At 50.9% G+C, this 69,868-nt stretch overlaps 3 protein-coding genes across 4 annotated transcripts in view; 1 reads left to right on the forward strand and 2 right to left on the reverse strand.

The window, feature by feature from the left end:
- The first annotated feature begins 5,299 nt into the window (after positions 1–5,299).
- On the forward strand, positions 5,300–38,218 carry ADGRA2 (adhesion G protein-coupled receptor A2). The gene is made up of 19 exons (XM_080663103.1): positions 5,300–5,904; positions 18,024–18,095; positions 27,553–27,624; positions 27,913–27,984; positions 28,149–28,220; positions 28,488–28,651; positions 29,064–29,277; positions 29,785–29,949; positions 30,525–30,723; positions 31,165–31,314; positions 31,446–31,607; positions 32,294–32,518; positions 32,704–32,920; positions 33,865–34,073; positions 34,761–34,888; positions 35,211–35,334; positions 35,831–35,976; positions 36,620–36,709; positions 36,947–38,218. The coding sequence occupies exons 1-19, from the start codon at positions 5,642–5,644 to the stop codon at positions 38,205–38,207; spliced, it is 4,005 nt and encodes a 1,334-aa protein (XP_080519229.1). The 5' UTR covers positions 5,300–5,641; the 3' UTR covers positions 38,208–38,218.
- Positions 38,219–38,397: 179 nt separating this feature from the next.
- BRF2 (BRF2 general transcription factor IIIB subunit) lies at positions 38,398–44,112 on the reverse strand. The gene is made up of 4 exons (XM_080663102.1): positions 43,783–44,112; positions 43,025–43,084; positions 42,066–42,387; positions 38,398–41,294 (listed from the first exon to the last, which is right to left on the reverse strand). The coding sequence occupies exons 1-4, from the start codon at positions 43,934–43,936 to the stop codon at positions 40,565–40,567; spliced, it is 1,266 nt and encodes a 421-aa protein (XP_080519228.1). The 5' UTR covers positions 43,937–44,112; the 3' UTR covers positions 38,398–40,564.
- Positions 44,113–49,894: 5,782 nt separating this feature from the next.
- The window catches only part of RAB11FIP1 (RAB11 family interacting protein 1), a 28,887-nt gene continuing 8,913 nt past the window's right edge, over positions 49,895–69,868 (reverse strand). The window contains exons 2-6 of one of the 2 annotated variants that reach the window (XM_080661013.1): positions 64,261–64,703; positions 62,484–63,267; positions 59,664–61,526; positions 58,805–58,913; positions 49,901–53,256 (exon numbers count right to left, since the gene is read on the reverse strand). In XM_080661013.1, the coding sequence (XP_080517139.1) occupies positions 53,038–53,256; positions 58,805–58,913; positions 59,664–61,526; positions 62,484–63,267; positions 64,261–64,703 (3,418 nt within the window). In that variant the 3' untranslated portion in view covers positions 49,901–53,037. Of the gene's footprint in view, positions 53,257–58,804; positions 58,914–59,663; positions 61,527–62,483; positions 63,268–64,260; positions 64,704–69,868 lie in introns of both variants that reach the window. The other variant, XM_080661014.1, reaches the window with a different exon arrangement.

Consider the following 69,868-nt stretch of genomic DNA (forward strand, 5'->3'; position numbering starts at 1 on the left):
CCATTGATCACCCCACCGGCCAGTGGCCTGGGCCTCACTCTGCAGGGCGATCATGGGGCCATGGCGGGGCCCTGACCAATGGCATCACACCCGCCTTGGCTGGCCTAGTGCCAGTAGGTGTCATAGCATGGTCGTCCGGATGGTCGTTCCACTGTTCAGCCATTTGGCTGATTTGCATATTACCCTTTTATTGTTATAGATACTACAATGAAAGGAGACCTAAGGAGGATTACATGAAATCTATTGGTGGTAGATGACGGGTGCCGGGGGGGGGGGGGGGGGTTGGCAGGGTAGAAGAAAGCAAAGCAGAGTAATCTCTGGGATTGGAAAAAAAGCAAAATGGAGAGACACATACTTCCTTTACACAGGTGGGTATAGGATAGTTAATACCTAACATTTACAGCACAGAGATGGTATTCAGGGAACAAGATAATGAGGGATTCTGTGGTCTTGTGCTTTACTGCACAGATTACTCTGACATTTCAAAGTTATCTTAGATGCAAAAAGACAATAGACTGGCTCACTTAAGGTAAAGATTGACCTTTGTCAAGGAAGCTACAAGCCTAGGACCAGACTACCTGCCATGACTTTTTAGTTAGGAATTTTTATGTTCAGATCATCCTATGTGGTTTCTCTGTCTCTGAGTTTGTAAGGCCTGCCATGCAGGCCTCCCCTGAGCCATGAAGTGGCTCCTTTTTCACCCACACATATAACTGGCATCATCATCACAATCCTCTGAAGTGAATGCTGTTTCTTCCCCATTTCACAGATGAGAAAACGGAGGTGCAGGTAAATTAAGTGACTTGCCCAAAGTCACATGATAGATAAAATGGAAAGACAGGATTTGAATTCAACTTCAGAGTTCATGCTCTTAGCCGCTGTGCTCACAGCGAGGAGATATTCCATCATCTGGGAGAATGTGAGTAGATTTCACTCAAAGGATGTGTCAGATTTTAATAGAGACAGAGATTATAAACCCTGAAAATGTCTAAATTATACACAGGTAGCTGGTATGTGGTGAAATCTGAGCACAAAAGGGAAGCCCTTGCAGCCCCATCTAGACAGGAATGAATTCTCATCCATTCCTTCTGGTTGAGGCACAAACGTCTGTCTTGAGTACTCAGTGTGAATGTTCCAACAGGACAGGCAGTTCAACACAGTCCCCACAGGGAGGCACGAGACAGGGAAGAGGGGGACAAAGTGCTCAGAAGACTGCCCAGTAGAGCCATCCTGGGAGGGAAGTGGGAGAATGGGGTTGGGGGCAGGATCACAGGCTATGTGCCTCCACTGTCTTTATAAGCTAATGGAGCCCTAGAGAAATGTCACATTTGCATTATTGATTCAATTATGGGCTATGTTCTTACCCACTGTCGTCCTGGGTCTATGTTAGGACCTTGCCTCTGAAAGGCAACAAGGCACAGAGGGAGTAAGAAAACCTAAGAATCGAAAGGCCAGCATCCAGGGAGGGGCCTCAGCCAGCTGGGAGAGGAGAGCAGGGCCTGGAGCTGGGACGTGCTCTGATTCTATACCTGTGTATAGCCTCCCAGCAGTCCTTTTTCACCCCTCGCCTTCTTTTGAGTGCTGAAGCTCCTTTGAAAAGTTTCTGTCTTCCTTGACTCCCTTAGAAGAATAGGGGAGGGGATCCTGGTTCTACCACCAGATCTGGTTTGGGAATGGACATCTTTAAAGGTTCAGCTCAGAGAGGGGACCAGGAATCAAAATGAAGAAACTTCAAAGGAGTGAAACTCATGGGGGAATTGTTGAGAGCCCCTTTCCTCCCCTAGAAATTATAGAGCATGGCAATTAAAAAATTGTGCCCTGACCGGTTTGGCTCAGTGGACAGAGCGTCGGCCTGTGGACTGAAGGGTCCCAGGTTCGGTTCCGGTCAGGGGCATGTGCCTTGGTTGTGGGCACATCACCAGTGGGGGGTGTGCAGGAGGCAGCTGATTGGTGTTTCTCTCTCATCGATGTTTCTAACTCTCTATCCCTCTCCCTTCCTCTCTGTAAAATATCAATAAAATATATTAAAAAATAATAATTTAAAAAATTAAAAATTGGAGTCCAGCCAGGCTGGTGTGGCTCAGTGGTTGAGCATTAACTTATGAACCAGGAGGTCATGGTTCGATTCCTGGTCAGGGCACATGCCCAGGTAGTGGGCTCAATCTCCAGGAGAGGGCATGCAGGAGGCAGCAGATCAATGATTCTCTCTCATCATTGATGTTGTTATCTCTTTCTCCCTCTCTGAAATCAATAAAAACATATTTTAAAAATAAATAAATAAAAATTTAAAAAATTGGAGCCCAGAATACCTGGTTCAAATCCTGGTTCTATTACTTACTGTATATCCTTGGGCAAGTTACTATTAAGGCACCTCTTCAGCTCAGCTGCCTGTCTGTTCAAACAGTCATCTTCACCTTGCTGTGAGGACTGAGCTAATTCTCATAAAGTGCAGTCAACAATGCCTGGCACAGGATAAGCACTCAGCGATGTTAACCTCCTTTTGTGCAGGTCCTGCCGTAGCTCTGCTCTGCTCCAGTCGTGGCAACAGGGGACAGCGACTGTCACCCCATTTCCACTCTCAGCTGCTACCAATGGAGGGCCTGGTCTAGCCTGGGGTAAAAGGCCCCAGTCATTCCTTAACAAGGGGAATTGGATCAGCATTGATGTTGGGGACAAGAGAGAGGTTGGCCTGCAGCTAGCACCTGGCAAAGGCAAGCTTTTTATGAGAGGGGCATAGCATGTAAGCCCCCAGACCTTCAAGGGAATACTTTTGGTCTAGATGAGTCAGGTGGGTTACACTTCTACCCCAGATTGGACTAAAACTTATCCCTTGCTTCAGTCAGGGTTACTTCAGCCTGGTCCCTATTATCATGGTTCCTTATCCCTACTCCATTCAAGAGCTTATCACACACCAGGGACTTTGGGCAAACTCCCTAGCTAGATTTCCTGACATTGGGACCTAAGTTTGAGTCATCCTTCTATCTCAAACAAACCTCAAGACAAAAAGATTTTCATGTAGGCCACTCACTCACTCCACCCTGCCTCCCGGAGGACAAATAACCAGGAGCTTCCTATCAGAAAAGCTGTGAGTGGCTGGGAGAAAAGAGCACTTAAAAAGGAATCAACCCTGGCCTATAGCTCCGTTGGGTAGAGCGTCATCCCAATACACCAGGGTTGTGTGTTCGATCCCAGGTCAGGGCACCCAGAAGAATCAACCAATGGATGCATAAATATGTGAAAGAACAAATCTCTCTCTCAAAAGCAATAAATGAAAATAAAGAATCAGAAGGTAAGTTCACACCTCTGGCTCTTTATTCCTCAGTGAATGATTCCGTTTCCTCATCCACTCTTTTAAAATGGGACAGTAACCCCAGCCCCATTCACCTCCCTGGGTAGGTACCAGAAGCCAAAAATGATGAATAACAGACAGGACAGTGTTTTGTAAATGTCTTGGCCAAGCCCCTCATTCCTACCAGTGGAGAGGCATCACCTTATTAAAAGTCATTTGGCCTCTTTCAGCCTTAGGCAATGGGTGTTACAGTGGGATTCCTTTCCAGACTTGGAGTTTCTTCATTTAGCAAACAGAGCTGACCGAAAAGCTGTGTGGCCCAGGCCAGAGGCCTTCTTTCCTCTCCTCTCTTCTCTGGGAAGTTTTCCTCTCCTGGGCACAGGAGGGGTGGATGGCAGAGCCTGCCCTGGGCTGTGCTCTGTGGCACCCTCCACTCTCGACCCTTCCTGAGGAATGCAGCCTCAGCCTGCTCGCAGCCAGCGCCAAGGGCTCCTGCTGCGGGAGTCCATGGCCCTTCTCTCTTCCCCCATTTGCAATCACTATTTATTTATCTTTGGAAGTTGAAGGAACCAGAGCCTGCAACTGGGAGAGACTTGTGGAGCCAGAAAGGGAAAGTGAAGAAGCCAGTGTCTGGGCCCGTGTCTGCCGCCAAGGCCCACGGGTAAGGAAGAGAAGCTTCTCCCCTGCAAAGGGAGGTGGGAGACCCGCTGAAAGACCACCATCCTGAGAAAGTTGCCACACACACACCAGCAGGGCCAAGAACACAGAAGGAAGGTGGGGGTCACCTTAGCGACCACTTGGGTGGCACAGTGAAGGATGGAGAGTAGGAGTCCTGCCCAGGGACCCCCCAACCTGGGCTGCCTGCTCCTCAGCAGCAAGGCTCTGTTAAGTGGCAGGAAAGTCAGCCTTTGTGGGGAAACTGAGGAAGCAGATGCTCTGGGCCACACTTCTCTTTCTCTCTGTCCCCAGCCCCGTTCCCAGCTTGCATTCCAGTCCATCCAAGACCCACAGGCAATTTTCATCCCCACCCCCAGCTGTCAAGGTCAGACCCTGCCCAAAGCCCTCGGACCTTTCTCTCTCTGAAAAGGGAGTGCCCCTCTCACTCACTCATTCTCATGCCACAACTGACATTCGTAAAGTAGGGGGCACGCAGGGCCCTATGTGACATCAGAGATTAGATAGCCTAGGGCGTTAGGGGTTATGGGCAAAGCCACAGAGCTGTCTAGAATGGGGCTCTTCTGACTGATAGTGGTCTTCCCACACCCCAGCAATCCCTGCTTTTCCTCTTCTTGGGCTCCCTCATTCCCACTGCCCTCCTCCCCCCGCCCCCACCCCCTACACACACATAAGCACTTGGTGGTAAGAGGCAAGATCTAGCCCTTCTGCCTTGGCCTTTGCCCCCTCTTTGGCCAAGTGACATGCACGCCCCACTGGGCAAGGTCACAGCAGCGGAGGAGGGTCTGGGCCTCCTTAGGCTCCGGCTGTGTCCTGCAGGGGCTGGGGTAGGGCTGTGAGAGTGAGAGCCTGTTTCCAGGCTGACCCAATGGTCAGGGGCCAAGGGAAGCCAAGTCTCATACCCCAGAGAGATGAACCAAGTTCAATCCAAAACATGGAGCACCAGACACCTCTGGTCCAGCCCAGCCGGCAGGTCACTGAAAGCCCCAGAAGCATGGGGTGCAGGCTGGATGAGCAGGAGGGAGGGAGGGTTTGGGGGAAAGTGATGATGGTGGGCTTAAAGGTCTGAAATGGGTTGTGGAGAGGGGCGGGAGAGAGAAGGAGTCTAGGTTCTGGGCGGGTGCAGGGGACACGCGGGGCCTGAAGCCGGCTTGCCCGCTCTCGCACCCAGGAGGGCACCGGCCTGGCTGCGTATCGGGAGGCGCTAGGGCCTCGCGGACGAGCTGGCGAGGGGAGGGCGCCCCCTCGGGAAGGCGGGCGGGGTCTGGCAACGGCGGGAGCAGCGCCGCGCTGAGTTGCCTCCATCCATGGCACGAAGCGGCGGCAGCGGCGGCGGCAGCAGGATCCCAGCGCGATCCGTTAGGTCCCAGCCCAGCGCTGAGAAAGCAAGCGACGCGGAGGGGCCCGGGAGCCCCGCGCTGAGACTCCGGCCGCGCCGCGCAGGGCCGCCCGCTCTGCGCTGACAGCCGCGCCCGCGTCCACCCCGCCGGGGCGCGCGCCGGACATGCCCCCGGGGTGCGGCGGCGGGGACCCCCGGGCTTGCCTCCGCCCAGGGCCCACTGCCCCGCCCTTGGGCGCCCCGGGCCCCTGCTGAACACGCCTCCCGTACGCCCGGGTCCCTCCGGCCCGCGCGCAGCCCGGCCCCAGTGCTGTCGGTCCCCGCGGGGCTATGGGCTGATGGGCGCCGGGGGATGCAGGATGCGGAGGGCGCCCGCGCGCCTGCTGCTGCCGCTGCTGTCGTGGCTGCTGCTCCTGGCACCCGAGACCCGAGGTGCGCCCGGCTGCCCCGTCCCCATCCGCAGCTGCAAGTGCTCCGGGGAGCGGCCCAAGGGGCTAAGCGGCGGCGCCCCCAACCCGGCGCGCAGGAGGGTGGTGTGCGGCGGCGGGGACCTCCCGGAGCCTCCCGAGCCCGGCCTCCTGCCTAACGGCACCGTTACCCTGTGAGTACCCTACTCGGCCGGCCCGCCCGAGCCGACGGGAGGACGAATGGGGACTTGACGGGAGGGGCGAGAAGAGGGGGACTGGGGCGCCACCGCCACTTCAGACCTCTGGGACAGGCGGAGTGCAGGCGCCGAGAAGGCAGGCTTGGAGAACTAGAGGAGAGGTTATGGCTCCAGAGGTGTGGAGGGGAGGTGGGCTTCGAGGAGCCGGCGCGACCCAGAGAGAGGGACCTCGGGCGCCCACTCACCTGCACAGGTGAAGGGGAGTGCACGCTGGCGGGACGCCCACGCCCCTCGAGTTTCCAGCCTGGGCTTGTGTTGCGAACTTCGGGGACCTGAGGTGGGTGGGAAGGCGGGGGTGGGAGGGGAGGGACGGAGAAATCTCTGGAAAGTTCGACGCTCGCGGCGCAGTAGGTGGCTGTGGTCGTTACCACCGTGGACGCGTCCCTGGTCGGACGGGAGGAGTCTCCTGGGTTGACCTGGCGGGCCAGGCTCCTCCAGTGGGGGGCGCTCCATACGCTCCCCGAGTCTGGCAGCCCGGCTTCCAGCCGGCTGATCTACTTAGTGCAGGCGGGAGAGTAGCTTGGAAAAGTCTGTCCTTGGGGTGCAGGCGCCTGTGGTCTGAACGAGACCCCGGCGTCCCGATTCCTCTTGGACCCCTCTCCTGCCACGCGCATCTGGGAAATGAGTTCTGCGCTGGGTCCTGCATCCCTCTCTCTTCCATCCCTCCCCTGAATAGGATACCACCTTAGGCTCTTTCTCGATTGACTTTTTAGAGCAAAGATTTCTAAGAAAGAAACCTGGCCGAGGAGGTGGAGGCTGCTTCCCAGCCTCCTTACGTCATCCCGGTTCCCTTCCCAGGCAGAGACTTTATTAAGCCCTCACGTTGCTGGCAACCCGACCCCAACCCTACTCGACGGGGGTCTGAAGTCCCCGCAACCGCAGGAGAGTTAGCGACCCCTCCCCACCCCAGCGATTTCCTGCGCGGACCACGTGCTTGGAGCTCCACGCACGCCCTGTGGGGTGGAGGGTCGGGCCCTCGCGGCGGCCCTTTCCTTTCCCTTTCCTGTCCTGGATCCAGGCTGCAAGCCGCTTCCCCTTCCTTGTCCTCCTGACCCCAGTGGCAACCGTTTCCCCTACGCCCCTTGCCCGAGTCGGGGCTGGCTCACAATCTACCCGATTGTGTCCAGAACAATACAGTAACGCCTCTGGTTGGGTGAGTTCAGAGGCTGCCCGCTTCCTGACAGAACAGGACTGGTCAGCCTCTGACGTTGGCTGCCTGGCCTGCATTTTTTCCAGCTGGTGTGTGTGTGTGTGTGTGTGCGCGCGCGCGCGCGCGCGCGCATTTGGGAGGTGGGGGCAGTATGTCTGTTCTCTCCCACCTCCCAGCAGCTCAGAGATGTGGCCATGGCCTGAGAAGGCAGCTGTGGCTGCTCATTCCAGGTCCTGCTGCGTGTCCACTAGTGTTGAAGGGTCCAGACAGGCCTGACATTCTCCAGCCCACTCAGTTCTGGAGGAGAAAAATGCTTGCTGTGTGGAGTAGCTGGGCCGGTGGCATGTCCCCTCTGGGCCATGACAATTCAGTTCCGAGAGAGGTACGTGTGTATGCACCAGATCTTGTGGCTGTGCTCACACACCTGGGAAGGATGCTGTCTGTTGGAATTAGGGAATCCTAAGGTACTGAAGGCAGAAAGAAGGGGGAGAACATGAAAAGGTGGCTTGGCAGTACACATCTTAGAATAATTTGGCAGCTAATCCTTTCCAGCCATGGCTAATTCCCACCGACGCCACTCCAAGGTGAGAGCAGGGCCAACTCTGGGTGAGAATATATTATGACAGGGTGGCAGCAGACATAACTGCCAGTTCATCTTCCCAAACCACCCCCACAGGAAGGGCCCCCTTTCATCCAAGGCCACTGACCTAGCTGGTTTAAGATACCTTCCAAAGGATAGAGCATCGACCTGTGGACTGAAGGGTTCTAGGTTCGATTCCGGTCAAGGGCACATGCCCAGGTTGTGGGCTCGATCCCCATTGGGGAACATGCAGGGGGCAGCCAATCAATGATTCTCTCCATCATTGATGTTTCTATCACTCTCTCCCTCTTCCTTCCTCTCTGAAATTAATTAAAAAATATATTTAAAAAAATAAAGCATTAAGATACCTTCCAAAGGAATCGCCCCCTGAGCCTGGCTGGACATCCCCACAGGGAGAACAGACAGGGCAGGCCAGAGAAGATCCTGAGCGCCCCTGGCCCATCCGCCTGGAGTGGGACTGAACCACAGCCATGGACATATTTCTTAGGTTCTTCCTCCCACCCCCCACATAATCCTGATCCTGATTGCTGCCCACCTCCCCCCTCCCCCCAACTCTCCACCCCACCATGCTGGCTCCTAAAGAAAAAGAAGCCACATTCTTCAGTAGAAGCGGGGCGGGATTCTCTTCCCTGGTCTCAGTGTCTCCAGCACACCCATCCCTACCCCAGCATGCATCTTGAGGGAAGAAGGAAGAGAGGCCTGAAAAGGGGCTGCCGCCTCAGCCTGGCAGCAACGCAAGACGCTAAGAGCATGAAAACCTCCTCCACACCCTCCCAAACTCCTCCCTGCTCTTTTTCATTTTCCACACAAATTTCCCCTTTCACCTTTTTGCCTGTCACCTGGTGCAAACAACAGGACTTGAGCCAATCGTTTTTGCAGTGGCTTTATCCTCCCTCCTCCTCTCCCGCTTTCGTCCAGAGTGGCTACCAGATCCCAGACCCTTCACACACCACCCTGCTGAAAGGTCCTCAGGGGAAGTGGGACTCCACCTTGGGAAGCCCAGCAGGCACTGGGTGCTGGGACTGTTCAGGCCAAGAAAGTGCTAGAGAAGGTGTCTGTCTGCAAAGACCCTCACTCAGAGAAGGCCTGCAAGCAGTTCAAAGGCTATTTACCTCACCGAAAACCCTTCCACCTCCACCCTATTATCTCAACTTCTGCCTTCTGTTTTCGTAGACTACATTCCCCCTCCCCACCCTTCACTTCCCCTCCCCCCTCTAATGGATTTTCATTCGCAGTTTTCCAGGCAAGCACAACTCTTGGCTTCCTTCCTGATCCATCTGTCCCACCCCATCCCACCCCCAGTCTCGAGGCCCAGTCCACAGGACAGCTGTGGGCACTTATGCTCCTGTCCTTTATGGGGGAAGGTCCCAAAGGGGTGGCTTATTGAGGGAGGACGTGGGTGTGGGAGGGAGATGCAGACCACTGTGAGCCTCCCACCCACCCCTGGGCAGCAGTTGATGGGCCTGTTCTCTGGTTCTCAGCTCTGGCAGTTAGAGTGAGGGGGATGGGGCGTTCTAAGGAATTCCAAGGAAGGACTGATAATAGATAACTGCCGAAGGAAATCTCCTAGGTGGATATCCCAGGACATCGGAGCAGCACCCCAGAGGATACCAGCCGGTGTCATAAATTCCTAGACCGTTTGCACTGACAAGGGCCTTGTAGATCAGCAAGTCCAGCCCTCGCTAATAGTCACCCGCTGGCTCACAGCAGCTTCAGGAATGGTCACGTTCTCTTAGCGGTCTTCTCGGTCAGGGACTCACTGTTCACCTGGCTAGACTTGAGACCCAATAGACACAAATGCTGCTTTAAAAAAAACCCTGTTCCTTCCCAGCAGGACCCAGGCCCTTTTGACCTGGGAGCATTCCAAGGCTGGGTGGGGAGGGAGCCAGACATGGGACAGGTCACTCAAATTCTCCCAGAGCCAACAAACCCTCCCTCATCCATTCAGCCTCCCAGTTTAGGGGAATGGTTGGGGGAAAGTTACCCACTACACAGGGGAGGGGGCATTTGTCACACAGATGTGCCTATCCATGGCTGGGTCCCTTTGCTCTGAGTTTGGTGGTCTTCAGAAGCACCATGGGGGGAGGGGCGGCCCCTTCACAGCCCTTGCTCCAGCCTCAGGGAAGTGGTTCTTGAGCACCAGTCTCCCTCTGGACCTCCAGCTCTGGACTAAGGCCTCCCCTCAGTGCCCCTCACCCCAGCCACCAGGATCCAGTTAGGAGAGTTTGGGGCAAAGTGTGCCAACTGCCATGCAACATAGCCTGAGGGGAGTGGAATGATGCTGGCTGGAGGGGCGGGCCCAGGCCAGCTTCCCCACCCCCTTCTCCTCCAGCCTCTTTCCCCCATATGGTTCTCATAAGGTCTGGGCTCAGAGACAGCAGCCAGAGGAAGTGGCTGTGTACAGAGAGCTTTTGTGAGGGGAGGAGGGGGGAGGGGGAGAGAGTGAAGAGAAAGAAGGAAAGAAAAGAGGGAAAAGCCGAAGTGGGAGGAGGCCAGGACACTCCAACACACTCCCTTACCCTCCAGTGGTGCAAGGTCTCAACTGCAACACCCCATGTGGGGTTTGGGACCCAGCCAACCTGAAATGAGGGGCCCAGAGGAAGTCTAAGTCCCTCCCTGACTCTTCCCACCTATCTGCTAGAGGAGCTGGAAGTCTTGGGATCCCGTGCCCTTAGGGTTCCCCCACCCATGCAGGATGTCAGGGTCCATGGTCCCATCTCAGGGCGAGCACGGGCAGAGAACAGAACCCTCTGGGGTTCACTGGTTGAGTCCTCGTGGCACCAAAGAGACTGGGGAAGCCATGAGCTGAGCTCCAAAGACAACACGTATAATTCAGCCCCCAGGACCCAGAATGGATTATTTGGCCTGAATTATTCAGAACCGGGGCACGAACCCAGCCATTCCCGATCCCCTAGGAATCCCTTTCTGCTGGCTACCATGGATCATCCCTCAGTGTTGGGGTGGAGGCAGCAACCCCTTGCCTTAGGGGTGAGCCTGAGAATTTCCCCAAAGACAAAGGCAAACCAATGTAATTTGAACCTAACCAGAAATTGACCCTTAAATTTGGGGTCATGTTTTTAATGGGAGAGAGTGTTTCTAAGTTTATGCCACATGGGAGTCATTGGGATAAGAACCCTTTCCTGGAGGAGAAAATGTTCCAGCCACCTCTGAGTCGATCCCTGGCCTTCCATTCAATGGGCTTTCCTCACCAAAGTCCAGAGAGGGGAGGGGAGTTCCCCAATGCCACACAGCCTTGACCTGGACCCTTCATTCCCTCATCATCCTGAGGTAGAGACTGCCCTGTGCCTCCTTGGGATCTGACTGAGAGCAGGGGAGGAGAGAGGAGGGAAATGGCCCTGGGCTGAGGAGCCAGAAGGAAAATCCGGTATCTGCTAGGAAGGGGCTGCTCAGAGGGGCTGTTTATTTTCATTCCCCCAGCCCAGCCGCTCTGTTCTATTTAGAGCTCAGACACTGACAGGACAAGGCTGCCTCCTCCCCTTCCTCCCTCCTGGGGTGGAGGGGGGGGGGGCGGCATCCTTCCCAAACTCCAGAACATTCCTTTGTTTTTAGGACTGGGTGACAGGGGTGGGAGAGCAGAGAAACTGGTGTTAGCTAACCTGGGCAGCTTCCCAGGACCCATCTTTCCTGGTCCTGGGAGTGGGGAGAGGCAGATGGGGGAGCAAAGGGTGTGCAAGATGGATGGGGCCAGGTGAGGGGCAGGGGAACCAATCTGTCACAGAGGAGCCAGGAATGAGGGAGAGGGAACAGCCTGAGGAGGGAGTTCCAGCCTGAACTTGAGGGGCCAGACATCTCCCAGCTGGGAAGGGAAGGCTGAGCCCCCCTCCCCCCAGGGCCCTTTGCCTGCTGGGAACTGTGTAGTGAGGCAGAAACCCTAGACTTCAGGCTCCCAGAGTCTCCATGTCCAGGATGGGAAAGGCCATCAAATACTATAAGGGGTGCGAGTCTTCCGTATAGACCCATCTTTTACAGAGAGGAAAGCCCCAAGAGAGGGGCTAGCCTGCCCAACCTCACAAAGCTCCTAGCCAGACCCCAGGGCTCCTGGCCCAGCCAGCCTTTTCCCACACTGACCAATGAGATGTCATCCCTGGGGACAGCAGGGGCCATATGCTAAGGATTTGGGAGCCAAAGAAAGGGGGCACCCACCCCCAAGATTAGCCTAACAAATAAAGGTGTACTAAGGAGACCACTGTCATCACTCAGAGTGTTTGAAATCAGACTCACCCAGGAAAAGTGGGACCAGGTTCTCTAAAGCATTCCTCCCAGTGTTTGCTCTCCCTCTCCCCGCTCAGCTTCTGGACTATTCACCCCCTGTGGTGGTCCAGAAGAGCTGTACTTGGAGCCGGGTTAGCTCCTAGCTCCGAAGTGAGCACTGGCAAGACTGACTTGGGATGGGAGTGGGGGGAGAGGTAGGAGGAAATTGCCTCCTGACTAGGGAAAACCAGGGTTTAGCATGAACTGTCTATTGACTACCCCACCTTCCCTGGACCCCTGTCCCTCCAGACACCCATCCATTCACTCAGCCAGTGCCTGCGGTGTGCCCAGCCCCAGGCCAGGAGGTGAGACGCCTGCTCTCTGCCCTCAGGGCCTTAGTGTCTTGTTGTGGAGACTGGATACAGACTCTCAAAGCAAGACAGGATCAGGGCCTCAGGGCTCCCAAGGAAAACTTCTGGGGTGGAAAGACGAGAGATAATTTATACTTATGTATAAACTACTGATAGCAGATTGATGCTTTCAAGTTTACTTATATTTAAAAAGAAACTCACTTTCTTTACTCAAAATCTTGGCTCCCCAGTGGTGAGATTTTGGGCCATGTTTGGAGGAAGTGTTGAAGATGGATTGGAGTAATTTCCCAGCTTCCTCAAATCAGATGCACACAAACATTCCAGACACATCTACTGTCTGACACATCTCCCTTCACCTTCCATGCATGGAAGAGTGTAGACACCCTGTCTCATTTATGCTCTCATTCACTGAAGTTCTAGTGTGATGCACAGGGCTGAGCACACAATTGGTGTTAGTGTAAGTTTGAAGAACACATGAATGAATGCCTAGGTGTGAATGACCACAGCTAGGGTGCTGGGGTCCCCAAAATCCCCATCAAAGCACACTGGCCATCTACCACAAACACCTGCTCACCAAGACAGGGTGCCTTATAGAGAGGATAGGTTAGAAAAAAGGAGACAAGAAAGCCGCATTCATAGAAGCCATTTCCAGACTGTTTTCTCTCTTGACCTTGACCTCAGGCCCTGCCTGGACAGCCCAGCTTCAAAGCGGAAGCCAGAGGCTGTCTCAGGACATGACCCCGTAAACCCTGGGGAAGGAAGGCCCTATCTGACTCTGCTGCTAACCAGTAGGGGTTCAGGGCTGACTGGACAGACTTCCAGCCAAGGGACAGGATCATGGAAAGGAGAGGCCTGCTGACATCCTCTCCAACATTTATGTCCCCTGCAGTCAGGCTGAGTGGACACAAAAGGCCGCCTTTAGCCTGAGGATGTGCATCAAAGCAGAGCCTGTGGACCAGAGGCAGTCTCCCTTTTGGAGAACCTACTGTCCTATCACCCACATCCATGTGCTCCCCCAACCTTCATGACACGTAACAATTATTGCTAATTGACAGAGTATGATATTTGGTAGTCATTTAGTTAATTAAGCATTTATTCATTTCTATTTTGTAGTGTTTATGTTTCAGAGGCAGTGATTTTTTTTTTTTTTTAAGGTTTTAGACATCTCTGTGAGCCCTAAAATTGCTCAAAGGCCCTGGGCACTGTACCTGCAGGAGAGGCTGGGAGTCTAGCATCACTTTGACGGTCAGGGTAGATTATGGGCCTCAGGCTCTTTTGGTGTCAGCAAGCAGACCGCCTTCCTTCCCTTGCCGGTGGTCTCCCTAAGACACTGCCGAGGTCAGAGGCAGGTGTCGGAGACGGGGCCTTCTCAGCCCAGAAGGCCTTGGTGATGGCCTAAACTCCAGGTTCAGACTCCAGAGAGCATCGATCCAGTGTCCAGACCTGTGGTCCTTGCATCTCTGTGTTGGGTCGGGGTGTCTTACATGTATGACTTACTCTTCCTGCACATGGGAGAACCATTTGGTTCAGGCAACTGCTGGCCCCACGCCCTACAGAGTAGTGCCCACATGACCCCTACAGGGTCATCTTTGATGTCAGGCTGGGATCTGGTGAGTTCCTGTGGCTTCCCAGAGGCCACAGGGCCTCCCTGTAGACGCCAGCCACTCGCTCTCTTGACCTCTAGCCTCATTAGTGGTAACTCTGCTTGCTTCTGTTCCCTAAAATAGGACCCTAGCTGGGAGACAGCTCTGAAATGGACTCTGCATGCCCCCTCTCCTTGGCCAGATTTCAGACTCTGGGGTAGAGAACAGGGGACTCCAGGGACTGGCTGCCTCCCTGTGAAAATTTGATGTTGATTGGTAGATGGGGGGAGGGAAGGTAGGAAGAAAGAAGCTGAAGATGCTGGGCTTGCCCCTAGGCCTGTGAGGTGGGGCTAGTGGTTGGGAGGGAAATCCACCTGGCTGGCTCCCAGTGCTGTTGCAGGGCCAGCGGCTGGTGCAGGCCCAGGAAATGTCTGTCTGGTAGTTGGGGGAAGGGGGTTGTTAAATGGGGCCAAGTCTGGCACTGTGTCTGCAACACTAGAAAGAACCGTGGGACTGAGGCTTCCCCTTCCCTGCCCGATTGTTGGGACCACCCTGCCTGTCTTCCTCCCATGAGACAGCCTAGTGTGGTAGGAACATTTCTCTCCCCATTGGGCGAGGCTGTGTGTGTGTGTGTTTTCATCTACCCCACTAGCAGCCCTATAACTGCCAGTTTCCTACCTGCCCATAACAACGCCAGACCCAAATCACTGCCCTCTCCTCCCTCACCAGACTCCCATGGGCACCTCCGGAAAAATAAACCGACAAGCATAATTGAGACCATTCTCCGGAGAATCTGGGTCTCAAGTAAAATTTCCTCAGCCCTGTCTAGGTCGTTAAGGCCAGAAGATCCAATTCTGGGTGTCTGGGGACTTGAATCATGCAGATGTCTGCCTGAAGTCTGTCCAAGGGCTGGACATGCGGCAGGAGGGGCCACTGGAGAAGGATGAAGTGCTGTGTGCTGGTGGCCTTGCTTCTGTGAGTGGCTTAGAGGGTGGGGGATCAGGAACATGTTCTCTGCAATGGGAAAAAAACACCTCATTTCAAGAGGTTGGACTTTGCACCCGGCTAGCCATGCTGGAAGCGTGGATGCAGCTGACCCCTACCCCATTCTGCCCTCTCCTCCCCAGCACAACAGAGGCTGCCTCAGAGAGCATGCAGGGCCCTGGCCTGCAGGGGCTCTTGATTCAGGTGGAGAGGGTTGGAATGCAAGAGATGAGCTGTTCTGGGCAAGAGGCTGGTCCTCACCTGCCTCAGGGGCTGGTCCCTGACCCTTTGCTCTGCTCCCATGCCACCCAGACATGCACACACCACCCCAGTTGCCTCATTATCTCATCCAGACTTCCTCCTGGGGAGGTGCTGGCCACAGGGAGACTAGATAAGGGTTAAAGCCACTAGTCACAGGTGGCCCCTGAGCACTTGTGATGTGGCTGGTCTTAATTGAGATGTGCTGGAGGAGGAGCATACACACCAGATTCTGAGGACTTATTACAAAGAAGGAAAAGATCTCAGTAATTTTGTATTTAATTACATGTTGAAATGATAACATGAGTTGGGTGAATATGAAAATTTAATGTTTTTATTTTTAAACTTTAAAAAATGTGGCTAGAAAAACATTTAAAATTACATATGCTGCTTGCATTGTACTTCTATTGGCGAGCTCTGGGTTAAAGAATTTGGAGTTCAATGTTAAAAAACAAAAAGTCTGGAGAATGTGTGATATTTTCCCCTCAACACCATCTCTAGACTTGTCTCTAGACCAGTTCTCAAATTAGGATCCCAGGTTTTAATCTCAGGGATCTGGGAGTTGGAGAACTTTTAAATACAGTATTCTGTTTTCAATTCAATGATCTTTTAAAAATGCTTTTGCAGATGATTTTCAATTAGAAGGCATTTTCATAGGATAAGATTTTCATGTCTAAAGTCAATGTTTCTCAAATTGGAATCCTCAGACATTTCGCAGGAAATAAGATACTTTTCCCTCCCTTTGACAGGTCCATACTCAACCCAAGTTTGGGAAATCATGTTCTCAGGCCTCCAGATTTGTAGATGGCACTGTGATAATCAGGCGGCTCTGTTCCTCTATCTTTTCGTACTTCCCACCTCTCTCTCCTCTTTGCCACCTACCCCCATCAGCATCCCCATCCTCTTTCTTTCCCAGGAACCCAGGGAAGGGGCAGTCCCTGGGAGAGACCCCTGGCTTTGAGGGGAGGCTAAAAGAGATGCCCTTTTTCCACCTTCTTTGTGACATTTCAGGACCCCTCCCTGATTTTCCTAACGATACTGTGGGGCCTTCTTGCCTTCTCTAACTTTTGATGCAACCTCTGAAGAGCTTCACTTGGGGTGTATGAAGGGAATGAGCTGGGGAAGAGGCAGGCTTTTACTTTCATTCATTCATTGGTGGATTCTTGTATATGCCCTGACCAGGGATTGAATCGAAACCTTGGCGTATCAGGATAACACTCTAATCAACTGAGCTACCCAACCAGGTTCAAGGCAGGCTTTAATTTAAAAGTCACACCATCAAGAACCAGTCACTCACCCTAGCCCCACTAGGGCCTGAATGAGACCATTAGAGGCACTAAGAACTGACAAGACTATTTATGTTTTACCAGCAACACCTGTAAATGTGAAATAAAACTATCTATCCTAATCCATAAAATGAGAAGAAAAGGGTTCATGAAAGTTCTAATTGCTCATACAGTGACTACTGTGATGTACCTTTGGAAATATCAAGATAACGTTATGTGTGTGTGTGAAGCACTTTGGAAACCCAGCATCACACACACCCCTCTTCCCCCCGCCCCCACGCCAAACTCCTCCCCACAGTCACCCTTCAGGCCCTACTGAGAAATGCCACTGTCGGAGGGACCTTAGGTGTTAGGTGGGGACTCGGACAGGAAGGGTCTATTTGGAGAGGGGTGGAGGGAGGAAGGAGATGAGGGCTCCACCCCTTCCACTCTTGCCTCCATGCTGGCCATTGTCTGTTCTCCAGAGCCTCTTGGAGTAGGTGGGATGTCAGATGTCTGGGGTCCTCTCACTGCCCTGTTGATATAGTCACCCACCCACTCCCAGTGAGCTTTGGGGCAGAACTCTTTGACAGCTCTTCTCATGCCTGGACCCAGCCCCTGCCCTCTCCCTTACTGTCCAGCTCCGAGGCTGCCCACTCAAGAGAAGTCCCGAGGCCTCTACCTCTGGCCTTCCCAGATCCAGAGGGAGCAAGAAGGCAAACCCTTTGTCTCAGCCCAAGGCAGGCAAGAGTTGGGGTTGAGAGGCTCATTAAAGCGTTTAATAAGCAATTAACTCAAGGGATGAGCCCTTTGGCTGGTCTGGAACTCCCTCCTCCCAGCGGGGTGCCTGGCAGAGAAAAGCTGAGTGGGTGGGCGGAGTGGGTTCACACAGTTGGCTGGGGCCTCTTTCCTCCTCCCCTAAATACAAATGAATAAATAAACAGAGCTGGGGCGGGCAGAAAGGCTGAGGCCTCGGGGAAGCCCAGGGCTCTATCCGTTTTCTGTTAAGGCTGCAGACAGGTTTAGGGAGGCAAGGGCACTCTGGCCCTCCAAGTTGGGGCCTTTTCAGGGCAGGTAGCGTCCCCTTCAGGTGAGATCCTCAGCTCACAGAGAAAGTGCTGGAGACCCCAAGAAGGGGCAGCTCCTCCCATCTGCCTCCACTCCTACTGGCTTCCTGTTCCACCTGCCAGAGCCCTAACCCAATCCAGGTCATTCCCTCACTCTGTCCTCAGGATATTGGGCTTGGGGCTTAGGTTAGACAGAGCTGTGGAGGGCTGGAAGGGGGCGCTATGGGCTAAACCCGGAGGTTCCAAGGTATAAAGGAGCATTGCAACTTCACATCTATTCACCTACCCACATGCATACAGAGCCCTAAGTCAGACCTAGGCCGTAGGGGGAGCCAGGGCAGGTGAAATGCCTGGTTTGAGGCTTGCTGTTGACCAGTCTGCCTGTACCATTTGCTGGCTCCTTCCTATGGTCTCCTGGAGCTGGTGGTGGTCTGCACAACTTTAGGTGGTGCCATTTGCACAGAATGCAATGTGGCTGTAATTGTGAAATGGGCTCCCCACTCCATCCACACTTTCCAGCTTATAACAGCACATTCTCCTATCTGTGTTCTCCCTCTGCCTTCAGGCTCTTGAGCAACAACAAGATCACTGGGCTCCGGAATGGATCCTTCTTGGGACTGTCCCTGCTGGAGAAGTTGTAAGTGCTGGGGCAAGGTGGGGCGGAAGTGGGGCATTATGGTCATGGGCAAGAGCTTAGTTCAGGAAGGATGAGGAACACTGGTTGCTAAGGGACCCCACAACCTAGGACCTGCTGACCAAGAGTCAGACCCACTGGGACCCTGCCCAGGACTTGACTCCCAGGTGAAAGGCAGAGAGGGGTTGGTCTGAGAGAGAGACCAGCTCCTTCACCCGTGACAGCAGAGAGAAGTAGAGAAACCTCGCTGGTCTAGGCAGGGAGGAGCTAAGGGAAGCTCATTAATGCTCTTTAATAAACAATCAGCTACGAGGGCTGAGCCTCTTAGTTGGCCAGAAGCCTCTGCCTCCTTCCAGCATAAAGAAAGGGCTGAGGCAGGATTTAGTGTGACTGGGACCTCTTCCATCCTTCCCTAAAAACAAATCAACAAACAAAGCCCTGAGGGGCCAGAGCCCTGGGCCAAGGGTGGGGATAGCGGTCACATCCAAATCTCCATGTACCCACACCCCTCCTCCCTAGTTTAGAGCTGCATCCTCCATCTGTCCGTCCACCCTACAGACCCAGGCGGGCTGGGGTTGGACTCAGGAGGGCCCTGCTAGCCCACAAGAAACTTCTTCCCAGAGTTGGGGACTTGACCTGGTCATGGGCAAGTCACTTAACCTGTCAAATGAGGGGATTGAACCAACCCCTCTGTCAGCTTCCTGTTGAGTTGGCATGCTCCAGGATCCATAGCCTGTACGACATCTCTGGGTCCTGTCTCCTCCACAAAAGACCTGGCCTCCCATCCTACTTGGAGACTGAGCCACCCTTCCATCTGACTCTCCTCAAACTCCCTCTCTCCAATCTCTGCTCCCACCCTTCTGGGCATTCCCAAGTCCTCCAACAGGGCCCCTGCCCCCTCTAGTACCATTTTGCCTAAAAGGCTTGGATCAATGCAATGCAGGATACAAAAGAATAAGGCGGCAAAGACCCAAAGAGATGACAGTCTAGTGGAGACCACAGACAATGCCATATGTATTAGAATTAAGTAGGATGGGGTTTGTGTATGTCAAGTCCAAAAGAAGGATCAGTGAAGTTCAAGGGGAATAGAGATGCAGTATCTAGATGACAAGGAGTTTAGATCTTTAACCAGGGCAACAACCTTATGAGGTTGTCTCTATTACATCCACCTCACAGGGGAAGGGAAAGCCTCTCCTCTAACCCCTCTCCCCCCGCGGTGAGGAAAGCTTGATCTGTGGTTTGGTTAGTGGGGGTGGGGAGGCAGAGCATGTTCTGTCTGATCTGGGCCATTCTAGGCGTGGGAGGGGGTCTTGGGATGTTGACCTTAGTGTCAACACAGCTCTGTGACCATCTGATCATCTACTCTGCAGCTCACAAACAGGGTGGTCCAGGCAAGGAGAAAATGCTGACACCAGCTGTTATTTAATGTCTCCTTGGGCACCAACAAACAGGGCAGGTTTTATCTTCCCTGAGCAGTTAGTATTTGAGAGTCCGATTCCTCCGCTCAGCCCAGGCACAGTCTTAGAGGGCTGACTGGCAGGAAACCAGACTCTCCTTCCAGGATCTTTGGGAGGAAGACAAACCGCAGCTGCCTCTCCAGCCCTCTGCTTTGCTCCACAAGGGCCAGTCACCACCCAGAGACATTCTCCCTTCTCTTAGCACAAGCAAGCACTGCTCAGAAGCCTTTCATGCCTCACTGACATCTTCCCATCTTTACACTTTCGGTTTATCAGTCAGAGACCCCTGGGTCTGCCCCCTCCTCGTCCTTCAATCTCATGAGGATAGAGCTTCTGATGAAGATGAAAAGATGGCCTTTTCTTCCCACCCATGTCAACATACTGAATCAGATGCCTCTCTTCACCACTGTGACTCTGGTCACCACACAGCAGGTGCATGCAAAGCATGGGAGGCAATCAGAGAAAAGTGGGAGAATAGTCCAGGAATAATGACTAAATCCTGAGTCATCTGAGGTGGAAGGGCTTCTGGGCATGAGCAAGGGCCCCGAGGGCCTGAGTTTGAGCCCCTGCTCTGTTAGGAATCATTCTAGTCATTCATTCTAGAGAACTTTATTGAGCCCCCTTTATTTATTGTATCATTCATTTATATATCACAAATCTCCCTTATGTATGTGCAAAGCTCTGTTCTAGGCATTGGGAGTGAACACAATAGACCAAGTGCCTGCCCTCATGGAACTTACCCCCTCTTGATGGGACCCAGAAAATAGCAAATAAAGGTATATTATGTCAGGAGACAATAAGTGCTACAAAGAAAAATGAATCAGGGTAAGGAGGATAGAAAGCAATTGGGGGGGGGGGTGCTGTTTTATGTAGTGAGGTCAAGAAAGGCCTCGCTGACAAGGTGATTGAGCTTGAGACTCAAGGGATGGGGGGATCAGAAAAATCAGAAGGCTAGAGAGAGCAGCAGTTGGCAAGGCCCTCGGGTCCAGAGTATGCCTGGTGAGTCTGAGGAACAGAAGGGCATTGTGACTGGGAATTGGTCAGAGATGAGGTCAGAGAGATGCAGGGGTGGGCGCCAGGTTTGGGGCCTCAGTTTCATCATCTGTGAAAAGGGGGGCGGTGGAGATAGGGTGATTTGTAAGGTGCATTATGGATTTAGAATTCTATGATCCTGCGTGTGTGTGTGTGATATCCACAAGTGAAGGAAAAGATCAAAGAGCAAAGTGATGTGGCCGGTTATTCCAAAGGAGGGGAGACCTCTGTGCCAAAGGATGGAGAGGCAATGCAGGGGCTGGAGGACACAAGGTCTCCATCCTGCTTGATCACGACTGTATCAGTCGGGATTCTCCAGAGAAACAGAATCAGTTGGAGATGTGTGTATGTGTCTTTATAAAACGTATAAAGAAATTTTAAGGAAATGGCTCACATGATATGAGGGCTGGCAAATCCAAAATCTGTAGGGCAAACCCATAGGCTGGTAAGTCAAGCAGGAGTTGATGCTATAGTCTTGAGACAGAATTTCTTTTCAGCTTTTGCTATTAAGGCCTTCAACTGATTGCATGAGGACCACCACATTATCAAAGGTAATCTCCTTTATATAAAGCCAGCCGATGTGGTTACCATCTACAAAATGCCTACACAACACCTTCAGATTAGTGTTTTGATTAAGTTACTGGGTGCTACAGCCTGGCCTAGTGGACACATACTAGTAAAACTAATCATCGCAAACACTATCCCACTATCTCAGAGATGGGAGAGGGCCTGGGCCCCGCTGCTAGAGACGCTAATTCATCAGGTTGGAAGGGGCCTGGGAATTTCTTGCAAGGTATGCAGGCGATTCTCATGCTCATCTGGGGTTGGGAAACAGTGGACCAGATGACCCGTAGACTGTGGGCCTATTCATCACAAACGAGACGCCGTGGCCTGGCGTGCAGTTGGTGCCAGGAAACACTGATCTCTCTGTCCTGTCAGGCTGAGACGTCCAGGCTTGGGCAGCCAAGCCCATGGCAGCTTAACATCCCACAGCCCATAGCAGCAAGTCCTGTAGGAGGGTTGGGGCCTCAACTAATAACTGAAGTGGTAGGTCTGGGCTGCTCCAGAAAATGGTGGCAGTGCCTCCCTGTGTGAGGACTCCTCTGCCTCTGAGAATGAGTCCAATGTAAGTGTGTGTGTGGGGGAATAGGCCAGCCTGGTCCCTGTTTCGCAATGCAGGACCCTGAGCTGGGGAGGGGACAGAAAGGGCGAGGAGTGGGCATGTGCCAGAGTTGATCCCATGGGAGTAGGCATGCTCCAGAGAAGCTGGGGGCGAAGGTGAGGGTGAGGATGCAGGGGACACACCTTTATCAGCCAGGCAGGATAGATAAGAAAACCTGGAAGAGGGACCAGCAGAGGCAGTTCATGGTCAGCCCAAGGAGTGTATAGAAGGGCCCAGACATGGGTGAGGCCCCCCTCTCTGGATTCCACACCCCTCAGCATGGGCCAGCCTGTTTGTTGCCCAGAGGAAGGATTTCTGGGATGGGGTGGGCAGGCTATGAAAGGGCCCAGAGCTTTCCTCTGGGATTGAATCATGCCTTTGCCATTCACCTTTTGGGTGCCTCGGGTTCCTGGCCTGGAAAATGGGGCAATGCATGTTCCCCTGACAGGTTGTCATGGAATGCTTTCCTCTAGGGAAAGAGCCGGGGACAGCAGGGACATTCAGGCAGTAAATGGCAGTTCCCTTCTCCTCGGAAGAGTTCCAAGTTACAAGATGTTATATGCCCCCTCATTGCGTGGGACTGTCCAGAGCTCCAGCCTGCAGCAGGCAGTCATGTAGATGAAATGGAGGTGCTGAAAGTACTAGGGCTGGCCCATTCCTCTCGTGCCTCGCCTCTCTGCCCAGATCCCCCACCCTGCGCAGTCAATGGGGAGCAAGCCACTGCGCGGCTTCCAGGCCTCCGAGGGCGCCCCAATCACAGTGAGAGCCCTGGACCAAGTGGGCCACAGGGCACACAGCCCCGGAACAGGCCGCGAGAGAGAGGCTGGCGTGCGAGCGAGTGGCTGCGTGGACACCGCCCCCAGAGGCTGTGCGCTCCGAGGGAGGGCCCGGGGCGGGGAGCCCGCGCAGCCCCAGGATGATTTGTCATTGCCTAATGAGATTAATAAGCCCGGGGGGCTGGTATGCAGGGGGATGGGGTTCTCATTAGAAGCAGATGGTCATGGGAATGGTGGCAAGTGGGGTCTGGGGGTGGAGCGCCGCTCACCCGCCAGGTGGTTTCCATTAATCTGTAGGCGGGGCCAGGGGGCGCGGTCCCTCCTCCCCTTCCCACCCCCTTGACTTGGGGAGGAATGCGGCGCAGAGCTGCTCTAGGCTCTGGCGCAGTCGAAGGCCGAGAAGGGAGGCTAATGGGTTCAGGGACAGCCCTCCCGCTTGCTGTTGTAGCTCCATGTCTGGCACAGGGTATGTGCTCAATAAATACCTGTTGGATGATATCAGAGATGAGAGGGGCCTGGGGCTTGGCGTGAGAGGGAAGCTAGGACCATCTTGGCTGTCCTCCCGGCCACCAGAACCTCTCCCTCTCCCCCGCCCCCCAAACAGCCCCCATACCTACGGGGGTGTTTTAGCCCCCTTCTCAGCCAGGCCCCGCTTTCTAGTGAACCCTGGAAGTCTTGGAGTGCTCGGGGAAAGCTGCTCTGCAGCCTCCGAACCAATAATTTGGTTTTCAAACCCACAAGCAGGGAGGTCTGCAGGGGCCAGAGGGAGCCAACTTTGCCGCCCCACCCTGTCCAAATGTGGTGCGCGCACGCACGCACACACGTACACAAACATACAAACATACACACGCACACTGTTACACAAATTCACGCTCAATCTCTTTTGACAGTTTTAGTGAGATATAATTTACATACCATAAAGTTTGTCCAGTTAAAGCATTCAATCCAATGGTTTTTAGTATATTTACACAGTTGTGCAATCATCATCATAATCTAATTTTAGAACATTTTCATCATCCCCAAACCTTGAATCATTAGCAGTCACTCCCTATTTCCCAGCCCTAAGCAACCACTAATCTACTTTCTGTCTCTGTAGATTTGCCTATTCTGGACATTTCATATAAATGGGATTATGTGGTCTTTTGTAACTGGATTCTTTCACTTAGCATAATGTTTTCAAGGCTCATTCATATGATAGCATGTATCAGCACTTCATTCCTTTTTATGATCAAATAATATTTCTTGTGTGCCTATAGCACATTTTTGTTTATTCATTTATCAGTTGATGGACTTTTGAGGTTTTTCCACTTCTGGGCTTATTGTGAAGAATGCTATTATGAACATTCCTGTCCACGTTTTGTGGGTGGATGTATGTTCACTTCTCTGGAATATCCACCTAGGAGTGGAATTGCTGGGTCACATGGTTACTCTAACTGTCATACTGTTTTCCAAAGTGGCTGCACCATTTACACTCCTAGCAATAATGTACAAGGGCTCCAATCTTTCCACATTTTCATCACCACTTGCAGTTGTCTGTCTTTTTTAAAATATATTTTTATTTATTTCGGAGAGGAAAGGAGAAGGAGAGAAAGAAACATCAGTGATGAGAATCATTGATCAGCTGCCGCCTGCACGCTCCCTACTGGGGATGGAGCCCACAACCCAGGCATGTGCCCTGATAGGGAATTGAACCATGACCTCCTAGTTCATAGTTTGACACTCAACCACTGAGACACTCTGGCCAGGCTTGTCTGTCTTTTTTATTGGATGTGAAGTGGCATCTCATTGTGGTTTTGATTTGCATTTTCCTAATGGTTAACAGTGTTGAGCACCTTTTCATGCATTAATTGGTCATTTGTAAATCATCTTTGAAGAAATGTCTATTCAAATCCTTTGCCCATTTTTTCATCTGGGTTGTCTTTTTATAACTGGGCTGTAAGAGTTCTTTATAAATTCTGAATAGAAGTCTCTTATCACCCTGACCAGTTTGGCTCAGTGGATAGAGCGTCGGCCTGCAGACTGAAAGGTCCCAGGTTCGATTCCGGTCAAGGGCATATACCTTGGTTGTGGGCACATCCCCAGTGGGAGGTGTGCAGGAGGCAGCTGATCGGTGTTTCTCTCTCATCAATGTTTCTAACTCTCTATTCTTCTCTGTAAAAAATCAATAAAATATATATTTTTTTAAAAAGAAGTCCCTTATCAAGCATATAATTTATGGAAATATTTTCTCTCATTCCATAGGTCGTCTTTCACTTTATTTTTTAAAATATATTTTTATTGATTTCAGAGAGGGAGAGAGAGCTAGAAACATCAATGATGGGAGAGCATCATTGATCAGCTGCCTCCTGCATGCCCCCTACTGGGGATCGAGCCCACAACCCCAGGCATGTGCCCTTTAGAATAGAACCCGGGACCCTTCAGTCCACAGGTTGACACTCTATCCCCTGAGCCAAACCAGCTAGGGCACCTTTTACTTTCTTAATTGTGTCCTTTAAAGAGCAAAAGTTTTAATTTTTTATTAAATCCAACTTACCCACCTGCTGTTTTGTTGCTTGTGCTCACACACGCACTCTTACACACTCAGCTTTCTGAGTTTCTATTTTCCCCAGAAGGGTATAGGATATGATTTGCCCCCAGAAACACCCACACACCCCCCCCCCCACACACACACACATACTTTTGCCAGGGGTGGGGGTGTCCTACTACTCCATGTTGACATAGATACAGGGAGAGGAGTGTGCTGAGTCAAGGGAGCCTGGCCTGGGTTGGGCAAGTGGTTTGGGGGAGGGGAGGCTCCATCCGTATCCTGCACCTCCTCCAGGTTCCAAGACCACAGCTCTGTGGAAGCAGAGGGCAGAGAGGGACAGGAGATGCCACATCACAGAAACATCTGTGCATCCTCATGACCTCATCTAAGAAATGAAGGGATCAGATTAGACAACCCAGAGCAGGGGTTCCTCACAGCCCCTGAAATCATATGCACAATGTTGGGTGTATGCATTTTTCTGGGGCGGGAGTCCATAGCCATAATCAAATTTTCAAAAGGATGTGCTTAGCAATTACGGTGCAGAACCACCGACCTAGGAGGGCCTCATAGGTCTGAAGCCAAGTTCTATCACAGTGCCCCTTCCTGCTGCTGGGGAGGGCACCGCCCCGGAGCTGCTTAGGGACCAGGGACCAGATGCCCTGGGGCTGTCAGAGCTCAGCCCAGGTCCGTGCCCTTCAGGAGAGGACCCAGGACTACTGGTCTGGGTGAGCAGGCCAGCTCCCAAGGGGCTGCCTGGGTCACCCAGGAAGCCACTCTTCAGGTGGGAGGCAAGGGGGAAGGAGTGCCAACACTTGGTGGACGCTCCCCTTTCAGTAGCCCCGGCACGGCTGGGCTGCAGGAAGTCCAGGGCAGGAAAGCGCAGGGGCCAGCAGCCGCCTTGCTCCCATCTGCAGAGCATCAGTGGGGCAGGCGGGTGGAGGTTCTCGAGGAGAGGAGGGCCGGAGGAAATGAGAATAAACACAAGCGAGCTGGAGGGAAGGAGCGGGGGGCTGCAGCCTCAGCCCCTTGGCAGCCCATGAAGGGAAGTGACACAATGAGGAATGTGTTTCCCTCTGCCGTCCCCCGCACGGGGGTGGGATACAGAGCCCTGAGAATGGCCAGACCCCAACAGGGGCCAGGGGGCACACGCTGGAATAGCATCGGAGGGGGGTGGGGTGAGGGCGAGGGTCTGGGCAGCAAAAGGGGGCTGACAGGCAGGAAGGACAACCCTGGGTCCTCTCCAGTCTCTACCCTGCAGGGTGTTCCAGGGTCTGCGTGCTTGCACGTTCCCTTCGTGTGCCCGGCCTGGGGCACCTCCCAGCACGCCTGCGTATGGAAGCCATCCCTCTGGGAAGCTGACCCCTTCTGGTGGCTTTCCCTTCTTTCCCAAGGGACTCAGGGTTATGGAGGCTGGCTGAGCCCTTGGTATGAGAGGAAGCTGAGGTATGAGGACCCCTGGCCATGATGTTTCATCTCTCTCTCTCTCTCTCTCTCTCTCTCTCTCTCTCTCTCTCTCTCTGTGTGTGTGTGTGTGTGTGTGTGTGTGTGTGTGTGTGTGTGTGTGTTTATGTCTCCAATTCAAACTGTCAGTGCGAAAACAGGCCCCCTGGTGGGAGGGCACCTCCCCATCCTGGACACCCATTTCCTCTCCTCCCAGCAGGGAGCTGGCTCAGTTAACCCCCTCCTGCCCGCAGTCCAGAGCTGTCCCTGAGGCTTTGGCAGGAGAGTCTGTCCCTCATTCTGGGCTGGAGAGTGGCAGGGGCTCCACCATCTTCCATCCCGGCTGTGCCCTGCTGGAGCTCAGCCCTGAGTGGTACTTCCCTTGCCACCTTCTCTCAGCCTTGTGGGCTCCTCGGAGACCCTGGGGGGGAGGAGGGCACAGGATTGAGCAAACCTCCACTCTGAGGGGCCAGGCCAGGTGATTTATAGCCTTGCCTTGGAGTCCAGGACCCTGAGACCAGGTCAGCATCCATGCAGTCATCAATCCGCTGCCTGACCTATTTCCTCGCTTGTCAGCTGGATTGATTCGCAGGATAGCCATAAAATACCTCCCGACAGCCAGGCAGAGGGAGATTTCATCTCTGTAGAGCAATTTGTAACACCCATTTTGAAATGATTCTCACAACCGCCCCATGAGATACTCAGGGCAGCTCAGAGGTGGAACCAAGGCCTCCCAACTCCAAGCCCAGTGCTCGCACTTCTTGTTCATATGCTCCGCTTCCTGCTTCCTCATCTGAGGCCCTGTCATCCCTTCTCCTGGCATCTACACCCTCGTTCGTCTTCCTGACCAAGTACCCCTTATGCCAGGCAGGAGGCTGCAGAGACCTGTTTGAGGGGCAGGGGCCTTCATCCAGCTTCCCAGCCAGTGCTAAGGAGTGAAGGGATTTAGGAGGAAACTGAGTCCCGACACTTACTGTGACAGTGAGGCTACCAGGCCCCAGGGGAGCGAAGGGGGGGTTGGGCAGAGCCGGAGAGGTATGAGGGCCTCCCCACTTTCCTCCCACAGGGACCTGAGGAATAATGTCATCAGCACCGTGCAGCCCGGTGCCTTCCTGGGCCTTGGGGAGCTGAAGCGCTTGTAAGTGGCATGTCCTGCCCCCAAACCTCCCAGCCCTCCCGTTATCCCTGCAGAGAAGGTCCCATGGATCCCATGAGCAACACCCCTCCTACTCACCCACCATCCCTTCTTCTCACCCACCCCTAGCGGCCCACACCCCACACAGCATACTGGCTGGGGGCAAGCATTTGAACCCCCAACCTCATCTCCTTTTTCACTCTGTTCCCACACAAGCCACACTTGTGTGTCCCTCACAAGCAGCTCTGTGTGCAGCCATGTGGCCTGCTGAGGTTGTGTGTATCTTTCTAGAGATCTCTCCAACAACCGGATTGGCTGTCTCACCTCTGAGACTTTCCAAGGCCTCCCCAGGCTTCTCCGACTGTGAGTGAGGGGCGAGGGGAGAGGGAAGGCTCACCCCAAAGGACGGTTTGGGAGGAGGAAGGTAGCTCCAAACTGTTACAGGTCCCTGCATGCTCTTCACCCCCCCTTCTCCCTCTGGCACCAGGAGACCCTAAGATCGGCTCACTGTTCCCTGTCCCCTGCAGAAACATTTCTGGAAACATCTTCTCCAGTCTGCAACCTGGGGTCTTTGATGAGCTGCCAGCCCTTAAGCTTGTGTGAGTATCTTTTCCCAGCCCAAGGACTCAGACCCCGCTTTGTTCCTCTGCCCTGGAGGGAGACACCTAGGCATCTGTCCTCATGAGTAGGCAGGACAGACAGTGGCTGAGACTCCACCATATTTGCCTTCCCATGATTGCTGGGCCGGGCCGGTGCACACGTACCCACGTTTGCCCTCTCCAGCTCAGTCCCTTCCTGGGGCTCCACCCCCACTCCAGGAGCCCACACTCCTCTGCTCCACCCCGTGCCCTCTCCCCACTCTGCAGGGACTTCGGCACCGAGTTCCTGACTTGCGACTGCCGCCTGCGCTGGCTGCCATCCTGGGCCCGGAATCACTCCCTGCAGCTGTCCGAGCGCACGCTCTGTGCCTACCCCAGTGCCCTACACGCCCAGGCCCTGGGTGGCCTCCAGGAGGCCCAGCTGCGCTGCGGTGAGCAAATCCTCACCCTGCACACCTGCCTGGGACCCTGCCCACCCCTCGGGCCCAGGCTCCCTCCTGAAGGGCCTGGCCGCCTCCAGCCCCTCAGCATGAAGTGTTCCTGGGTGGTGGGCAGGTTCTCCTGGGCATCCTCTCCCTCCGATCCCACTGGGGGTCGCCTTCCATCAGCTTTTCTAAACTTCTCTCAGGTCTGCTGCTCTATGTTTTCATCTTGGGTGATGTGTGCTGTGGAAACGAGAACTTTTACTAGTTTGTTCTAAACCTTCCTGCCCCTCGCCTGTGCTCCTGTCCCTGGAGGCCTCCTCCTGCCTCCTCCTCCTGCCCCCTCCTCCTCCCTCCAGGCCCAGCCCCTCCTGGACTCTCCCACTGTGCACTCAGGCCCCACTGCTCTCTCCTCCCACAGAGGGGGCCCTGGAGCTACACACGCACTACCTCATCCCATCCCGACGCCAAGTGGTGTTCCAGGGTGACCGCCTGCCCTTCCAGTGCTCCGCCAGCTACCTGGGCAACGACACCCGCATCCGCTGGTACCACAACCGGGCCCCCGTGGACAGCGATGAGCAGGCGGGCATCCTCCTGGCCGAGAGCCTCATCCACGACTGCACCATCATCACCAGGTACAGGCCCCGTGCCCCTTCCCAGCCACAGCACGCATGTCCCACCCCCCAGAGAGCCGTGCACACAACGTTCCTGGGAGTGTGCCGCCTGTGTGTGCGTGTTCATGGAAGGCCAGGGCTAAGTCAATGGTCCAGATAAGGGATAGAAATTAATTGCCTAATAGAGAAAATGATTATATCTGACATTTCTTTAGAGGTTTTACGGAGTATGCTATAATGGCTCTCACCTGTGTTATCAGACTCACTCTCTCCAATCGACTTGTAAGACAGCTATTAACTCCATGATAAAGATGGGGAAAGTGAAGCTCAGAAAAGCATTGTCACAAGGCCAGTCAGAATGAAGGGAGTATGTCCTTGTATCCCTCACTCAGTTGAAGAATAAACAACTTGAAGCTCATCCTACACACCCTGGAGCAGGGCGCCTGTGGGTGGCCAGGCCAGGGGCGTTTAGGGGGTGGTGTGGCCCCTGAGTACCTCACCAAGCCGGCCCTGCCCCCCTGCTTACAGTGAACTGACCCTGTCTCACATCGGTGTGGGCGCCTCAGGCGAATGGGAGTGCTCCGTGTCCACGGTCCAGGGCAACGCCAGCAAGAAGGTGGAGATTGTGGTGCTGGAGATCTCTGCCTCCTACTGCCCAGCTGAGCGTGTCGCCAACAACCGAGGGGACTTCAGGTTCGGTGTGCTCAGCTGCCCCAGAGACCCAACAGCTTCCGACCCAGCCCCCCACCCCACCCCCAACTCCTGCATCTGAGACCCAGGTGACCAGGGTCTCCCATCCACTCTAAGTTGGAGAAAACACTCCCTTTAGTCATTCAGCTCCAAGTCCTGCTGTTGTATTCAGAGACCTCATCTTTTGATTATAACCATCTGAAATGTGTGGTGCAGAACAGAAAGGTTTTTATTTGCTTCTTTACATTAATAGTTTACAAAGCTCGCCCACTTGAATATCACATTTAATATCCCAATGGGTCTCTCAGTTAGGAAGGAGGTATGATTCTCCCCACTGTACAGCTGAGAATACTGAGGCCCAGAAAGGGTCAGTGACTTGAATTTGGGACTCAAGTCCATAGCACCAACCACAGCACTAGCAGTACAAATACAGTTAGAAAGAGGAGCTTGGAGGCCAGCCCCAAACCACTCTTCTGGATCCTTTCCTCAAAGGGTCTGGCATCACAGTTCTAAGGGGAGGGGAGGGGCCCTTGCCTTGAGGGGCCTGGGTCATTGGCAATTCCTGCCTCTGCCCCCAGGTGGCCTCGAACTCTGGCTGGCATCACAGCCTACCAATCCTGCCTGCAGTATCCCTTCACCTCCGTGCCTCTGAGTGGGGGCACTCCGGGTACCCAGGCCTCCCGCCTGTGTGACCGAGCTGGCCGCTGGGAGCCAGGGGACTACTCCCACTGTCTGTACACCAACGACATTACCCGGGTGCTCTACACCTTCGTGCTGGTGAGGCCAGGACAGGGGGTGGTGGGCACCCCATCAGCTCTGGTTTCAGGGACTGGGTGGGGAGAGGCCTCACAACTGCTCCTCTGCTCCCTGGGTGTGCACCGTGAGGGGCTCTTGCTCTTCTCCAGCTCTCCTTCTTCCAGGGGATTCAGACCCCAAAGGCCACACTCAGAAAGTGCAAGCCACCCCAGCATCTTCATCCCCCAACACAGCAAGGGCAGCCTTAAGGGGGACAGAAAGGACAGCATGAGTCAGCCACTGTGCTTCAGCCAGTGGCCTAGAAGTGGGTTGCCTGCTATCTTGATTAGACCCAGCCGGTGGGCCAGACCCTCTCCCCAGGCACTGCCCTAAGCATTAGCACAGAGGAGGGGCCCCTAGGGGCAATTCTGGAGAAGAAGGAGAAAGATTGGACTGTCCACTATCTTTCCCTAACACTCCTAGATGCCCATCAATGCCTCCAACGCGCTGACCCTGGCCCACCAGCTGCGAGTGTACACAGCTGAGGCTGCCAGCTTCTCAGACATGATGGATGTAGTCTATGTGGCTCAGATGATCCAGAAATTTTTGGGTTATGTGGACCAGATCAAAGAGGTGAGATTCAATCAGGCCTCTGGGGCCCCTAGAAATTTCCTGCTCCCCATTTGAGGCTCAAGCCTCTCACTCCCCAGCCCCTGGGTACCAAGACCTACCTGTGTCTCAGTGACTCCCCCGCCCCCGCACAGCTGGTGGAGGTCATGGTGGACATGGCCAGCAACCTGATGCTGGTAGATGAGCACCTGCTGTGGCTGGCCCAGCGAGAGGACAAGGCCTGCAGCGGCATCGTGGGTGCCCTGGAGCGCATTGGGGGGGCCGTCTTGAGCCCCCACGCCCAGCACATCTCTGTGGTAATGTGGGTCAGCCAGGAAGGGACTCCTGGGGGCCTGACACTGGGAGGGAACTTAGAGTCATCCAGAAGGGAAAGACTTCTCTCAGGCAGCAAGCCCTCCAACTGTGCACCTGCTGTGAGCACTGAACTTGTCTAGATTCCCAGTCATGTGGCCTCAGATCCCGAGTAGTCAGGGGCAGTGAAAGAGAGGGAGGCCAGTGACACCGGGGAAGTTACGCTTGGTGTTATGGTGGGGAACCAAGTTGCCAGGGGATAGCACTGTGATGGAGTGTAGAGTAATGGAGACTTCTGTTCCCTGAGGCCAGGGTGACATTTCTGATGGTGGGTTGTGAGCCAATTAGCAACCACGGCCGAGCACCTACTACTTGAGAGATATTGTGCTGGTCCCTTGGGAGATGCAGGAGGTCAAACAGACGGCTCTGCGGCTTAGTTAGGGAGGCAGAACATGCCCGAGTTAAGAGGGGAGCAAGATACAAGGTGGGGTGTGAATGAGTGGGAGGAAGAAGGCACCATGCCAGGGACTGGGGAAGATCCATGGCGACGTAAGACTGGCCAAGCCTGGAGAAGACAGTGAGGAGCAAAGGTAGAGGGACAGGGCCTGAGCAGACAGGGGCTGTGCAGTCTCAGGCAAGAGAAGGCCAAACCTTATCTCAGAGGGTTGGGTGACAAGTTCCCTGTCCCTAGAACTCGAGGAACGTGGCATTGGAGGCCTACCTCATCAAGCCGCACAGCTATGTGGGCCTGACCTGCACGGCCTTCCAGAGGAGGGAGGCCAGTGTGCCCGGCACCCGGCCCGCAGGCCTTGGCCAGAACCCCTCTCCCGAGCTGGAGCCCCTGGCTGATCAGCAGCTCCGCTTCCGCTGTACCACCGGGAGGCCCAACATTTCTCTGTCATCCTTCCACATCAAGGTGGGCGCTGGGGCAGGGAGGATACTAAAAGGGGAGGTGCCCAGGTGCGGGTGCCTGGTGAGGGTAGAAGATTTGAGAGGAGACAGGACCCAGAAAAGGGGGTAGGGGAGGCAGAAGGAGGGGTTGGAAGACATCAGAGTCCCAGGGGATCTTGTGTCTCTGAGGAATTCCTGTGTCCCCCCCAGAACAGCGTTGCCCTGGCCTCCATCCAGCTGCCGCCCAGTCTCTTCTCATCCCTTCCAGCCTCCCTGGCGCCCCCAGTCTCCCCAGACTGCACCCTGCAACTGCTCGTCTTCCGAAATGGCCGCCTCTTCCGCAGCCATGGCAACACCTCCCGCCCTGGAGGTGTGGGGCCCGGCAAGAGGCGCGGCGTGGCCACCCCTGTCATCTTTGCAGGAACAAGTAAGGGGATGAACTCTGGGTACCAGGTACCGAATGGGATCCCTCCTAAATGTCTGTCCTGTGCCCCTTCATCCTGCTCCTCCTCACCTACCAGCGCCCCCTAACATCCTGGTGGAGGTGGCAGAGAATGGTGGCCCCTCACCATTTCCAAGGAGGATGGGGGACACAGACATTCCATAAAGAAAGGGGTTGGTGGAAAAAGGTTCAGGAAGACACTGGATTTTATATCCCAGATGTGTCAAATTTCAAAAGGGCTATAAGTACAAACCATTGACCCACCCAGACCTCCCTCCGTCCCACTTTCCTAACCTGGTGCCAACTCTCCCAATCAGGGTGGCCCTCCTAAGTCTCCTCTTTGCTTGGGCTTTTGCTCCCTCAGCATGACCTCCTGAACCCAGCCCTGGACTCCTCTCTTTTAGAGTATGTCACCACCGCACTTTTGGCACTTAGAGTGGGCCACGTTCCAGTGCTTTTATTTTTTTTTATTTTTAATCCTCACCCAAGGATATGTTGTTGTTTTTTATTGATTTTAGAGGAAGGACAGACACACACACACACACACACACACACACACACACACACACACATCTTGATTGGGTGCCTCCTGCAGGTGCCCCAACTGAGATGGAACTTGAAATCTGGGGGTATGCCCTGACTGGGAATTGAACCCCCGCCTTTTGGTGTACAGGACAACACCCATCCAACTGAACCACACTGGCCAGGGCCCAGTGCTTTCATCTTGATTCATCCTGGTGTCTCCCCAGTGAGACTGAGGACCTGGAAGCAGGCCCACATCTAACTGTATCCACCAAGCCCAGCGCACACCCAGCCCAAGGGTGTTCTGCACCTGTTCAGCTGCTGCTTGGTTCCACCCAGCCAGCCCCACCCCCACCCCCACTCCTGTGGCCTTGTGTGTGCCTGTGTGGACTTCCTTCCCCCTGTAGGTGGCTGTGGCGTGGGAAACCTGACGGAGCCAGTGGCCATTTCCTTGCGGCACTGGGCTGAGGGGGCTGAACCTGTGGCAGCTTGGTGGAGCCAGGAAGGGCCCGGCGGCGCTGGGGGCTGGAGCTCCGAAGGCTGCCAGCTCCGCTCCAGCCAGCCCAACGTCAGCTCCCTGCACTGCCAGCACCTGGGCAATGTGGCCGTGCTCATGGTGAGTAAAGCAGGACTGGGGAGTGAGGGCCAGGGAACAAGGGAGGTGTGTGAGGTGGAGGTGGGGCTCTCTGATCACCCAAGGCCACAGAGAAATCAAGGACAGCAGCCTTGTCAGGCCTCAAAACGGTCAGGACTCAGGGAAATGTCCCTCTGGTCTCCCCCCACACACACTTTTCATCTTCAGGAGACAGGGAGGTCCTGCTTCCACTCCCAGAATGAGAGAGGGGGATCTGGCACTACCCAGCCTGGTCTTCTGAGACCCAGCCTGCACTCCCCGAGATCCAGGTTATCAAAGTGGGGGGAAAATCTGGGAACATTTCTCCTTTCTGGTCACCCTCCTCACTCACCCCCATTCGTTCCCCCTTCCTCACCACATATCACACCCTGAGCAGGCATGCAGCTGTATTATAGACAGACTTTTCCGTCTCTCCTCATCTCCGGTTTCCAGGCTGGGGACCTGGAAAGTTCCTAGAAAGGCAGGCAGTAGATTATTAATGCTACAGAGGCCAACTTTCTAAGAGTGGATATCATGGTACCTACAACTTTGTCTACGCAGATGGACTAAGCTGAGGATCAAACCGGACTTGGGAAGAGGAAAACTGGCCTGGGGACTGGTCAGGACTCCATGAGACGGCTCTTACCCCTGGCTTCCTAGTACACACATCCTCTTTCCTACTCTTTCCAGGAGCTGAGTGCCTTTCCCAGGGAGGTGGGGGCCTCGGGGGCAGGGCTGCATCCAGTCGTGTACCCCTGCACAGCCCTGCTGCTGCTCTGCCTCTTCTCCACCATCATCACCTACATCCTCAACCACAGGTGGGAGCTGTTGCAGGAAAGGAGGGTGTGGTGGGAAGGTTTGGGGGTGGCAGGAATTTCACTAAGTACTGGCAAGTGTTCCTTTCCCAGGTAGGTCCACATGACTTTTCTAGGCTCTTGCCTAGCATTGTATTTGAAGGTTCTGGGGTTGGAAAACACATTTTGTGGGTTAAGACCTGCCTTCCCTGGCGCCTCAGTCACATTCACACATATGCATGCACACAGATATCTGCCACCCCCTCTGTGGCCCTCCCCATGGCCTTGAGACCCCATGGGCCTGACCTTGGGCTGGGTGGCCCATTAATTACTGTTTCTGGGGCAGCTCCATCCATGTGTCCCGGAAGGGCTGGCACATGCTGCTGAACCTGTGCTTCCACATGGCCATGACCTCCGCCGTCTTTGCAGGAGGCATCACACTCACCAACTACCAGATGGTCTGCCAGGCGGTAAGAGGAGAAGGGGCTGAGGTGGGGGTTGGGGAGCTCCAAGATCAGTCATGGCAGCCTAGGCAGTAGGGAGGGGCCGGGGAAGAAAAAGGGGGCTCATGCTAATAGGCCCCAGCTCCATTGTTTTCTCTGTGTCCAGTCTTACTTGTCAGGGGAGAGGAGCATGAGAGTAGAAGGTAAGAATTAAGAAGCAGGAAAACTAGGAGGTGGGACTTCCAAGTGGAGAGTGGGAACCAGCAGTGGAGGAGAGGTCAGGGACGAAGCAGATAGCAATAACTAAGTCATGGAGTCACCAGAGTGGGGGGGAAGCCTGGATGGAAGTGGAGGGGGAAATAGCAGAGACAGACCTGGGGGAAGGTCTGGGTGACGTTGGGGGCTGGGAACATGGGAGGAGTGGGAGCACACTGTGGGGCTGAGGCTCTGGCATGGCCCCAGTGGAAGCAGCCCGGTCCCTGGATGTGGTAGCAGTCCCAGCCTCAGCACCTTGATCCCGCAGGTGGGCATCACTCTGCACTACTCTTCACTGTCCACACTGCTCTGGATGGGTGTGAAGGCCCGCGTCCTCCACAAGGAGCTCACCTGGAGGGCGCCCCCTCCACAGGAAGGGGACTCTGCCCCACCTGCTCCCCGTCCCATGCTCCGGTACATGCTTCCAGATATCAGCTTTGCAGTGGGGAAGGGCTCAGAGGGGGGCGCCTAGGACATCAAATCAACTCTCCCCGGGTGGACGCAGGGTGGGTCCAAGGTCCTGGGAGACCACTGTCCAACGACAGAAGAGGCAAGACTCTAGGTCAGGGGTGGGCAAACTTTTTGACTCGAGGGCCACAATGGGTTCTTAAACTGGACTGGAGGGCCGGAACAAAAGTATGGATGGAGTGTTTGTGTGAACTAATATAAATTCAAAGTAAAGGAGCGGAGGGGAGAGCAAGAGAACCGGATAGAACAGCCGGATCCGGCCCGCGGGCCATAGTTTGCCCACGGCTGCGTGGTGCCTGGTTGCTGAAGGTCATGTAATGGGCACTGAGCAGAGAACCTGGAAACCCTCAAATTCTGCACCTAGGGTGAGAGAGAGGTCTGGCCTCTGTCCCTTAGAATAGTCTTGGCCAAGTCCCCTAGGGATCTACCAAGTCTGCCTTGTACGCGCCTTGCATCCATGGCAAAAAATTCTGACAGAATTTAAAAGGGAAAGAAGATGGGACGGAGACCCTGAGTCAAGGGCTCTGAGCACCTGGTTCCTCTCCCTTGTTCCTCATCTCTCTGACTCCCCAAACCCATTCCTTTCCAGGTTCTATTTGATCGCTGGAGGGATCCCACTCATTATCTGTGGCATCACAGCTGCTGTCAACATCCACAACTACCGGGACCACAGCCCCTAGTGAGCACACTGCCTGCCTGCCCCAAACCTACCCACCCCAGCACCAGATGCCTTCTACTCCATGGCAGGGGCACCTGCCGGGCTCACCCAGCCAGTGACCCCACCCAAGCCCGTGCATGTTGACTAAGCCAGCCTCTGCCTGTCAACTCACTGCATCCTCTGTCCCCAACCACCCAGCCTCTGGACCCCGCCTCAGACCTGCTCCCCTCCTCATCCACTGCCTGTGTCTCCCCTCAGCTGCTGGCTGGTGTGGCGTCCAAGCTTAGGAGCCTTCTACATCCCGGTGGCTTTGATTCTGCTGATCACCTGGATCTATTTCCTGTGTGCAGGGCTGCATCTGAGGGGTCCTCTGGCACAGAGCCCCAAGGGGGTCACGAACAGGGTCTCCCTGGACCAAGGGGAGGAGCTGAGGGGTTCCACCAGGCTCAGGAGCAGCGGCCCCCTCCTGAGTGACTCGGGTTCCCTTCTGGCCACTGAGAGCGCAGGGGTGGTGACGCCCGGACCCCCAGAGGATGGTGATGGCCTCTATTCTCCAGGAGTCCAGCTGGGCGCGCTGGTGACCACGCATTTCCTGTACCTGGCCATGTGGGCCTGTGGGGCTCTGGCAGTGTCCCAGCACTGGCTGCCCCGGGTGGTGTGCAGCTGCCTTTACGGGGTGGCGGCCTCGGCCCTGGGCCTCTTCGTCTTCACCCACCACTGTGCCAGGCGCAGGGACGTCAGGGCCTCCTGGCGCGCCTGCTGCCCCCCTGCCTCGGCCTCACGCGCCTCACCCCAAGCTGTGTCCGCAGCCCCAGAGGACGGTTCCCCAGTGTTCGGAGAGGGGCCCCCTTCCCTTAAGTCATCCCCGAGCGGTAGCAGCGGCCACGCGCCGCCCCCGGGCCCCTGCAAGCTCACCAACCTGCAGCTGGCCCAGAGTCAGGCTTGCGAGGCGGGGGTGGCGGCCCGTGGGGAAGGGGAGCCAGAGCCCGTGGGCTCCCGCGGCAGTCTGGCCTCCCGTCACCCCAACAACCTGCCCCACGGGCGCCGAGTGCACAAGAGTCGGGCCAAGGGGCACCGGGCAGGGGAGGCGGGCAGCAAGAACCGGCTCAAGGCGCTGCGCGGGGGCGCGGCGGCCGGGGCGCCCGAGCTGTTGTCCAGCGAGAGCGGCAGCCTGCACAACAGCCCGTCCGACAGCTACGCGGGCAGCAGCCGCAACAGCCCGGGCGCCGGCCTCCCGCTGGAGGGCGAGCCCACGCTCACGCTGTCCGAGGGCAGCGACACGAGCGCCGCGCCGCCCCCGGAGGCGGGCCGGCCGGGCCAGCGCCGCAGCGCCAGCCGCGACAACCTCAAGGGCGCGCTGGAGAAGGAGAGCAAGCGCCGCTCGTACCCGCTCAACACGGCCAGTCTGAACGGCGCCCCCAAGGGCGGCAAGTACGAGGACATCACCCTGACGGGCGCCGAGGCGGCGGGGGGCGGCTGCATGAAGACAGGCCTCTGGAAGAGCGAGACCACCGTCTAGGTGGGCGGGTGGCACTTTAGGGCAGGCTGGCCGCACGGACTTGTTTTCCTGGCTTCGCGGGGCCCCTAAGGACGTCTTTCGGTGCCCTAGTAGGTGAAGTGCCGAGGGCTGCGCCTGGGCTCACCAGCCTCAGACCTGAGGCTGGGGAAAAGGACAGCGGACGCCTGTGCTGCTAAGAGGGCCGTCCCTCGGGGGTAGCGACAGACAATCCCAGGGCCACTGGCAGGATATATTTCTGCCCCAGCCCAGGCTAGTGTGTGCCGTCCAGAGCCGGGAAGGTCCTGTCAGTCTGTGGATTGATGAGTACTGGACGGGCCAGCAAGCCCAGGGGGGCTCTTCCTATGGTGCCCCGCATCTTGCCCACCCGCCTCTCTGGTGGTGTCAGCCCTTCCTGGAAAACACAGATGGGGGCTTGGGAACAATGTTCCCTCACTGCCCTCCTCTGAAGTCGGCCTCTGTGCCTAGCTTCTAGGGCCTCTCCCTACCCAGTGTTTGGCTACCTGGGGAGCCAGCCTAGTAGATATGCCAGGTGACCAGGACCCATTGGCGGTGACAAGGTGCTACTTTTCAGACTATGCAAGAGGCGAAGGTGGAGCAGTGTGAAAGTCAGCTTGGGGGGTCAAGTAGGGAGCGACACCATCCCCATGAGTGTACACACACCACGCAGCAGGGCTCAGGGTGGCATTTGAAGACAAAGCTGACCCCGCCTGGGGATAATCTGAGGGAAGTAGAGAGAGTGCTTAGATTTGGGGCTGAAGTTAGCCATGCCTTAAACCTAGTCCTACCAACAACGCCCTGAAGAGGGGCTCCACCACAGGGCTGCAAGTGGTGTTGAAGACGTACTTACCAGTCAATCACAAGACCTGGGTCTCAGCCTCCCAACACTGGGGGCTGAGGAAGATACTTCCCTGCCTCCTTGAGGCCACATGGAGGAACCATTCCAATCATTTGACCTCTAGCCCCCTATTAGGGAGAAACTTCAAAAACATCTTCCTGCCACACAGAAGCCCATGCCAAATCCTTCCTACAGCTCCCCGGGGCCTTCACCCCCACTTTTAAACACCAGCACTCCTATTCCCCCGCCCCCCAACCTAAAAAGCAACCACCAGCCTTTTACTACAGGACCCAGTGAAAGTGCAGGGAACCTGAGGCCTTGTGAAGAGCATCGTGGAAATGAGGCCTGGTCCAGGTCCCCTCCTAGTCCCCATGTCACCCCAGCATGATCACCAAGGTGAAAGACATAGGGAGGAAAGGAAACCCACATTCCTTGGGATGGATCCTGTTATTTATGCTTGCTGCACAGACAATATTAGACAGGAAAAAAAAAAGCTTTGTATTATTCTTCCACATATGCTGGCTGCTGTTTACATACCCTGCCAATGCCTTAGCACTGGAGAGCTTTTTGCAATACGCTGGGGAAAGGGGAGGGAGGGGATAAAAAGTGCCAAAGAAAACATGTTTTTAAAAGCTCGGGTTTTATACAATAGAATGTTTTCTAGCAGATGCCTCTTGTTTTAATATATTAAAATTTTGCAAAGCCCTTTGAGCTCTAACCTCAGTCCACCCACGGTCCTTTTGTTATGAGGTAGAAGAACTCATGAACCATACACGTTAACCCACCAATACCTAGGACACAGGGCCAAGAGTTGCCCAGTTCCTGCCCTCTGAGGGCTGGTACCATTGAAAATGCCAACAGGTACTGAGAGAAGACTGGTGCGTTTTCTGCTTGTGAGGTGACGGGCAGGAGAATGCAGAAGGGAGCTAACATGTGTTGAGCAACCCCCGTCAGCCTTTATTCTGAGTGCTTTACAAGTGTTCTTTTACCTTCTCTACACCTTGTTGTGTGCATTTATAGTTGCAAAACTTGCCCCCAGTATCCAGCTAGGAAGTAACCAAGCTGCAAATCCAAAACTATTTGACACTGAGAGCCTTTGCTTTCTACTATATTTCTCAGAAGAGAAAATAACACAGCTCCTTAAAAAAAAAAAAAAAATAGCTTCTATCTATAGCTCTGTTGTCTCCTAATATTCCTTCAGCTCCACACTAGTAGGGAGGCCCCATGAGCCCTTTTAGTTTATCCAGTTCAGACCAGGAGAAGGGAGCCCAACATCTACGAGGAAAGCCATCCCACAGAATGTGAACATATGCAATCTGCTCTCTGGCACTAAAGGATGGGACCCTCTCCAACCCAGGGGTTCCTACAGTCTTTCTCATTTCTACTCCAGGACCTGGGCTCTAATTAACTGCAGAGACAATACCTAAGGACTTGTACACATTTATTTCTCTGGATATGGCAGGCCTATTATCAAGCTGCTGTCAGAATGAAGTGACCCCTGCTCCACCAAACCCCAAGTGCATCATGGGGGGTTAGGACTACTTGTGGCAGCTCGTTTAGCAGCTTGGGCTCTCTGAAAGTCCCTCACTTCCTGAGGGGTACGCAAATACTGCTCTATTTCACTATCAGAAATGTCCTCATCTCCGGTGACCGTGGAGGCAGGGGGAGTGGGGCAGACCCGCTTTGGGGGCTTCAACATGCAGGGTGGGAGGAGAAGGGCAGGACTAGCTGGCCGCTTCCCCTCAGGTAAATCAGAGGAGCTATTCACCACGTCCTCTTTTCCCTGTCCTTGTCCCTGTCCCAGTCCCTGCAGCTCCTTCTCCGGGGCCTCCACCTCTAATGTCCCTTCTCGAAAGGCTTTGCGGATCAAAGTGTGGCGGTGCTGCAGCAGGTCACTGATGTGCTTGACCACAGACCGTTTGTCAAGTTTCAGAACCTGCAGCCAGGCCAGCTGCTCAGCCATCCGCAGCAGCACAGCCAGCAGTTCCTGTAGTCGGGAGGAAGCGGGGTAGGGCAGGTCCACATTTGCCAATTTACAAAATCGGGCCAGGGAGCATGTCAGACGAGCTGAGGGCTGCAGCGACTGCCAAGCCAGGAAAGCAGCAGCAGTGATGACAGGCAAGGGATGCCGCCCAGTCACCAGCCACGTCTCATCTGCCAGCTCCACCAACTGCAGTGTTCGTGACAGCATCTTCTCTTTGTCTTCCATGTATTTGGCTGGCACCGATGGGGAGGCTTGGAAAAGTTTGAAGCTGAAATAACCAAAATGAGGGTCGTGTCTCAATGCCTATGGGGAAGAGCAGTCTGCTCAGGATGGGCAAGCTGTTCTAGCTTCTTGGGAACACTCAAGCTTGCTGGCAGCAAGTTTCATACAGGTACTGAGAGAAGACCGGTGCGTTTTCTGCTTGTGAGGTGACGGGCAGGAGAATGCAGAAGGGAGCTAACATGTGTTGAGCAACCCCCGTCAGCCTTTATTCTGAGTGCTTTACAAGTGTTCTTTTACCTTCTCTACACCTTGTTGTTTGCATTTATAGTTGCAAAACTCGCCCCCAGTATCCAGCTAGGAAGTAACCAAGCTGCAAACCCAAAACTATTTGACACTGATAGCCTTTGCTTTCTACTATATTTCTCAGGAGAGAAAATAACACAGCTCCTTAAAAAAAAAAAAAAAAAAATAGCTTCTATCTACAGCTCTGTTGTCTCCTAATATTCCTTCAGCTCCATTCCCAGTTGATCCACATAGGCCACACATGTGAGTGGTGCAACTCAGGAGCCCTGTGCCAAGGCTAATACCTACTTTTCTACATCAGTAGGTTGCTGTGCAGGCAAAAAGATTTGAAATTATAGCATTCTAGAAATATAAAATGGGATTAGTACTAGGCACAGGAGAGGGAGAACAGATTTTTCTCCCACATTTTTTTAGATGGGCTTTGGTCAAAGAGAGACAGCCAAAGGTGAAAGGATTCAGGTCTAAGGACCCATCCCATCCCATCCCATCCCCACAACTCCCACTAGGCAGGTACCTGCTACAGTAGGTCTTCACCAGGTCTGCCAAGCACAGAGATGGCACATCCAGCCCCAGGAGCTTCACTATCTGCATGTAGGTGCCAGAAAACATATCCAAATCTGCATACAACAGGGTGCAGATGGTCCCCATGGTCAGGGGCCAGTTATGCTGCCGACAGGTGATTAAGACACAGCACCCAACCAACACCTCCTTCTTTTGCAGCCTGGCAGCACGAATGCCAGGGTGCTGGTATGCCTTTTGGTAGTAGGCAACTGCTGTGTCCTCAAATGTTGATGGCAACTGCAGAACTCGACAGAGATCTCTCACTCGGCGGAGACCTAGGAAAACCCACAATAAGAGTTAGAGAGGTCAAAGGAGCTACTGTGTAGCTCCTAGCAATTTCTGCTAAACTTGCCTCTGATATAAGATGCACTACTAGCCCTGGATCGTGTCACTCAGTTGGTTGGAGCATCATCCTGTAAGGTCATGGGCTTGATTCCCAACCAGGGCACGTGCAGAGGCAACCAATCAATCTTTCTCTCTCTCTTCCTTTCCCTCCCTCCCTCCCTCCCTCTCTCCCTCCCTCCTCTCTCTCTCTCTCTCTCTCTCTCTCTCATATATATCTTTTTACAATGACAGGAGCGACATCTGGTGAAGCTTCCGAAGGCACAAAGAAATTCGTGGAAAGAAGTCACATTTTAGCCCACCATTTTTTGTAGGCTGGTTTGATTCAGGGCCAAGCCAAAGTTTGATCTGGACTCCTTGCGTCTACCTCAAACATATCCCTGAGCAAATCCCAAACTTACACGGATTTGCTACCTCTCCTAGAACCACCCCCATCCTTTATTTCTAATCACCATTTTCTTCTACTCTGCCTTACATGATAAAGTTGAAATCAGGAAAAGCAAGCACATGGGCTGGACCATCAGGAGAATTTTCTTGAAAGCCACTGTCTCATGAAAGGTTTGTTCTCACCTCGTTGCTGACTGCGACTAACTTGTTCATTTTCCCCTGTGCTTCGGGAATATGCTACTTCTGTAAAAACAAAACAGGGTTAGCCTTTATTCACCAGACCCCTGCCCTCCTACCACACAAAGCCAGGGAGCAGAATTCCGATCATTAGGCATCTGCTCCCTGTCTCACAGAAGGTGCCCATCGATGCATATTAAAGGTCCATCTGGTTTTCTATGTCCACAGGCACTATCACATACACAGAGATTGAGGAAGATCGGGACTATCCTAAAGCAGTTACAAGTGTTCCAAGTTTTCAGAAATTTCAGTACAAGTTTGTACCCTCCCACCATACATCCAATCCAGACCATTTTCCTGGCTGCAGATTTTGAGGGCTGCCCTGCTCAGGAACTTGGAAAGCAAAGGAAGAAAAAGACGTTTTACCAGTTAGTACTAGAAACGACTTCAGGTGCTGTATTCGTAAAGAGTTGACCCACAATATTCCCACCACGACCAGACTGGGTAAATTGAGTAAAAGCTTGTTTCTCTTTGTTTCATTTATTGAACGTTTATACCTGTCAGGCATTGTACTAGATGCTAGAAAAACAAAGGTGAAAGGCAGTCCCTAACATTTCGCAGCTCACTCCTACACTTCAGGTCGTTTTCTCTCGTATTTAAATGCGTACGAGAAAGAGAGTGGACGGGACCTAAGAGGAATCGGGTTTCAGTCCTTCCGCTGCCCCAGGCTGCACCCACAGCTCTGCCCAGGACGGCACAGGTACCTCGGAGGTTGCCCTCGTCGCTGAAGGTGGTAGTAAGAACTCCCTCGGTGACCACACAGCCGCAGTCAGAGCACACCAGCTGGCTCTGCGAATAGTGCGCGTCTTCCACCAGCTCCGTGGAGCCGCAGTCGGGGCAGCGGCCTCCGCCCGGCATCTCACACTCTGCCCAGCGCCGCGGAAGCTTTCGGACCTGCAACCGAAGATCTGCAACAGCAACCGTGCGGAAGCGGGAACTAAGAGGGGAACTTCCTAAGGAACGCACCTTCCTTTTCCGGTCAGCGCGGCGGCATTGGGGGTAGTTCTCTTGGCTCTGCGACTGCACGCCACTTCCGGTCCGTTCCTTCGTGGAGTCGGGTGAAAACGTAAGCAAGTAGGGGAGGTTCCTGGTGCGGACTGTGTCGTTGGGCTCCCAGCTATCAGTAGTTGGTTTGAGGCAAGTCAGACGGTTGAATATGGGTGAACATTTTGCCTCCATGAACATACATAACAAACAAGAAATTGTTGCTATCTTCAAACAACTCTTTCTGAAGTGCCAGGGGAATCTTGGATTCTCCATTTCTCTCTCTCTCTCTCTCTCTTTTTTTAATCCTCACCTGAGGATATTTTTCTATTGATTTTGAGAGAGAGTTGAAGAGAGAGGGAAAGAACGTGAGAAACATCAATGTTCAAGAAACACATCGATTGGTTGCCTCCTGCATGCACCCTGACCAGGGAGGGCCTGGGCCAGGGAGGAGCCTGCAACCCAACCAAGGTACGTGCCCTTGACTAGAATTGAACCTGGGACCATTTGGTCTACAGGACGACACTCTATCCAGTGAGCCAAACTGGCTAGGGTTCCATTTCTCTTTGGTAATAACTGTTGATTCAGGCCATAGAACAATGTGCCTAAAAGGGAGAGTAGTGTAGGGAGAAAGTAGGAAATTGTGCTCTATGTTCTAGAGCGGCTTTCCCAAGCAAGCTGTTGTTCCTCTTTGCAGTCAGTTTGTCTCAACTGTAGAATGAGGGAGTAGAATTAAAATCCAGAGTGGCAAACTCAAATACTTTCAAAGGCTAGGCATGGAATGTCTCAGGGAGTTGGAGTGAAAGAATATGGAGTAGTGTGGACTTTGACGAACTGGGGAGTTTAAGAAAATGCAGATGTTTTTAAAAGTTTGAGCTTTATGCCCAGCCAGTGTGGCTCAGTGGTTGGAGGTCCTATGCACTGAAGGGTCACTGATTCCATTCCCAGTCAGGACACATACCAGGTTATGGATTTTATTCCAGTCAGGACACATGTAGGAGGCAACCAATCAATGTTTTTTTCTCTCTCTCCCTCTCTTTTTCTCTCTCTCTGGAATCAATGAAGAGAAGGGGAAAGGAACATACCCTCAGGTAAGGGTTTGTGGGGTGTTTTTTTTAAAGCTTGAGCTTTAAGATTCTTCAAGATTCTGGCTCCAAAATTCTTAGTTTGGTATAGTATAGATCACCAATTTCCAACCTTTTTTATATCATGGCACACAAAGTAATTACTAAAATTCTGCAGCACATCCAAAAGTAGATTGTAATTTTGCCAATCTGACAAAAAAAATAAATGTAATTTTGATTCATTCACTCTGGACAGCTATTGTGTTGGCTGTTGTCATTTTTTAATTTGACAATCTAAAGGCAAAGAGGTCAGTGCCCCTGACTAAATAGTCAGGTATTTCTCACAACTGGCACACTGGTTGAAAAATTGCTGGTATAGATCAAAGAATCTTGAACAAAATTTTCTTATGAGTAAATCTTAATTGCACTCTAAGAATAGCTATTTTAATGCTTGGAAGTTTTAGAACCAGTTGTGTCTGAAAAATAAGAAAGTTGAATCAAAGGACAAGTACAGCCAGGACCTGTCCTAATGACTCCAAAAAAGTAGATGGGTGTCACCATAACAAGTGTGGAGAATTTCTTTTTCTCAGGCTGACAATGCAGAGTTTCAGGGAGGCCGCTGGCATTAGTACATTTTAGAAGCTGTTGTGAGCTCAATTTCAACCTTGCAGAATGAACTCATCCCTTCCCACTGAGAACAGAAATCACTGAATGGCTCCTGGTCAGAATGAATTAAAAGGTAAGGGTGTCTTGTCAGCCCCTTAACAAATAAGGGATATTCCCTTGAGGAATGAGATACAGATTACTCCATCCTTCTTTAGAAGATCAGTAAATTATTATGCACCCCAGAGCTGAAATTTTTCAAAAGAAAAATGGTGCCTATTAGTCTGAAGAGTCAAATCTACACAATGACATGTATCCAGTGAGTCCTCATACAGAGCATTTGAGCCTCAAAAATAAAGGGATCTCATTGGACAGAACTATAGGTTCTTTTGAAAAAGCTATAATCAGTGGTCAGATATAGAAAGCTTCCTCTATGCCCAATGAAACTGTGAGTTCCCTGGACTGCAATGCAGAGCAAGGGCATATATGACAAAAAAGACTGCATGTTGTCTATCATCCAAGCATCAGCCTTGGGATTTCCAAATCCCCTCTCTCCTAGACTTCCCCACTAGTGTGATGTATGTAATGAGGATTTATTTCTGGTTGTCCAGCAGATAGATATTGAGACACACTTGCATGCTCATGTGCACACACACATCTCAGAATTTCTGAATCAGTTTTAGACAATACAGTCAACATCCTTTCTGAGGAGGGAAACATGTCCCTAAAAATAACATAATTGGCATTGAGAGTAGCTCTTTACATTATCATACAAGACCAGCATAAGACTCCTCTCATCCCTAATTTTGTGCAGATCTTGAACATAACTGCATTTTTAGGAGTGGGGTTTTATTACAGTAGTGTACCCATGACAGAAGTTTTAAAATTCTACTTTCCCCCACATGACACATAGTAAAGTGGAAGAGCTGTTTTATGATCCTCCAACCAAACTGTAAGGGGTGGAGGGGTGATTCTCTTTCCAGTCACAATTGTGTGATAGCATAGAAGAGCCCGGGCCTCAGACACTAACAGGCTGGGAGGTGGGTGGGACCAGGCCAGAAGATGGCGCACTCTACTAAGACGTATAAGTCTGGGATTCTGCACTTTCCCAAGAAGAAATCGATTTATTTAGGAAATGTATTTGTCTTCCTCTGGGAAATCAGGACCGATACGTCACCCTTGGTGCCTTTCCCACTGCTACAAATACGTCTAAGAGTTGCCATCATTCAATGAGAGTAATTATCTGTTTGTTTGACAGATGTTCCTCAAACCCTTCTCCCCTACCCCCCATCTGTGAAACTGGAGCCATGTTTCTTATCACATGGTACCTGACACACAAGCTTTTAGAATGCTGAATGCCCAGAATGGGCTGGATTCGAGCAGAAGGCTACTGTGGAGGGGAGGCTGTTGGAAAGGCCAACCCAGCCATGGTTCAGATGGGAAATACTGACCTTAAGGCCAGAGCTCTTTCTAGAGAGGAGACCAAAGAGGAAGGCACTGATGGTGTGGGACCCGGAGGAAGCCCTCCAACCAGCCTCCCTCGGTGAGAGGTGTGCATTCTAGTTAGTTGTTTACCTGTCAGACCTCCCTTCTGATTGCAAGTCTCTGAGGAAATGATCTGGCTTTTTCATCCCTGTGTCCTGGGAACACCTCCTAAAGCGAGGGCTGGCACTCAGTTAAGAGCTGTTGAACTCCTGTCAGGAGCAACACACAGACTTTCTGAGGCAGGAGCATTCCAATCCAGAGCAAGTAACCAGGGGGAGTTGGGCAGCCTCACCCCTGGGCTCCTCCCAGCTCAGTTGACTGCAATGTCACTCTACACCAGTTTCACTCTGAGCCCGGAGGACGCTCTCTTCTCTCTCCCACTAAGCCTGGCAGTGGCTCAGGCCTGCGATCCTTTCTGGCAGGGTTTCCTTTCCACCACCTCGGCTCTGCAGTGGACACTCACTCTTCTCCAGCACTCACAGGGGACAGCCACAGTACACAGCGTGGCCAGGACTTCCTAGATCCTGGTGCCAAATAACTTTCCTCACTCACATTCACTTTTCCCTTTTGCATTATTTATTCTGTGACCCCAACACACTTCCCTCTCCTGGGATGAAGATTAATGTTTTCAATTTCTCAAACTCCTAAGAACACAGGCATCTGATAACTCTAAGGAGGTGGACACAGGCCCACATCGCTGCACAGACCGAGAGCACGGACACCAGTCACCTTACCTGGAACTGCCCTCCTCAGGGAGCCTGTCTGTGTGGCCTCATCTTGAGGTATATGGTCTCCATTATCCCTGCCTGCTCCAACCCTCCAGGATTCCAAGTGAATCCGAACATTATCTGCTTGGCTCCCAAGTGATCCTAGACAAGGGGTCAGGAAACTTTTCCTATAAAGGGCCAACTAGCAAATATTTAGGTTTGGCAGACGTTAAAGTCTCTGTTGCAACGACTCTAGGCTGTTGTAACGTGGAAATGGTCATAGACAAGGACGTAAACAAATGAGCATGACTGTATTCCAATAAAACTGTGGACACTGAAATTTGAATTCCATGTAATTTTCATGTAGCTTCATTTTAATTTTTTAAAATCATTAAAAAATATAAAAATAACCAGTATTCAGCATTGTGTTGTTGACTGTGGTTATGACTCTGTGCATTAGATCTCTAATAATTATTTAAGTTGGAAAAAAAAAGTAAAAATCATTCTTGGCTTGATGGCTGCACAAAAGCAGGAAATAGGCCATATTTGCTGCCCCCCGTTCCACACCTCCAGGTCAGACACATGCGTCCCAGTTCTTTCTGAACCACTCACTGTCTGACCCTTGGCAAACGAAGTTCTGATGCCTCTCTAGGACTCATCTGCATAATGCAGATCTTATCTTCCTTGATGAGAATTAGAGACAGCAGTGTCAGAGCCTAGGGAACAGAAGGAACTTAGTACACGGGCCTTCCTTTTGCAGTCGAGTTTCAGCCTGAAGTGAGCACTTGATATGCAAGGACAGAGCAGCTTTCTCTCCACTCTGAGAGAGCCTATCACCGTCAGCTAGGTGCCTGTTTCCAGGGCTCAGGATACACGTGTCCGTGTGAAACAGCTGGACGTAAAAAGGCTAAGTGAGGACATTCTCCCTCAGGAGACTTTGTGGCTTTGGAATATGCTGGCCCCACCGGGCTCAAGGAAGCCAGTTTTGAATGTGGAGTGACAGCTCCTGTCCTCCCAGCAGGGGGAAGACTGCTGATTGCAAACGCTGTTAACTGATGAGAAGCCTCAGGCATGGGATCCGTTTGCTTAGAGTAGGTTCCAGGGCTAAGGGAGCCCATGCTGCTGGCACCTTGGCTAAGGTTAAAGAGTGGTAACAACACCCTGTAAGTGACAGTTTTCCATGAGGGTGGGGGACAGGATGCCCCCTCGCCCCAGCAAATCTTCATTGTGGTTCACAGGTGGCTGTGATGATGACCTGGGCAGGAAGTGATCCGGAAGTGACCTAGATCATCTTTGCAGTTGCCACAGCTCTTCTGTGGTGAGGGTGGTTAGCTGGGCCGATTCTCCCTCGGAATCACTATCAGTCCTTGTTGCAGATTCTCTAAAGGCATACAGAAATGTTCTGAACAGTCTGTACTGCGTGTTCTCATCTTCATTTAAAAATGTATCTATTTGTATGAGGGGGAAATGCTGGGACAACAAATCAAAATAACAGTGTTACCTCTTGGTAGGTAATTTAGGATTTCTCCCTCCCCCTTCCAACCCCCCAAGAATGAGCATGTATAGCATTACTTAGAGAAATCTATAGACCAAGTGGGTGGCTAGGGGCTGGATGTGCTTAGTGGTCAGTGGGAACTCAGTAAATGGGCCTTCCTTTTGCAGTCAAGGTTTAGCCTGAAGTGAGCTCTTGATATGCAAGGACAGAAGCAGCTTTCTCTCCCTCTGTGAGAGCCTAAGGTCCCTGCAGCAGGCCAAGATGAGGGGCGTGTCATAGAGAAGGGATCAAAGATGTCCCATTCTCTGGAGTAGAAAGGGCATTGGGACCCCTGGACACCAGGCAAGGTGGCAGCAGTAGGAATCCAGGTGAGAGATTCTCAGAGGGTGAGATACACTGGTCACCCCCAAGGGAAGTTGGCCAGGAAGACAGAAGACATTTTTATTGTACCCCTACTAAACCACAGACACAAATCTTTGAAAGGTAGTACCATTTTATTTAGTGTTGTAGGAAATTTTAGGTTACTTCTTACAAACAAAATCAGAAAAATTCAAAATTCCCAAAGTAACAAAGCAGGAAATAACTCTATAATCCAAAAACACTGGATGATCCTTCAAGAGTCGGAGGGAGGAAGAGGTCAGGTTTGTAGTTTACATAATAGATACCGAGAAACCGCAGGGGTGAGGTTGGCGTGGATACTAGGAGATTATGTTCTCCACCTAAGACAATTAATCTTTCAGCCTTGAGGGATTATTTATTTGCAGTTCTAAAAAATAAAAATAAAAAGTCAACTGGGAGAGGGACCCAGTGAGGAAAGATCCTGCATAATTTAACATTAAATTGCCTCTGGCCTTCAATACAGTATGTGGCTGAATGTCATGGACCTTTCTCCTTGATGCCCTTTGAGCTCCCACTGTTAGCAAAGCTGGAACCACACACATGTATCGCACTGGTTCATGCATACGTGCACACACCCTTCCACTCAGGTCAATAGCTGTTCCACATGGCAAAGGGCAGACTTGCTTGCTTCTCCAGTCTGCTACCCTGATGAGGTTAACACGCAGGAATAAAAGAGAAGGGCAGGACACCTGTCAAAGTCCAAGGAATGAGATGATATGAAACAACCAAGCAAAGAACTGACATCTTACTCCTGGAGCTGACCTCCAGTTGAAATTCATAGCAAGGTGTTTGCTTTTAATCGGATGCTTCCCTAAAGTACTGACTGTTCTTTCCGGAGGCAGCTAGGCAAGGCCAAGAAGGCAGCCGCCCCTGCTTCTCCAGAGCACAGCCTCCTCCCAGGGCCCGTCAGGTAGGTTAGCATTCACAGCAGCTAGAGGCACGTGCCATTCCTGTATAGATGGGCACAGGCCTTCAGACATGTGCCAGGTATAGGAGTCCAGCGCTCCGACTCCCCACTGCCCTGCTAATGGCTCAGAGCAGGCTAAAGCTTTTCTTAGATAAATTCTTCCTCAAAGTAGAGTCCTCAAGGACAGTCATTAACTAGTGACCTTCAGGCTATCTACTTTTGAGAGGTACAGGAATGCTATCAATTGAATTTTTTCCCAGCAGTGGTAGAAACCAGACTTCTTGAAGTAAATTGTCCTTCATTCTCCAGAGTTCCCAAGTGGCATATCAGAGCACAGGAATTCACTCCTCCACCCAGTGTCCCTCTCAAACACTGTCCTAGCAGCAACCTCCAAACCAACCCCTCCTGAACAGTGCAGGTCTCCACACCAGCCCTACAGAGGAGAAACCATTCTGAACTCACCTGCCCCCCAGGGCACTTGGGTTATCACAGTCAAAACACATTTATATCAAGTAAAAAACATGTCGTGGAACAAATATATACATGTACATTTTCAGAGTTCAAGTGAATATACAGTTCTCTTTGTAGGTATGTACATAAATGTCATAGCACTACAAAAATACAAGGCATCTGAGAAGTTTACAGAGGTCCCCAGTACTGTAGGAGAGTATTAAATAAAATAGCTATAGGTAGTTAAAAACTAATCGGATAAATCAAGTTACAGTATCATCCTTCAGATTAAAGTGCTCCAATAGAACTAAGGTTGCAGCAGACATGATCCTGAAAAGGAATTCTGCTGCCAGCAATCTTGCCTCTTAACATCAATATAACAAGAACATACGAAGAAGAGATTCCCAATTTAATACCGGCTAGTATTGCCACCCCTGCCCACCCCACTGGCCGGTGATATTCCTCCCCCAGGAGAGAGGTCAAGACCTGGTGAGATTCTGTCACAACCAGGAGAAAAAAATGAGTAATACAGAAACATTCTAATTGCAATATTAGGTTACTAACAATGATATTGCCTGAAGAATTTGAATTGGTACTATTAATTAAGATTAAGACCCCTAGGCGGTTTGGCTCAGTGGCTAGAGCAACAGCCCAAAGACTGAAGGGTCTCGGGTTCGATTCCAGTCAAGGGCACGTACCTCAGTTGCAGGTTCCCCTGCCCTGGTCGGGGGGTGTGCAGGAGGCAACCAATCCATGTATCTCTCTCACCTCTCCCTCTCTCTCTCTCCCCCCAACTCTGTCTAAAAAAAAAAAAAAAAATCAATGGAAAAATATCCTCAGGTGAGGATTAACAACAATAACAAAAAAAGATTAATAATACCGGGCAAGTGTCCTAATTTTTAAAAACGTGTGTGTCAATCTAGTTTTAAAAATAAGCAACTCCAAAATAAGTATCATTTTCTTGCTCTTTACCATTTTTTAACAAGGGGGCAAATGACAGGAAGAACTGCCAGAGAAAGCAAGGCACGGGGGAAAAGGCACAGGAATCCTACTAAAACCATCCCACATCTGGTGAAACTGTTTCAATAAGGCCTGGGTCACCCAATCCCTTATCAAGGCCCCGACTAGGCCAATCTAGCCAGCAGGAACCTGCTATTATGGGAGGAGAGACTTGGACCAACTCCCCCTGACTGAGTGCCAAGTGACTCTCTCAGTCCCCTGTTCTACTTCTCAAGAGCACATTTTAAGACTAGAGAGTAATGGAAGTGATGTTTAGAAAAGGCAACTTGTTAAAAATCTAAAAGGCACACTCAGAGGCTTTCCCTAAACTCCTCTGCTCTGGTCAAAGCAGGACCAAGTTTAAGAAGCCCAGGAGGTTGATGTGGTATCAAAATTTAACCTCTGTAGCCAAACAGACACCTGAGCTACTCAAAAGCCAAGGAAGTATGTGTAATGCAGCACCTTCTCATTTCATCCCGAGCGTTAATGACTGGGGGATACATATTTTAGAATCTCGGTATCAAAGAAAGGAAACCCCAATGTTAAAATACATTAATACCCCTGGCGCCACTTGACTCTCTGGGCGAGGATCAGATCTTATGACCATGTTTTTCAGGGCATAAAATATTCACAACATAAGGCACAGTGGCATTTAAAAATAAGACCCTGGGAACGTACAGTAAAGGACTCATTGTAATAAGTAACCTGGCTTCAATTGGCAGAACTGACTCTTGCCAGATAACATGCAAGGGAGATAGATGGTTGACTTGGAGCCTTAGGCTGGTTATCAGGCACACGGAGTCCTTGACCTCAGGAGGAAGTGGAAACAAACTCACAAAAAAGTCTCAGTGTTGTACGCTGGCCAGTCACATCTTCCCTGCCTTCTTGCCAACCTGAGCCGGAACTCGGAGGATGTTGGGGGTTTCTTCCATGACCCTGACAAGCAGGTTGTCGATGTAGTCCTCCAGCTCTCGAACCTGGAACTCCTTCTTGTTTATTGTTTCCTTCTGTTTGAGGACCAGCTGGATCAGCTCATCATGGGTGAGCTGTGCATAAGCAAAAGCAGGGTCCGAGGGGGTGTATTTCTTTGGAGAGGAAAGAAGAGGGAAAAAGACAAAGTCATCAAAGAAGTCTAAATAGCTAAAAGAAAAACAAAAGAGGGGCTCAATGACCATAAGCGGAGGCTCCGGAGGTCGGCGTTCAGAGGGTACAATGTGCTCTAGGACCTGGACCAACAGGAAACCACTGCTATGCAGGTGATTGGACACATTTCAAAGATGGAGTGACATCTAAACCAGACCTTGGAGAGGAATTATCATTAACTTCCTCCCCCAAGTGACAGGATTTTGTTTTTAATTATAAAAGGAATATCTGTTCATCATGGAGTGGGGAAAAAATATTACCTGTAACTCCAATGCATAACATTTGGGTCTCTTTCTTATTTTTCTTTTTTTTTCCAAATATATTTTTATTGATTTCAGAGAGGAAGGGAGAGGGAGATAGGAACATCAATGATGAGAGAGAATCATGTATCAGCTGCCCTCTGCACGCCCCCTATTGGGGACCAAGCACCCAACCCAGGCATGTGCCCTAACCAGGAATTGAACCATGACCTCCTGGTTCATAGGTTGATGCTCAATCACTGAGCCACACTGGCCGGGCCCTGATCCTTTTGATGAAGTGGAAAAGAACCAAATTCTAACTCTGTATTAGCTTACTTTTGATCTTTAAATTTATTTCCTTAATTAAATTTATTATTCAGGAACGTGCATGCTGGGCCTTCATTCTGAGGGGTTTTAAAGACTGGGCATTTTCAGGATGTCTTAGGGGAGGGTCGCAAAAGAATTCTCTTTCTTATTTTTCCTTGGTTTCTTTATGGTGTTCTTTACAACTTTAACATCACACAGGATATAATGTTTTGGAGTTTTTTTTAAATACATTTTTATTGATTTCAGAGAGGAAGAGAGAGGGAGAGAGAGAGCCCACAACCCGGGCATGTGCCCTTGACAGGAATCAAACCCGCGACTCTTCAGTCCCCAGGCCAGTGGTCTATCCATTGAGCCAAACCAGCTAGGGTCAGGATATAGTTTTATAGCTTCTTTAAATTGTTATTTTGTGAGCCTTTCCCATCATTAGATTTTAGCAAAAATTGCTTTTTTAATGGATGCTTAAAATTCCATCATATTTTAACCATCTCTCTCCCTGAGTACTTAGGTTGTTTTCAATTTTCACAATTATATAGTAACATTTTAATTAAAATGTATTAACATAAATCTTCGGTTACATCTCCAAATATTTTCTTAATAAAAATGCGTGGAATTAAAAAGGCATACACACTTAAGGTATTTCATACAAACTGTCAAACAGTTATTCAATTTAAATTCTTTATTCCAAAGGGATACAGGACTTTGAAATAATTAGAAGATTCTAGGATTGTGATGACTTAAAAAAATTATAGAACAATTCAGCATTTCAGAAGGTGAGCATCGGCCATGAAGAGGAAGAGGTGCAAAGAAAATATCCATTAATTCAAGAAACAACAGTGCCCATTGTCACATATTTCCTCTCAGGATCTTACACTGGATTTTTCCCCGCACAGTTGCAATAATAATGATGTATATTCAAATTGTGTCCAACTTTTTCCATATAACAGGACAGATGATTTCTGAGTGTAGTTGGCTGTATTATTTTAAAATGGAAGTGCCAAAGCCACCTGAGTAAATAATACACGCCTAGGCATAAATCATCTGTAAGGGATGGAGGCCACAAGAAAAATACCTTTCCCCCAATCCATTCTAGTAATGATTCCGCAAGCCTTTCATAACTTTAGCTATGCAATTTCTTTCTCTAACCTCTCTCTTACTTTGCAACATTCCAAAGAGTAGTTCTTTTTATAAGCATTGTTTATGCTTTAGCACAAAGCATCCATTATATGGCCAGCCAACAGCAGTCTCCAGGAAACTTTCCATATTCACTCTGACCATTTACTAGGTATGGTCCAGGACTAAGAGCTTTGCTGCGGCAGGCAGAGGGACAGCAGTGGGGCTTACAAATCATGAGCAAGCCAAGCAGCAGTCGCCTTTGTTTTAAGGCACGTTACTCTCTCTGTCCGGGCCAGGAGATAAGCCCCTGATTAAACAAGCTTTGACGAGTAAATAAAATGAGAGCCAAGGGTCTTTCTTGCTAACTTCCTGAAAGCTAGGTGTTGTTTCTCTTTGGAGCCAAGCTGCATTCCACAGAAAAGGAAGAGGGGATGGGAGGCCACTACATAACCCTAGTTCTCATGTCCCTTTTATGCTGTTATTTTGCCCAATTTCCTGGTAAATATCGTTAACTCCAGGAAGACAAGTGCTGCCTCTTCTACACAAGCACAGAACCCAGCCAAGCTGAGCTGCTCAAGTTATGGTACATTTTAGGCTAGGGCTAAAACATCGTAGGTAGGTACACAGTTCTGGCTGCAGCCGGTAATTTCGAGAGAAGGCAAGATGGCTAGAAGATGCTGACTTGTTTTCAGCCACAACTCATTATTACTACTCAGCCTCTTGACCTGAAACTCAGCTCTCCAGCTTCAATGAGCCTTTAGCCCAGCTCCTGGTGGCATAGGTACAGTGCGGTCAGAGGCAACCACCACCACCCAGCACTTTAAAAATGTTTGCAGGAGGGAAGGAGTCATGAGCAAAAAGTTTTACTTTAAAAAACACAAAAACGGCACTGGACAGTTTTGCTTAGTGGTTAGTGTTGGCCCGTGGATGGGATTCAGGGTTCCATTCCCAGTCAAGAGCGCACATCTCAGTTGCAAGTCAATCCCCGGCCTCAGTTGGGGTGGGAGTGGGAGGCAACCAATCGATGTGCCTCTCTCACATCGATGTTTCTTTCTCTGTTTCTCTCTCTCCCTCCCTCCCTCTCTCTCACCTTTTCTCCCTCTCACTCTCTCTAAAAATCAATGGAGAAAATATCCTTGGGTGAGGATGAACAAAAAAATAAAATAAACTTTTATTTTTACCAACTACAGTCCCCAGGAGTCATTTAGGAGATTCCTCTCCACATATTTGAAACACATCCTTGCCCACTAACGGTCATCAATCACCCAGTATATCATTCTCCTCCAGTCCAGGGATAATGAGTCAAAGACCAGAGGGCTGCAACAAGGCCGGATTCTAAATCATTCTCACTTTAGAACCAGGAAGGGCAGGATGAGGACACGCAGAGCAGAAATCATCTGCGAGGTTGATTTTGTTTTTGTAGGGAGTTTATTTTTTGTTGTGTGGTGGTTGTTGTTGAATGTTAGCCTAAGCTTTTCAAAGAGAAGAAACCCTCTAATCCAGCAATATTCTTCATGGAAATTGAGATTAAGGAAATAATCTAACGGGAGGGAAAAAGTCTTATGCAAGAAATTGTTGACTGTAGTGTTATTCATCTTGCAAAACAGAAAACATATTATAACGTTGTACACTTGAAATTTATGTAATGTTATTAACCAATGTCACTTCAATAAATTTAATTTTTAAAAAAGAAAAACAGAAAACAACATGAGTATCCAACAATAGGGAAATGGTTAAGTGAATAATGGTATAACCATTTCAAGAATAATTATGTAGCAACATGCAAAAAAGGTTATGATATATTATTAAGTGAAAAAGAATTGAAGAATTTCTATGCAGGTGATAGCGCTGGAAATACCATCATTTTGCAACTGCCATATTCATCAATGGATACTAAAGCCTGTGAATCAAAAGTTGATGAGGAACAGGATGTTTACATAGTCTGAAATTAATTCCCCACAAATTTCTTATTAATTGTAAAGGGAAAAATAGCAACTTTATACTGGAGAACCTGAGGGGACACCACCAAACTACGTAATCAGAGTTAACATTTCCACTCCTGGTACAAACTGATATAATGTGCCTCTTCATACAACGCACTGAGAAGGACATGTTATTTCTATAGTTAATTCCTGCCAAGAATGTATAACCTCGACCAAACCATTTGCCTGAGGAAACCCCAGGCAAATCTAAACTAAGGCAAATTCTACATAATGAGCGACCCTGGATTGGATCTTGGACTAGAGGGAAAGTTACCCTAAAAAGGACATTAATGGGACAATCAGTGAAATTGAAATATCCTATATAATAAAGAGGTAATATGCAAATTGACTGTCACTCCAACACAAGATGGCCGCCCACATGTGGTCAAAGATGGCCATCCCCATGTGGACATAAGATGGCCAACAGGGGAGGACAGTTGGGAGGGACCAGACCTGCAAGGGAGGGCAGTTGGGGGCGATCAGACCTGCAGGGGAGGGCAGTTAGGGGTGACCGGGCCTGCAGGAGAGGACAGTTGGGGGTGACCAGGCCAGCAGGGGAGGGCAGTTAGGGGTGACCAGGCAGGCAGGGGAGGGCAGTTAGAGGCAATTGGCCTGGCAGGGGAGGGCAGTTAGGGGTGACCAGGCCTGCAGGGGAGGGCAGTTGGGGGCGACCAGGCTGGCAAGGGAGGGCAGTTAGGGGCAATCAGGCCAGCAGGGGAGGGCAGTTGGGGGTGACCAGGCCGGCAGGGGAGGGCAGTTAGGGGCAACCAGGCTGGCAAGGGAGGGCAGTTAGGGGCAATTGGCCTGGCAGGGGAGGGCAGTTAGGGGTGACCAGGCCTGCAGGGGAGGGCAGTTGGGGGCGACCAGGCTGGCAAGGGAGGGCAGTTAGGGGCAATCAGGCCAGCAGGGGAGCAGTTAGGCATTGATCAGGCTGGCAGGGGAGTGGTTAGGGGGTGATCAGGCTGGCAGGCAGAAGTGGTTAGGGACAATCAGGCAAGCAGGCAGGCGAGCAGTTGGGAGCCAGCAGTCCTGGATTGTGAGAGGGATCCCAGATTGGAGAGGGTGCAAGCTAGGCTGAGGGACACACACGCCCCCCGGCCCCTGTGCACGAATTTTATGCACCGGGCCTCTAGTAGACTATAAATGACAAAAGAGTATCACATCAATGTTAAATTTCTTGATTTTGATAAATGTCCTTATTCTCAGGAATTCTATACTTAATTAAGTATTTAGGGTAAGAGAGGTGTGATATAAGCAACTTAATCTCAAATGATTTGGGGGGGGGAATGAATATACAAACAGAGAACAAAGGGGGTGGGGGAAATGAAAAAGCAAATCTGGTAAAATGCTAACAATGGATTAATTGGGATGAAAGGTGTACAGGAGTTCTTTGTCCTACTCTTGTAACTTTTTAAAAATTTGAAGTGATTTCAGAATAAAGTTACAAAAAAGTATATCTGTGCAATGATTACAACTACAAGAATTTTATATCCTTGCCAAAAGGTAGGAAAGGATGCCTGACAATGAAAATACCTCATTTGAATGGGCCAGATGGTGGGTGACACTTTCTTCTCATTAAAGAGAAGTGCTGATGTCAATTATGTTACTTGATTCACACAAAAATTCAACAATAACCAAATAACCATACGGGAAAAGTAATTATTCGGTGGCAAGTGGAGGGGCTTCCAAAGATTATCCAAAGACATGAGACATATGGTTAAGTTACTCCTGGAGTTACCTGCTGCCCAAGGAGATGTATACAATGGTGACTCTAGAAATGGGTGGGTTTTTGAGATCCCTATCATGCCCATTTCTGGGCAAAGACATACCTTCATAATAGCTTCGTTGATCAAGTTCTCGCTGATGATAGTGGCAGTTCCCAAGCTGGAGTTAGCAATCTTGGTGGCTGTCGTGTTCATTGGCTTCACAAGATGAGGTCTAAAGAGAAGGGAAAAAGGATCCTTAGAGCTTTCTGTAATGGGAACACTGAGAAACTGCCCATCTCAAAGATGGCAGCCAGCCAGAGACGAGGGCGGAGAGTGGTGACTCGCTGTTCACATCTCCGCTCTAACACACGCCAATGTTCCTGTAGAAATGAAAGCAGTCAGCTCTAGGCAGCCAAATGCAAGCCAACAATGCACACCCTTAGAGCCAGGTGTCCTGACATTCTCACAAGTGCCTTGTCCTCGTTCTCAATGTCAGGAGAACATTAAAGGCGGTCCCTTATTTTTTGGAGGCAACTATAGCCTAGGACTCCACTGTGGGAGCCCTTGCAAAGCCTTCTGTTCTTCGGCAGTAAAGAGAGAGTTCAGAACAAACATGCCAGCTTCACACTGGGCGGTGAAACTTTAAAACACTGCTTGGTTCTACCGCTCAATCTCAGTTGGTTTCTGAGACCATTAAGATACCCATCACAGTGCATCTCTGCTATTTTAGAGCTCCAAATCTGTGCAGAATGATTCCTAAACTATTTTGGAAGACTACTACTACATTCTCGCTACAAACACAGGAGTGTCTTCAGGTGTTCCCACCACAGGAGACAGCCCTTATAAAATAGGCCCTACCAGCAAAATAGGTGGGTTGCACCATCAGAACATCTGTGTGGTTAGAAAGCCATAATAACCTCTGCAGGAAAAAGCAAAGGGGACATTGCTCAAGTTTATGAAGACACTCTTCCCCGACTCTCACCTGTGCTTGGCTGACCCAGTTCCAGCTGAGACTGGATGTGTCTCCGAGGGTGAGACCCAGGCCTGAAGAAGCGGCTTCCTCTTGCCAGAATTTTCCACTTTACCAGGGAGGCCCTCTGCTGTTGCTTTTTTTTGAGATTCTGCTGTACTGGTGTGGTGAGTGTCAGAGAGTGGATAGCTAGGGGAAGAGTGTGTGGCAGGAGAGGGCTCAGAAAAGGAGGGGCTGGAGATAGGAGAATCCAGGGCCGAGTCAGGAGGCTGCCTTAGCCTCCCATTTCCCATCAGTTTTGCCTCCTCGCCATCGCCAGGGCCTGGTAGCTGGGTGTCCAAGCGTGAGCTTTTGCCGAGATTTGGTTTATGAATTCCTAAAGCTGTAGTGTGCTCTGGAGAAGCCCTAACAGATGCTTCCGGTGCTTTCAACCTGAGCTCATGCAGGCTGTCTGCGGGCACTGCCAACCCACCTGCCTTGCCACTCGGCGCCTTCTCAGAATGGGCAGGTAACCTGCTCAAGGAAGAAGCTCCTCCTTCCAGAGATGCTACCTCTGCTGCCTCTCTGTCATCTTCCACCTCATCCACTCTTTCATCATCTGATGTCACTTCAGGAATGGAAGGAAGGGTTAAGTCCAGATCAGCCGTGACTGGAGATTTAACATCTGAGGCAGACTGAAGGTCCCCCAGGGGATCAGACAACAGACCTTCGTGATCACTGGCTTTGCTCTGATTTTGAGCCAGCAGGGTATCGTCTTCCTCCATGCCTTTCCCCGAGCTTGCTTCACTCACTGGGCCTTCTGAGACACTCTCCTCATGGGAGGGGAGCAGCAGGTGACTGGCCATGGCAGCTGGCACACCGGAATTCAGTGGCCGGGGCTCAGTCACAACCTCCCCCTCGGAGTCTTCTGCATGGGGACACTCAGCAGGCTCTCTGTCACACACGTTGCCGGCAGCAGCCCCTTCACGCCCCAGCTCCTGGGGATTGCTTTCGTCCTCTCCGACCAGTCCAGGGGACTTCTCCACCTCCTCTTCCATAAAGAGCTGCTCAGAAAATGACACATGCTTCTTGATTTTCTTTGGGCCCTCACTGCCATTCAGACCCAACTCTTCATGTCTTCCCATTGTGGAGGTAAGTGAGAGGACCGGTTCTCCCATTTGAAGAGGGGGTGCCGCCTGTTTGATTGTGGAAGTCATTTCCCTACCCCTAACTCTGTCCTCCTCAAAAAACCCAGACTGACTCTCCACGTCTGTCTTTACCCCCATTGGAGGCTTCCCAGCGGGGCCTTCCATCCTGCCACTTCTCGCTGAAAGGGCCAATGTTACTTCTCGGGCCCCTTCTGATGAAGGGGTATAGTCTTGTTTTTTGGGGGGAAACCTTGAAGGTTCTTCTTGCTGCCCCGTTTCAGGCTGCTTCAGGAGACCCTTTGCTGAGTCATCACCAATGGTATCCTTCTCTGTGTCCGCCTCACTGGTCTTCCCTGCTGGAGCCTCTTCCATCCCTTTCCACACTGCAGTGGGTGGCTGTTGGGAAAGTGATTCCAAGGCATAAGAAACAGCATTTGGAACTTGTGTTAAACTCTCCTTTTGCACCTCTGCGTCAGGGAGCAATGAGGGCTCCTCAGCACCAGCCTGGCCCTGGTTGGTGGAAGGCCAGCTTTTGATAGGCGTGGATGTGGAAATGGGAGCTGCAAGGGGAGGGGAGGAAGCGGAGAAGACAGAAGGAGATTCTGAGAACTGTGTCTCTGCCTTATGCCCCGACTGAGGAGGGACAGGTGTCTGAGCAGGACTGGAAGGGAGAGCAGAAAAAAAGGGAAGAGAGTCAGGGGGAGGAGGAAGCCTGGCTGTGGGGTGAACCTCTGGAGACACTTCCAGTCTGCAAAAGGACAAAATAAAATCTGCTGGTCAGTTGCAGATGCTGCACGAGAGGCGAAAAAACATGTAAAAGTCGTTCAAAGAGGAGAACTTATTGCTATATTTGGGGCAGTACCTTAAGAAGTTAAAAAAGGAACACACCAATGCTTAATATACAAAAGGGACACTATTTATCACTGAGCACACCTGCCACACAAAGGGCTTTGCAACAGAAACAGAAAGACCCAGGTAAAGTGACAGCCCACAGTTGTTGTTTTTATATTTTTATTGATTTCAGAGAGGATGGGAGAGGGATAGAGAGATAGAAACATCAATGATGAGAGAGAATCATTGATCAGCTGCCTCTTCCATGCCCCCTACTGGGGATCGAGCCCGCAACCCCGGTATGTGCCCTTGACCGGAATCAAACCTGGGACCCTTCAGTCCGCAGGCCGACACTCTATCCACCGAGTCAAACTGGGTAGGGCAGCCCACAGTTCCTTTTGGTGATACACAGAAAGCACCTAGAAAGCTCAAAGCAGTAAAGATCCACCACAGGGCAACACGCACACATTTTGAAGAGCAACAGTCTGTGCATGTCTGTGTGTGTCTGTGTGAAATTACAGTAAGCAGAATCTCAAACACAAGCCTCTCCCAACCCAGACCACAGAAACACTGCGAGTAGATGTGAGTCATGCTGACAAGCAGAAACCCCCAGGCTCTCACAACAAGATGCAGAGTAAACACACAGAGAACTGTCACAGGAGTGTGACCAAGGGTCTCTCATGACAGCAAACCAGTGCCAACGTGCAAGGAGGAGAGAGAACATCGGACTCAAAGGGAGATGTGTGAAGAACTTACACCCAGTCCTGCACATACCACAACCGAAACCTGGTATCCCCAACGTGCAACACTCAGTCTGCTACACCCATGGCATTCCCCTGGGTCTGAATACCACACATGAAGGGCCAAGACTCACCGAGGTTTCACGGCTTTGGTCTGGGGCGCCCTGGCAGAGGTAACAGGTGGTGTCGGTTCAGACTTGGGCTCTGGGTCAGCCTCCGGTTCTGTGCTCTGCACTTCTTCAAAGGGGTTCAGGGATTTTCCCCGTCCGGAGACAACAGCCATAGTATCCTTCTCAGATCTCTTCACAAGGCCTTCAGCAGGCCCCGGCCCGTCCTCCCTCAGGGGGCCCTCCTGCTCCTTCCCAGGGGTGGTAGCAGGGCTTTCGCCTTCACTGCCCTTGGCCACATCCTTCTTTCCTGTCACCAGAGAAAGCAAAGAGGACTTCCTGTTCTCGTGCTTCTTATTCTCTTTGGATTCTTTCACGGCCTCCAATTTCGATGGAGCTGTATTTTCCCTAATGTCCCCGCTGCCCGGTGGCCAGGAGGGCGGCAGGGTCATGGATTTTGAAGAGTTCTTTGTGGAAGACTCAGAGAGCCACTTGTCAGAAGACACGGCACCCCCTTCCCCAGGTTCCTTCCAGGACCGAGGAGACAGGTTTTCTGTAGATGAGAACAAATGCTTCTTCCTGAAGCCCTGAGGGGACGGGGAGGAAGAGGTGCTGTCCTTGGTCTCAGTCTTGCCTTCTGGCTGCTCCACATAAACATGGTTCCCATTAATACAGACATTAGAGCGGGAAAGCGAGTCGTTCTTGGACCGAAGGCCGCCAAGAAAAGAGAGCCCTTCCTTCTTGGGAAGGTTGAGGTTGACCTGGTTCAGTTGCTTAGGATCTGTGCTTACTGTTCTCTTGTGAGACATGACTGCGGGAAGGAAAACAAAGGAAAAAGGGAATAAGAAGTTAAACGACTGGCCCACAACTGGAGGGAGCGGGATTTTGTCCGTGCCTGAATACATTCTTGGTTGTCACAGGCAGAGGCCAGGGATGCTCCCAAAGATCATACAATGCATGGGATAGCCCCCCACAACAAAGAATTATCTGGCCCAAGCTATGAGCAGTGCCAAGGGTGAGAAACCCTGCATTTAATCAATGAAAAGGGCAGCACTTTTGGTAGAGTAACAGAATCTGGCTAACAGTAGGGATTTGATCATTGAAATTGCAGTTCAAAATACACAGTTAATTCAGAGTAAAGGGAACTGGATTCCTCAGCTTTCATTATGGATTTATCCCATGAGGTTTAGTACAATAATAGGAGTTCAATAAATACCTGATGAATTAATGAAATATCACTAATGTTCCATGGTTTAACCTTTAATTTAAAAAAAAAAAAAAACACCTGCCCGGCTGGTGTGGCTCAGTAGTTGAGCATTGACATATGAACCAGGAGGTCACAGTTCAAGTCCCAGTCAGGGCACATGCCCAGGTTGTGGGCTCGATCCCCAGTAGGGGGCGTGCAGGAGGCAGACGATCAATGATTCTCATCACTGATGTTTCTATCTTCCTCTCCCTTCCTCTCTGAAATCAATAAAAATATATATTTTTTAAAAACACAAAAACAAACCTGGATGCACTCATTTTGTTCAATCTAGACGCTTGTACTAATGTACATCAGTTATAGAACCAGACGTTTTGGAAAAGGAATTTATAAATTCTGAGAAACCAGAGGGCTTAGAAATAGTGAAGGCTTCCTAACCAAGATAACCCATCATCATCACCACCACCACCATCATTTTAGTAACTGAGAATCTGAATTAAAATACTTCTCTTAAGATTTGTGTGTTTTTTTTCTCTCTCTCAAATCAAAGTAAGGTAAGCTGAGGGCAAGAGGCCAAGGAAGGAGGAGGAGGGAACTCACTGTCCGAGGCAGAGGAGGACTCATCCTCATTGTCGTCATCCTCCCACCGGGACTGAAAGTCTCCAGGACGCAGCAGCACTTTGTCTGACTTTGGAGTAGGCAGGACAGACATGGACTGGGAAAGTGGTGTTTTCTGCAAGTTAGACTTGGAAAACAAGGTCTTAATCTTTGACTTCTTTTTCTTGTCTTTCGAAGGTGACTCATCCTCGCTGTCGATAGAGGGTGATGTGCTGGGGAGGATGGCTGAAGCGGTGTCTGATGCACTATCCTTATTCTTCCCCCTGATCTTGTCCTTCAGTTTCCCAAATGGATTCCGAGACTTGTCTTTCACGGAAAGGTCAAACATGCTAGCAGTCATGTTGTTTCTCATAAATTGGATGTCAACCTCAATTTCTCCTCGCTCTTTATCCTTCTTTCCTGGTTTGGATTTCAAGGTGTACCACCTACAAGGAGAAGGCTGAGAGGTTACCTTTGAACTGAAGAGCCTAAAACAACGATCACAATCCCTACTAACTGGCCCCTCCTCTCCGCTGTTACAACCCCTTATACAAACCTCTTATCTTCTTTGGGGAGTAAAGGGTGGAGTTGGGGGATAAGGACAGAACTTGTAGTTTTATTTTTGAGAAGCCACCCACTAGGCAAAGATAGGATCTGATTCTGTACTCAGTGTAGCATCACCTAAAATCTTGAGTCAATAAAGTGCTATGTTTAAAAATAAAATAAATAAAAACTCCAACAAATAATTTCCTATGACCAGTATTTTCCTGCAAAAGGGTAAAAATGCAAAGATCATACACAGATAGTTAAGAAGGTAGAATGCAAATTTACAAGTACCAGTAAATCTCAGAGAAAAGCAAGAGTTTATAGAACAATCCCTGGTAGGGAGTAACTGAAAATATAAGACAGTAAAAATGAATATAGATTCCACTTATATGAGGCATGTGGAGTAGTAAAATTCATAGAGACAGAAAGGAGAATGCTGGTCACCAAGAGTTGGGAGAAGGAGTGAATGAAGAGTTAGTGTTTAATGGGGACATAGTTTGCCCTGACCAGTGTGGCTCAGTGACAGAGCATCGGGCTGTATTTTCCCTAATGTCCCCGATTGTGGGTTTGATTCCCGGTCAAGGGCACATATCTGGGCTGTAGGCTCGGCATGTGCGGGAGGCAACCAATCGATGTGTCTCTCTCACATCAATTGCTCTCTCTCCCCCCCTCCCACCTTCCTTCCACTTTCTCTAAAAATTAATGGGAAAAATATACTCAAGTGAGGATTAACAAAAAAATGTTTTTAAAATTTTGGGTTGAATGGTGGTGATGGTTTCACAACAATGTGAATGTGCTCAATACCACAGAACTGTATACCTAAAAATGGTTAAAGTGGTAAATTTTGTTATGTATGTATAATTGTTTACCACTATTTTTTTTTCTTTTGCTAATCCTCACCCAAGGATATTTTTCCATTGATTTTTAGGGAGAGTGGAAGAGCGAGAGGCAGAGAGAAACATCGATGTGAGAGAAACACATCGATTGGTTGCCTCCTGCACGAGCACAGACCAGGGCCCAGGCCAGGGAGGAGCTTGCAACCAAGGTACATGCCCTTGACCAGAATCAAACCCGGGACCCTTTGGTCCACAGGCCAATGCTCTATCCACTGAGCCAAACTGGCTAGGGCCCACAATTTTTTTTTTAAAGGAGTATTTCAAACATTATTCAAGTATTTCTCCTGGTCATTTGCAAACTACTTCAAGACTTGCTCAAATGATATATCAGTTCCACTCCACTGAAAGACAAACTTCAGAAAAAGGAGCTCTCCCCTTGGCATTTTTCCAGCTGGTTAACTGCAAGAATGTGAGCAGTGTGACCACTACAGAACAAGCAGCTCCAAGTACACAGTCTCCTGACAGCCAGCCCCAACGTCACCCTCACAAACGGAACCCACATTCTGACTTCATTTTAGTGACCTATTTCAGAGCTGAGGGCCACGGGGCTTTAAGGAAATGATGGTTTTGCCCAAACAACCACAATTTCCTCTTTCACCTTCAGCCTGTCTTGCTCACAGGGAAGATCACTGCCCTCACTATTTTCGCTCACCCTATACTTAAAGGAAGGGAGCAGAGGGAGGCAGAAACCTAACACTGAAATAGCACCTCCAGCATACTCGGCATGGCACACACTGAGAAACATCCTCATTTAAGTCTCACAAGAATGACATTTCTGTATCTCAAAAATGGGATCTTTTACCCATTTTACGGATATAAGAGATTGAGGCTTGCAAGTGAGGTAACTGGTACAAGGTCTTAGGACTCTTAAGAGGCACGACTGCGTTCTGAATCCCGAACCTGGGACCCTTTGGTCACAGGCCAAACCAGTTAGGGCTCAACTCTTTTTGAGGAAAGTTTGAGCTTCTAATTTAAATGTCCTAAGATAAAAGAAAGGGGGAGGGTGGGTCCTCCATCATAAGCTTTCATAAAGTCCAAGGTACAAAGTCATCACGAAGAACTTAACCTGCATTATCAAAATACAGCCAAGATCTGAGAAAATGATGTCAGCTATGATTTTGGATCTTGAGGAGAAATCTTATCATGGTTTTTAAAACCACAATCCATAGCTGGAGAGGGAGGGGAGATGCAAGGTCCTGATAGACAGCCTCGCCTCTGCCAGCCTGTTGTCTTTCCAGTACATTACCCAGGACCCGGCCAGGAATAGTTTGCATATTTGTCACTTAGATGTTGAGAGGATTATTTGTACTTTTCTCTTCGGACAGTCATGTGCTAAATGGTAGCCTTGGTGAAGAAGGTGGTTACCTTTTGTAAATACCAACTTGAAAAGGGGAAGTTGCTGAAAGCTGAGTCCCAGGGCTCAGAGGACCACACCAGCCGCAGCAGAGAGCTGCCCCTCTCCATCCAGGGATGCGAAGACAGGACGGACTTTTAAAGAATATGTACTTGACAGTTCTTGGGACCAGACCTGCCTTTCCAAAAATATCAGTGCCAACGTCTGTTTATTTTGAGCAAAGCTCCAACCAACTCTAGAATCCTCCCTGTGGGCCTATTATTACCTGCTGCACAGGTTCAATCCCCAGGCACTAAAGTGGGATTTGTTTTGGAAGCCCAACACCACTAGGAGGTGTGAAGAGACACTTCACCAACTGGTCCTGCCTGCTTACTTTCACAAACAACCCAAACAACCCAAACACCAAGTAACCCCAGAACAGCACTATTTAAGGAGGTGAAAGGCAGACTGAATCACAGGCGGGGAAGCATCTCATGCATATGTTCAGAATTTTTAAAAACCTGTGCTGGGTTTATTAAAGCTAGAAAGGAAGACAGAAGTTGTTTCTTCTATTATCAATATTATCCAAGGGATAGCTGACACAAGCATAATTTATAACAAGAGTTATAAATCATCCTAAGGAATCCCCAACCAGAACATGTAATGGGGATTTAATCTTTAAACATCAAATCAATTTTTAAGCATTTCTGTCCAGTTGCTTTTAAGTTCACTTAATTCCAGCACCTTACGGAAGTAGTTCATAAATAATAAAGCATGGCCACACAGCACATGATGTGAGCGTGGGCGTGTCCAGCGTTACCTTTCACGTAGCCCAGTCAGCTTACATTATCTCAGAAATCAGGGCCGGGTTCATTTTCCTAGTCCAAAGGGCAGAGAACAGAAGAAATCCATAATCCCAATGTAGCAAGTTTATTTTTAAACCCACGTCTGACAAAACCCTGCAACCTATCAAAAATGATCCCTTCTATAAGCAAATAATGATTTTTACTTATAATTAAAGTTCAGTTGTTCAAAATTTAATAGGATTTCTGAATATATAGGAAGTGACAGGAAACTTACGTAAACTATATTTTAAGTAATAACAGGCATAGGATTAAAATTAAAAACATACAAAATGGTACAGAGCCCTAACCAGAGGTCACCTGTTGGATTCCTGGTCAGGGCATATGCCCTGGTTGTGTGCTCGTTCCCCAGTAGGGGGTGTGCAGGAGGCAGCTGATGGATTTTCTCCCTCTCCCTTCCTCTCTCTCGAAAATCAATAAAAACATATATTTTTTAAAATGGTACAGAATGAAAACTTCAGTCTTCTTACCCCTCGATGCTCCTCAGGCAAGTGATAGTCTTGGGCATATACAAGAAAAAATATGTAGCATCCACACAGCTGCCTTCCTTTTGGGGGATTAGGGCTGGGGTTTTTTTTGTCGAACAACAGCTTAAAAAAAGAAAAATTCTTTTAGGTCTTCTAGATGTTAAGATTAGATCTAGGACCTAAGAGCACTAGGGAATATTTAAAAAAAAAAAAAATGAACTAGGTACAGGAAGGAAAAGAGGTGGGAGGCAGAACTCAGGATCCCTCTCCACCCCTACCCCCACCCCCAGGGCTTGGTTGGGGAGCTACTGCCTAGATCTGCATTGTCAAATCTCCTGGGCTTTGGAACAGTCATTTTGAGAACAGTTCATGCCATCCAACCATGCCCAATTCTCAGGGTTGATTTGCCTCAGAATGTAGTTTCTCAAACACACGGAAAGCGGATCCCAGGTGGCCTTCCATCGGAATGCGGCAGAGTGAGGGCAGTGTGGCTCCTGCTCTTGGGAGATGAGAAGTGCAGACACTGGGGATTATACTTATAAAAGACTTACTGGTATGTCTCAAAACTAATCTTCCTGCAGATGAAGCAAGCATGTTTTTCCTTCAAAACATTCCTGAGGGCAGGCACATGCAGAGAAATGGTGGCTCCAAAGATTCGGTTCAAATACTGTTTACATGCCAGGCACTGAACATGCAAAACAAAGAGGCCAGATTCTGCCCTAAAAAACTTACCCTCTGGGGGGTAGGGTGGGGTGGGGAGTGGGGGGACAGAGAGTGAGCTTAGGAACATCGTCACCAAGTGTTGGTGACATTGGCACACTGCTGCCTTTTCTTTCTAACTTTGGAGCACGAGAAAATCATCAGACATGAAGAGAAACTATAGTTTCACCACAAATGAGGACTCTCACACATGAATACAGTTCTCAGCTCATTTAAACCCCAAGGGGCTACTAGAACTGCCTACTTAGGGATCCAGCAAAATGAATTAATACTGTGTCCTCCAATTGGACACAAAAAGGCAAGGCAAAGGGGAGACCACAGCTCTATGAGTCACTTCAATGTTTACAGTATTTATTTAATTTCAAGGGAGTCTTGTCTGTGGGTTCAGTTTGGACTCAACAGTCAGTGGTGGACTGCCTGTTTCCCTTCCCCTGCAAAATCTCAGTGGTGACTTGTAGTGTGAGTCATCTCCACCATGACCAAGCATCATGACCCAGCATCGTGACCCAGGGGAGTATAGCCCCACATCAGGAAAGAAGCAGGAAGGACAGAACAGCACCTGATGTGGTGTTTCAAGACAGGGGACACACTCGATCTTTCTTAGGTGAAGAAATGTTCATCGTCTTCCCCGGGAAATAAAAAGAAAGCTGAAAATCCTGAGGGGCTAGCAGCCGAGAACATCTACAAGGGTTCTGGAAAGGAGTGATGGGTAAAATGTCCAGACTCTTCTCTTAGTAGCCGAGAAGCGATGCATAGCAAACAGGGACAGAAGTGTTTATGACCTAT

The sequence above is a fragment of the Plecotus auritus genome, assembly GCF_963455305.1.
Source record: "Plecotus auritus genome assembly, chromosome: 3".
Taxonomy (NCBI): domain Eukaryota; kingdom Metazoa; phylum Chordata; class Mammalia; order Chiroptera; family Vespertilionidae; genus Plecotus; species Plecotus auritus.

Excerpts from the sequence above, each read along its gene's own strand:
- ADGRA2 (XM_080663103.1), top strand. The coding sequence starts at position 5,642 with ATGGGCGCCGGGGGATGCAGGATGCGGAGGGCGCCCGCGCGCCTGCTG. Across the intron at positions 18,096-27,552 it reads CTGTCCCTGCTGGAGAAGTT|GGACCTGAGGAATAATGTCA; the intron begins GTAAGTGCTGGG and ends TTCCTCCCACAG. Across the intron at positions 27,985-28,148 it reads CTCCCCAGGCTTCTCCGACT|AAACATTTCTGGAAACATCT; the intron begins GTGAGTGAGGGG and ends TGTCCCCTGCAG.
- BRF2 (XM_080663102.1), bottom strand. The coding sequence starts at position 43,936 with ATGCCGGGCGGAGGCCGCTGCCCCGACTGCGGCTCCACGGAGCTGGTG. Across the intron at positions 43,085-43,782 it reads CGACGAGGGCAACCTCCGAG|AAGTAGCATATTCCCGAAGC; the intron begins GTACCTGTGCCG and ends TTGTTTTTACAG. Across the intron at positions 42,388-43,024 it reads TAGTCGCAGTCAGCAACGAG|GTCTCCGCCGAGTGAGAGAT; the intron begins GTGAGAACAAAC and ends GGGTTTTCCTAG.